At 44.9% G+C, this 72,089-nt stretch overlaps 1 long non-coding RNA gene across 1 annotated transcript; it reads right to left on the bottom strand.

The window, feature by feature from the left end:
* Nucleotides 1-20,261: 20,261 nt before the first annotated feature.
* LOC140454061 (uncharacterized) lies at nucleotides 20,262-39,749 on the bottom strand. The gene is made up of 4 exons (XR_011952575.1): nucleotides 39,649-39,749; nucleotides 32,970-33,063; nucleotides 26,787-26,912; nucleotides 20,262-20,418 (listed from the first exon to the last, which is right to left on the bottom strand). It is a non-coding gene; the product is annotated as an uncharacterized lncRNA (long non-coding RNA).
* Nucleotides 39,750-72,089: the final 32,340 nt, after the last annotated feature.

Here is a 72,089-nt window from a genome sequence, read left to right as displayed (position 1 = left end):
AATTTAAATGAGTGAGAAACCTTCCTTCACTTCAAACATGTCCATTATAATAACAAAAAAAATCTTTAATTAAGCTGATATGTCATACTTTAAAAACTTAAATACTCCACAGGTATCACTGACAAATTGGCTATTCCCATTGGGACTGTGAATTTCTGAAAGGCCTGAACTAAAACGGAGTTTCAGCTTCACCTTCTCCCTGTCTCACCTCACTATTTACACCCAACTCCAAAACACTCTCATTGAGCCAAGCAGCACTCACAGTGCAGCCCTGTCATTTTCATTGTCTGCTCACACCTACACTGTACTGTTCCAATGCACCTCAATGGGAGCTCAGGACCAGCATTGCATCTTTCAATTCAGCCCTTTGTAACCCCAGAGTCAAAATGGACTTCAGCAGTTTCTGAATGAACAGACAGTTGTCAGAATCTGGAACGTTCCACCTGAAATGGTGCTGGAATTTGAGTCCACGAGGAATTTGCAGAGAATTGGAAGTAGGGAGTTTAGAGATTAACATTATAAAGTGGATGATTGAGACTAAATCTGACAGTTCCTGCAAAAAGACAAGGTGTCATTTGGATAAATCTGTGCTCTCTCTCAGGCCAATATCTCCTTCCACAGCTGCAGGGCCAAGAATTGAACACATACCCCAAGGGTGATCCAACTATGAACTTGAACATCTTTCTGCTTTTGGCTTGACAAAAATATTGAAGATATTTTCCCACAGACAGAACAGACAAATGTTTCTCATTCCACAGTTAAATGCCAATGATATTCAGATCCTGATGACTCCGCTGACTGTAGAAACTTGTTTTTTGAGATCCCTGTCTCAATTATTCTCAATTAATATTCTATAAAATGAATTCACAAAACAAAACTCAATCAGTGCAAGATGAATAGTGAAGACAAACACTTCTCTCGGTATGTGTTTGATGTGTAAATGCTCCTCTTCAAATCACCCCGCCCCCACCCAGGAAGAGGACACGTGCATGCCCCTTGCTGAACCTTGCCCCAAATAAAGATGGTGGCTATAACCCAGGACCTCTCACTGCCTGAGGACCAAGCCATCTTCCCCTATGCTCCAAACGTGGGACCAAGAGTTTCTAATTCAGACGAACGACCTGCCCAGAGTGTAACTAAACCCTCCCGGTCTACACTGATACATTTCATCTGGTTTCTGCTGCCACTCTCCCCTTTACGCCTCCTGTACACACCATGGGTTACCGCGGGTCCAGTGACCCTTCCTCAGAACCGATGACAGCTGGGAAAATTAGAATTCCTTCAGGAAACAGGCCCTTTGGCCCAACAATTCCAGACCCACCCTCCGAAGTTTATCCCATCCAGACTCTCTATTTCCCTGGACTGATGCACATCCCTGAACACTACGGGAAATTTAGCTGGGCCAATTCACCTAACCTACAGATCTTTGGACTACAGGAGATAGGGGTTAAAGAGTAAATAATAGGTGGGGACAGAGCCCAAAGAGAGACAGGAACATTTGGAAAGATAAAGGAGTGGGAAGGTGGAAAGCTGTTAATGGAGGAGACAGGAACCTTCTAGCATCTCAGTGGCGGTGGTGGAATGGCGGCTGATGATCTACATTGTGCCTGCAAAAAAGACCCTGAGCTTCCAGTTGCCTGCTCTTTAACACACAAGTCTGTTCCCTGTCCAACATCTCTGTTCTCATGCTTACTGCAGTGTTCCAGTGAAGTTTGATGCAAGCTGGAAGAACACTTCAGGACATACCAAATGGCTTCCTATTTCAAGGACTGCAATTTCCCCTCGCATGTGGTCAACAATGCCCTCCAGTGTATCTCCTCCACTTCCCTCACCACTGCCCTTGAACCCCACCCCGTCAAATGCAACTAAGATGGAATCCCACCATCCTCACCTTCCACCCAGATACAACGCATCATCCTCTGCTCTTTCCACCATCAGATCCAACCCCCTGAGATATATTTCCCTCCCCACCCCTTTCAGCATTCCACAGAGACCATACCTTCTGTGACTTCCACGTTCGATCCACGGTCCCCACCAACCCACCCTCCACTCCAGGCACCTTCGCTTTCCACTGCAAGAGGTGGAAAGTCTTTGCCCAAACCTTCCCTTTAACTCCATCCAAGGCACCACTGGATCCTCCCACATCCAGCAGAGATTTCCTTGCCCACCCAAACACCTCACCTAGTGTGTCCCGTGCTCTCGGGACGCAAAATTGTGGAATATTTCAGGGAACATTTCTGGGACACATGCACCAACCAACCCCACCGCCCTGTGGCCGACCACTTTGGCTACCCCTCACCCCCTCCGCCACCACACTGCCAAGGACATGCAAGTCCTCCATCCCCAAATCCGAGCCACCCAACATCTGGAGGAAGAACACCTCATCTTCCACTTTGGGAACTTTCAACCACACGGCATCAAGGTTTCCTCATCTCCCCTCCCCCAACTTATCTCAGATTTAACCCTCCAACTCGGCACTGGCATCTTGAACAGTCCCACCTGCCCATCTTCCTTCCCAATTATTTATTCCACCCTCTCACCACGACCCTCGATCTACAACCACCTATTGCCTCCCTAGCTCCCTTCCCCCAACCCCAAACACCCCTCCCTATTTATCTCTCAGCCATATTCCACCACCCACATTTCTGATGAAATGCTGATATTCCCAATACGTCAATTCTCCTGCTTCGTGGATGCTGCCTGACCTGCTGTGCTTTTTCAGCATCACACTTTAACACAAGCTGGAAGAACAACACCTCATCTTCCACTCGGGGACCCTGCAACCCTCTGGCTTCAACATCAAATTCAATAATTTTAGGTCCTGAACTCTCCCACGCCCTAGTGTCTTTGCCCCCTACCCCACATACCAGGCCTTGTTGTTACGGAGCCTACCATTACACACTACCTATGGTTAGCCACTAACAGTCCCCATAAACAGCTATTCACCCTCCCCCCGTCCGATCGTTATTCACTCCTTTGTCCAACTGCTCCTATCTCTCTCTTTGGACTCTATCCCCACTTATCATTTACCCCTTAACCCCTACCTTCTGCATAAAAACAGACTTTTTTTCTCAGTAACATCAGTTCCTGAGGAAGCGTCACTGGATCAAAAATGCAAACTGATTTCTTTTCACAGATGCTGCCAGATCTGCTGAGCTTTTCCAGTACCTTCTGGTTGTTGTGTGTGATTTACAGCATCTGCAGTTCTTTTGGTTCTAATTTACCCGGAGTATCTAATTCAGGTCCAGCAGACTGAAACAGTGTTTATCAACCTTCCCGGTCCACACTAACTCCATCTCTCTCCCAGTATCTGCTGTCTCTCCCACTCCTTCACATTCAGTCCCCCCTCACAGTGACACTGCGCCTGCAAAGCTGATGGTCATGTGTTGGCCTGCTGGACCCACCCCTCATTCACTCCCATTGGCTGGAGGATCATGCCAACTCTCCTATTGGTCTGAAGCTGTGTCAATCAGCCAGGCCCCATTGTGACCTGAGTGGTGGGATCCTCCCAGGTGCATCAGAGGCTGAGGGGTGACCTCATAGAGGTTTATAAAACCATGAGGGGCATGGGTAGGATAAATAGACAAGGTCATTTCCCTGGTTTGGGGGAGTCCAGAATGAGAAGGCATATGTTTAAGATGAGAGGGGAAGAAATTAAAATGGATCTGAGGGGCAATTTCTTTTCCCCCACTGAGGTTGGTGCGTGTATCGAATCTTCTGTCGGAAAGTGGAGGGTGTTGGTACAATTAAACCATTCGGCATCTGGATGGGTATATGAATAGGAAGGGTGTAGAATGATATGTGCCAAGTGTTGGCAAATGGGTCTAGATTAGGTTGGGATATCTGGTCAGCATGGACCAGTTTAACCAAAGAGTTTATTTTCATGCTGAAAATCTCTACGGCTCTGCCCTGTGATGAGCTTCATCATTCACAGTGAATGGGTCAGTATCACAGAGCACAGGGGCTGGAGGCTATTCAGCCCATTGAGGCTGTACTCTCTCCCTCTGGAGATGGTGCCAGTCTATCCCAACTCACCTCCCATTTGGACAGAGCCCTCCAAATCCTTCCTTAAAAAAGTTAAATTTCAAATTTGTTTTGACAATAACTACTGTATCTGCAGCCAGCTGTCTTTTAAATTGTTCCAGATGCTAAGAACTTAGTGAGAAAAAAAATCTTCACATTTTTCCTCTGCATTATTTGCCAGTTATCTGAAAATAGTTACTAAAAATTGTGACGTTAAAAATTTCTCACTCTGTCTCTCTGTAAATTAAATACCCTGGAAACAAATCGACTCCTGGTCGAAATCACTGCTTAACCTTCTCAGCTCCAAGGAGAATTATCTGACCTTCTGCTAACTCTCCATAAAAGAATAAACTATCTTAATTTTAATTTATTAGTTTCATAGCGATATACAGCACAGAAACAGACCCTTCATGCTGACCCGGTATCCTAAATTAATCTCATCCCATATGCCAGCCCTTGGCCCATAGCCTTCTAAACCTTTCCCAATCACATATCCAATGAGATACCTTTTAAATGTTGTAACTGTACCAGCCTCCACACTTTCTCTGGCAGCTCATTCCATACACGTGCCACGCTCAGCTTGAAACTTTGCCCTTAATATCCCTTTTCAATCTTTTCCTTCACGCCTGTGCTTTCTAGTTTTGGACTCACCTAAACAGGAATAAGACCCTGGCTGTTTACCCTATCCATGCCCCTCACGATTTTATCAACCTCTATGGTCACCTCTCAGAATCCGATTCTCCAGTGAAAACAGCCTCAGTCCATTCAGCCTCTCCCTATAGCTCAATCCCTCAACCCTGGCAACATCTTTGCATCTTTTCTGAATCCTTTCAAGTTTCAAAATATCATTCCAATAGCGGGGAGACCAGGACTGAAAGCAGAATTCCAATAGTGGCTGAATGAATGTCCTGTACAGCTGCAAAATGACATCACAACTCCTGTACTCAATGCACTGACCAGTAAGATTAGATTACTTACAGTGTGGAAACAGGCCCTTCGGCCCAACAAGTCCACACCGCCCCGCCGAAGCGTAACCCACCCATACCCCGACATCTACATCTAGATCTACCCCTTACCTAACACTACGGGCAATTTAGCATGGCCAATTCACCTGACCTGCACATCTTTGGAGTGTGGGAGGAAACCGGAGCACCCGGAGGAAACCCACGCAGACACGGGGAGAACGTGCAAACTCCACACAGTCAGTCGTCTGAGGCAGGAATTGAACCCAGGTCTCTGGCACTGTGAGGCAGCAGTGCTAACCACTGTGCCACCGTGTCACCCTAAAGGCAAGTACACCAAACATTTACTTCACTACCCTGCCTATCTATGATTCCACTTACAAGGAACTATGAACCTGCACTCCAAGATCTCTTTGTTCAGCAACACTCCCCAGGACATTCCCATTTAGTGTAGAAGTCCTGCCCTGATTTGCTTTTCCAAAATGCAGAACCTCACATTTATCTAAATTAAACTTCATCTGCCACTCCTCAGCCCATTTGATCGGAGTCTCATTGTACTCTCGGGTAACTTTGCTATCCATTGCACCTCCAATTTTGGTGTCTATTGTAAACCTACTAACCATAGCTCCTATATTCACATAGAAATCATTTATATAAATGGCAAAAAGCAGTGGACCCAGCACCCAGCCTGACAGCATATTGCTCATCACAGGCTTCCAGTCCAAAAAGTACCCTCCACTATGACACTGACTGCTCAGCAAGGATCGAGCTCACAGAATATAGGAAGAACTAACCATTTGGATACAGAACTGGCTCAAAGGCAGAAGACAGAGGGTGGTGATGGAGGTTTGCTTTTCAAACTGGAGGCCTGTGACGAGTGGAGTGTTACAAGGTTCACTGCTGGATCCACTACCTTTCGTCATTTATATTAATGACTTGGATGTGAACATCGGAGGTATAGTTAGTGAGATGACACCAAAACTGGAGGTGTAGTGGACAGTGAAAAAGATTACCTCAGAGTAGAATGGGATCTTGATCAGATGGGCGTATGGCTGAGGAGTGGCATTTTGGGAAAGCAAATCTTTGCAGTATTTATACACTTTATGGTAAGGTCCTGAGGAGTGTGACTGAACAAAGAGTCCTTGGAGTGCAGGTAGATAGGATAGTGAAGGCGGCATTTGGTATGCTTTCCCTAATTGGACAAAGTATTGAGTACAGGAGTTGTGAGGTCATGTTGTGGCTGTACAGGACATTGGTTAGGCCAATTTTGGAACGTTGCATACAAATATGGTCTCCCTCCTATTGGAAGGATGTTGTGAAACTTTAAAGGGTTCAGAAAAGATTTACAAGAATGTGGCCAGGGTTGGAGGATTTGAGCTAGGCTGGGGGTTGAATAGAGGTTGAATAGATTGGGGCAGTTTTCCCTGCAGCGTCGGAGGCTGAGAGGTGATCTTATCGATGCATATCAAAACATGGAGGTGCATGGATAGGATAAATAGACAAAGTATTTTCCCTGGCGTGGGGGATCCCAGCACTAGAGGGCATAGGTTTATGGTACGAGGGGAAAGACTTTAAAGAGACTTGAGAGACAACGTTTTCACACAGAGGGTGGTACGTGTATGGAATGAGCTGTCAGAGAAAGTGGTGGTGGCCATTATGATTGCAACATTTAAAAGACATCTTCACGTGTATATGAATAGGAAGGATATGGGCCGGGTGATGACAGGTAGGACTAGATTGCATTGGGATATCTGATCAGCATGTACTGGTTGGACCGACGGGTGCTGTCCATCTGTGACTCTGACCTTCCAGCCAATTCCGTATTCAAACAGCTAGTTCCGCCAGAATTCTATGGTATTGAACCTGCTAACCAGTGTGTTATGTGAAACTCTGTCTTTCGCAAGTCCAAGTGACTGATTTCAATGCACAAAGCCATTCTGACTCTCCCTAATCATTTTTGCCTTTCCAATGACTTGTAAATCCTGTCCCGGAGAATCCCTTCCAACAACTTCTCTGCCACTGACTTCAGGCTCACCTGTTTATAGTTCCCTGGCTTTTCCTTACCACCTTTCTCAAATAATGGCGCCAGTCTTCCAGCACCTCACCTGTGGCGATCGATGATACAAATATCGCAGCGAGGGGCCCAGCAAAAGCTTCCCTAGTTACCCACAAAGTTCTGGGATATACCTGATTAAATTCCAGGGATTTATCCACCTTTATACATTTTAAGTCATCCAGTTCCTCCTCCTCTGTAATATATACACTTGCCAAGTTATCACTATTTATTTCTCCAACATCTCTAACTTCAATACCCCCTTTCAGTAAAAACTGACATGAAATAATTACAGAATCTCTCCCACCTCCTGCTGTTCCACAGACAGTCTTGTTGATCTTTGAGGCTCGCTGTTCTCTGCCTAGTTATTGTTTTGTCTTTAGTGTATTTGTAGATTCTCTTTGGATTCTCCTTAAACCTATTTCCCAAAGCTATCTCATGTCCCCTTTTCTGCCTCCTGGTTTCCCGCGGGTATACTCCTACTGCCCTTATTATTCCTCTAGGGACTCACTCAAACAGAGTGGTCTGTACCTGCCATATCCTTTCTTCATTTTCTTGATCAGAGCCTCAATTTCTCAGGTCATGCAGCATTCTCGACGCCTCCCAGCCTTGGCCTTAACGGGAACATACGATCTGCGTACTCTCATTGTCACAGGCCTATGGAGGCAATGGCAGATGATGACAGAGAAACAATCATTATCAGTAAAGAGGTAGTGTTGGGAAAGCTAACAAATCATCCTTAGCTCTATAATTCCTCTCTAGCCTCAGAACTATCACTATCTCTGGTATCAAAAACATCTCAATCTCTGCAACATCCTCCAATCTCTAATCTCCTCCAGTCTCAACACCCTCCCTATCTCTAATCTTGTCCACCCTCTCAAATCTCTGTGATGTGCCTTTCTTTAATTCCAACCTTCAGGATAATCCATTTTTATTTCAGATTCCTGAATCCTGAGCTCCACAATTTCCCACTTAACATCTGTCACATTTTCCTGCAATAAACATTAATCAATTCCGTATAATCTATTCTAATGTCACCTTCTCTGACCTGGTTTCTATTGTGGCTTGTCATATTCCTATATTATACATCTGTGGTGACAGAAAAAGGTGTTGTGGTCCATCAGGTTTTTGCTGTAAAGAAATCTCCCAGCTAACTATTTTAATCCCATTTTCCAGCACTGAGCCCAGAGACCTGTCAGCCGTGGCATTGCAAGTGTGTTCCTAAATGCATCTGAAATGTCATCGGGATTTCTGTCTCTCACTCACTTCCAGACAGTGAGGTTTAGTGGGACTGTTGCTCTATGATGACATCACCCACAGGAACACAGAGCAGCTGGGTCTGTGCGAACCACAGATCGCCCACACATTGGGAAGGATGGCAGGGTCCCTGAGAGGGGGCACAGGAGAGTTACCAGGATGGTTCAAGGAATGAGGGATTTTAGTTGCAGAATTTGTCGGGCTTTTTTTAACATTAATTACTCATGTGACATGTGTGTTGCTAATACACATCAAGAATAACCATCCACTGTCCTTTTCAACCTATCCCCTTGCCTGCGCTGTGGTAACCTTCAGGTTAACCACCACCAGACATCTCTCTCTAATGAGAGAGTCGTCCTATGGTCTGGGAGGACAATGCTGACTTGATCTTTCACACAGTGATGCCACTGTCCCTTGGGGGTGGAGAGAGAGAATGCTGAAGGTGGTGGATGGGAAACCACTCAGGTACAGTGCTTTACTGTTCAATTTCTTTAATATTTTGGGGGGGGGGTGCACTGATGCAGGCAAGTGGAGAATGTTCCAACACAATCCTGATGTGTACCTTATAGAGAGCAAACAGACATTGGGGAATCAGGGGTTTGGAAAAACTGAGAGTATTCTCCTTGTAGCAAAGGAAATTGTGGGGAGCTGTGACAGAGCGGTTTACAAAAGTTACACATTATAATAATAAACCTTACACCCGTCAGCTCATTATACAAGGATTACAGAACACATGTTGAAGATTTGGGAAGATCTATTGAGAGCGGTTTGTTTCAAAGAAGAACTTTTATGCAGCAAATGGTATTGATCTGGAACACAATACTCTCACACAATATGAATATCCAGGTCCTGATGTATTGGGTAATTCTGTGAGTTTGGCGTTACAATGACTGAGATTACCATCTGAATATCTGCCTGTAATACAAGTTGATAAAATCCGTCACTGTCAGTTCAAATTTGAAACTCATACAATCCCCTCCTCCCGGCCCAGGAGGACTGTACACATTACCCCTGGTGGAGGTCAGCAGGCAATTCAGGGGCAAATCTGTGTTGGTTTCTATGAGTTTCCACCTTGGGACTTCATGTGACTGAACATGGGACAGAATGATCCAAGATTCAGTGAGATATGGAGAGCAGGATTTGCTTCCTTTTTGTTCTTTCGTGCTGCCGCTGTGCCTCATCAATAAGACATGGGGTGTGAAAGGCTCTTGCAGCTCGATGGGCAAGATGTCTCCATTCTCACCAAGGGGCAGCAAGCTCCTCCCAGTCATTAAACAGAGTATCCCTGAAAAGATAGCAACTGAGCATGCTTCCCACTCCCCAGTGCTCCCAGTAAATATTTTGAATAATGAGGGGGGAAAATCAAGACAAGGCATAACAGGAATGTTCCAAGAGAATTATAAACAGTTTACAGAGAGATATTCACAGGAAAAGTGTGCAACAAGTTGGCAAATGGAGTATAACTTGGGATAAACTGTAGAAAGCTGCACCACAAAGGGAATGGGATAAAATGAGCAGGAAACACAAAGCGAGCACACAGTTACAACAGGGAATCAGGAAAGGGAATGGAATGCTGTCCCTTATTTCAAGGAGTTTGCAATATAAGAGTTTGGAGTATATACCTTAAGGCAACTAAACAAGTGGCGAGTGAGACCACATCTGGAGGAATGTGAACAGATTTGGTCGCTTTAGTTAGCGAAATAGAGCAGTTGATTGGAGGCATTTCAGAGATCCTTTGGGATGATCCCTGTTTTGCAGGGATTATCCTGTAAGCAAAGGCTGAACAAGTTGGGAATCTACTCACTGGACTTTGGAAGAATGAGAGGAGATCTCTTTAAAACATACAGGATTCTGTTGAGGTTTGACAGGGTAAATATGGAGAGGATGTGTCCCGTTACGGGTGAGTCTTGAACCAGATTCTGTGTCTGTCACGGAATCAAGGATTCTGTTTCAGATTTGTCAAGTTAAAGGCAACACCGACACAGGTTAGGGTTTCAGTAGCAATGGAGCTGGCGTGAGAATGGTGATGGACAATTACAGCATCACAGATATCCCCACCTTTACTGATGGAGGGGTCTCACACATCCATTCCACAGATAAGAGGACAGCATTTGCAGCAATTTTCAGCCAGCAGTGCCAAGTGGATGAGCCTTCTCCATTGGTCCCTGACATCAGAGATATGAATCGAAATGGTTAAAAACTCATGTCAAATCAGATCAAGAAATGGATAAGTAATGTAAAGGCTATGGGGCCTACCAATATTCTGGCAATAGTACTGATGGCTGTGCTCCAGAACCTGCTGCCCACCAAGGCAAGTACTGCTCCAGCACTGGCACCTACCGACTTTGTGGAACATTGCTCAGGGATGTTCCAACACAAAAACACAGGGCAGATCCAACTCAGCCAATTCCCCTCCATCAGTCCACACTCGCTCAGCAGTGAAGTGATAGAAGGCCGATGCACCTGCTCAGCAATAAACTGCTCAGCGATGCCCAGTTTGGGTTCTGCCAGGGCCACTCAGTTCCTGAGCTTGTTACAGACTTGATTCACAAACTGACAAACAGCTGAATGAGGTGAGGATGACAGGGCAGACCCCCTCCAAGTCCACTATTTCGACTTCCGTGATATCACCTGACCTCACCACATTCTCAACTCATTTGCTGAAACTCTCATTCATTCCTTTTGTTGACTCTAGGTTTCATTGTCTAAACCCACTCCTGGCCAGCATCCCACATTCACCCTCCCGATAATCTCAAGAATATTGAAAACTCTACTGCTGAAGTGCTCACTTGTACCAGAACTTGCTGATCAATCAAAAGACTCCCATTTATAAGCAACAACCATTTACTTTCGCACCTTTGAATTAATTCCTGGCTGTAATCATTCCTATCTCCCTGCATCACACCCCCTTTCATATCTCAATAACTCATTTTAGTTCAGACTCTCAATCATGTGTTTGGTTTTGAGTTCTCCTGTGTGACTGTTTCTATAGACTCCAAGGGAACATGGTCTGGAATCCCCACTCTAACTCTCTAAGATCTACTTTCTTCCTTTAAGGCATTCTTGAAAAACTGCTTATTTGGCAATGGCTGTGGTCAATGGACACAATATTCTCCATCTGTAGCCTTATGTCAAAAGTTCTCAATAATATTTTTGTGAAATTAAAACCATGATGATTTGTACAGATATCTTCTACTCTTCAATATCACTGTGTGAATAATCTGTAATGTCGCTTACCCAACCACCTTCACCGTACAAACTGCAGCAGTACAAGGCAGTCAAACATCACCCTCTCCACAGGCAACAAGGCTTTGCCATTGATCACTGGTTTCTGTGGAAGGAGAAATACACAGTTGATGTTTCAGGGAGTGCAATATGAATTACAGGGAATGAAAATGGTGCAGAATTTGACTGTCAGAAGTTGAAGGAAAATGCACTCGCTTATTGGACAAAAGGATTCTTGACTGTCAAAGATATTGTGGAAAAAATAATCTGATAATGGAACAGCGTATGGTCAGGAGCCGGGCAGCAGTGGACAATTCATTTACATTCCTGAAGAAGGGCTTATGCCCAAAACGTCGATTCTCCTGCTCCTCGGATGCTGCCTGGCCTGCTGTGTTTTTCCAGCTCTACATTTTTAAATTTCAATTCAGTTCACTTTTATGATCCCACAGTCAAAGATGCCTAGCACAGAAACAGACTTCTTTGGTCCAACCTATGGCAACCAGATATCCTAACCTAATCTATTTAAATTAAATCCTATCTGCCACTCCTCAGCCCATTGGCCCATCTGATCAATATCCCATTGTATTCTGAGATAACCTTCTTCATTGTCCACAAAACCAACTGTTGGCTGGAGCTTGTGCACTGCTTCGTGGCTATTGTTGCTGTTTCTCAGTTACAAGAGAGCGAGGGACAAAGTTAAAATCACACAACCACCTGATGAAGGACCAGCAAAGTAGTGCTTCCAAATAAACCTGTTGGACTATAACCTGGTGTTCTCTGAATTTTAATTTTGTCCATCCTAATCCAACACCAGCACCTCCAAGTCACGAGTGAGGGAGGAATGCATAACATAAGAACAAAAGATCTTGGAAAAAGTTAAGGCTGTCCTGCCCTTCGAGCCTGCTCTACCATTCAATAAGATCATGGCTGATCATTTTGTGGATGCAGAACCATTTACCCACGTTCTCACCGTATTCCTTAATTATTTATTTATTTTTTTAAAAAACTAACTTAGCTTTAAAAACGTTCATTGAACTAGCATCAAATACTTCCCTGGGCAATGCACTCCATCAAGGTCAAGACATTCCATCTCAATTCACTCCTACATTTGCTACTTCTAACCTTGTGGTGATGCCCTCTTGTCCTAGCTTCACCTCCAGTGGATACATCCTCTCTACTTCTATTTTATTTATTCCATTCATTATTTTATATCTATCTATTCTTCTGAATTCCAATGAATATAATCCCAATCTACTTAGTCTCTGTTAAGCCAAACCCCTCACCTCCGGAATCAACAGAGTGAACCAACTCTGCACTCCCTCTCGGGCCAGTACATCCTTGAGCACGTAAGGAGGTAAAAACTGCATGCAGTACTCCAGGTGTGTCCTCACCAGCACCCACTATAGCTAGAACATAACCTCTGCTTTTAAACACAATCCCTTCAGAAATGAAGGACAAAATTCCCTTGGCCTTCTGAATTGATTGTTATACCTGGTGACTAACCCTCCTGCAGAAGGATGTTCAGGTGCCTCTGCATAGCAAATAATGTAACTTTTTTAAAATTCAAGTAATAATCTTTTCATTAATGTTACTCCAACCAAAGAGTATGACTTTACATTTATGAACATAATATTCCACTTGCCAAACCATTGCCCACTCACTCAATGTATCTATGTTCCCCTGCAAAGTTTCCCAGTCCTCCGCACACTTTGTCCTGCTACTCATCTTAGTCTAATATGCAAACTTTGACACCCTACATGTGGTCCCCCACTCCAAATCATCTGTATCAATTCTAAATAATTACAGTCCCAACACTGATCCGAGAGGCACACTACTCGTTACTGATTGCCAGCCAGAATAAGGCTTATTTATCCCCACTCTTTGCTTCCTGTTAGTCAACCAATCTTCTATCCATGCTAATACTCTATCCCATGCACCCTTATATAATGCAACAGCCACTTGTGTGGCACCTTGTTGAAGGCCTTTTGGAAATCCAGGTACACCGCATCCACTGGGCCCCCATTGTCCACCTTGCTCGAAATGTCTTCATAGAATTCCAAACGATTTGTCAAGCATGACCTGTCCTTCATGAATCCATGCTCTGTCTGCCCAATGGGACAATTTGTATCGAGATTCCCTGCTATTTCTTCCTTGATAATAGACCCAAACATCTTTCCAACTACAGAGAATAAACTAACTGGTGTAGAATTCCCTATCTTTTGTCCACCGCCTTTTCTTACAGTCCTTCCATTTCACTGGAATATGCCTTTGCTGAGCACTTCCTAAAATGTCTTTGAAAATCTTCCACTGCTCATCAACTGTCCCACCATAAAATCTTTGTTTCCAGTCTACATTATCCAGGTTCTCCCTCATTCTATTTTAGTTCCTCGTGTTCAAGCACAGGACCAAGGTATTAGATTTTATCTTCGCACTGGAGGAGAAAGTGAGGACTGCAGATGCTGGAGATCAGAGCTGAAAATGTGTTGCTGGAAAAGCGCAGCAGGTCAGGCAGCATCCAAAGAACAGGAGAATCAACGTTTCAGGCATAAGCCCTTCTTCAGGAATGAGGAAAATGTGTCCAGCAGGTTAAGATAAAATGTAGGGAGGGGGGATTTGGGGGAGGGGCATTGGAAATGCGATAGGTGGAAGGAGGTCAAAGTGAGGGTGATAGGCCGGAGTGGGGGTGGGGCAGAGAGGTCAGGAAGAAGATTGCAGGTTAGGAAGGTGGAGCTGAGTTCGAGAGATTTGACTGAGACAAGGTGGGGGGGGGGGGGGGGAGGGGAAATGAGGAAACTGGAAAAATCTGAATTCATCCCTTGTGGTTGGAGGGTTCCTCGGCGGAAGATGAGGCGATCTTCCTCCAACTGTCGTGTTGCCATGGTCTGGCGATGGAGGAGTCCAAGGACCTGCATGTCCTTGGTGGAGTGGGAGGGGGAGTTGAAGTGTTGAGCCATGGGGTGGTTGGTCCAGGTGTTCCAGAGGTGTTTTCTGAAACGTTCCGCAAGTAGGAGGCCTGTCTCCCCAATATAGAGGAGGCCACATCGGGTGCAGCGGATGCAATAAATGATGTGTGTGGAGGTGCAGGTGAATTTGTGGTGGATATGGAAGTATCCCTTGGGGCCTTGGAGGGAAGTAAGGGGGGAGGTGTGGGCGCAAGTTTTGCATTTCTTGCGGTTGCAGGGGAAGGTGCCGGGAGTGGAGGTTGGGTTGGTGGGGGGTGTGGACCTGACAAGGGAGTCACGGATGGGAGTGGTCTTTTCGGAACGCTGATAGGGGAGGGGAGGGAAATATATCCCTGGTGGTGAGGTCTGTTTGGAGGTGGCTGAAATGACGATGGATGATACGCTGTATATGGAGTTTGGTGGGGTGGTAGGTGAGGATCAGTGGGGTTCTGTCCTGGTGGTGGTTGGAGGGGCGGGGCTCAAGGGCGGAGGAGCGGGAAGTGGAGGAGATGCGGTGGAGGGCATCGTCGACCACATCTGGGGGGAAATTGTGGTCTTTGAAGAAGGAGGCCATCTGGGTTGTACGGTATTGGAACTGGTCCTCCTGGGAGCAGATGCAGCAGAGACGAAGGAATTTGGAATATGGGATGGCGTTTTTTTTCCAGGGGGCAGGGTGGGAGGAGGTGTAGTCGAGGTAGCTGTGGGAGTCGGTCGGTTTATAGAAAATGTCAGTGTTGATTCGGTCGCCCGAGATAGAAATGGAAAGGTCTAGGAAGGGGAGGGAGGAGTCTGAAATGGTCCAGGTGAATTTGAGGTCGGGGTGGAAGGTGTTGGGAACGTGGATGAACTGTTCAACCTCCTCATGGGAGCATGAGGCAGCGCCGATCCAGTCATTGATGTAGCGGAGGAAAAGGTGGGGGGTGGTGCCAGTGTAGCCGCGGAAGATGGACTGTTCCACATATCCTACGAAGAGGCAGGCATAGCTGGGGCCCATGCGGGTGCCTTTGGCTACTCCTTTGGTTTGGAAGAAGTGGGAGGATTGGAAAGAGAAGTTGTTCAGGGTGAGGACCAGTTCAGTCAGTCGAAGGAGGGTGTCAGTGGAAGGGTACTGGTTGGTACGGTGGGAAAGGAAGAAGCGGAGGGCTTTGAGTTCTTCGTGATGGGGGATGGAGGTGTATAGGGACTGGTGAAGATAAGGCGTTGGGGGCCGGGGAAACGAAAATCATGGAGGAGGTGGAGGGCGTGGGTGGTGTCCTGAATGGACGTGGGGAGGTCTTGGACTAAGGGGGACAGGACCGTGTCGAGGTATGCAGAGATGAGTTCGGTGGGGCAGGATCAGGCTGAGACAATGAGTCGGCCGGGGCAGTCACGTTTGTGGATTTTGGGCAGGAGGTAGAAACTGGCGGTGGGGTTGAGGGACTATGAGGTTGGAGGCGGTGGATGGGAGATCCCCTGAGGTGATGAGATTATGGATGGTTTGGGAGATGATGGTTTGGTGGTGGGAGGTGGGGTCATGGTCAAGGGGGCAGTAGGAGGAGGTGTCCGCAAGCTGGCGTTTAGCCTCAGCGGTGTAAAGGTCGGTGTGCCAAACTACCTCCGCGCCTCCCTTGTCAGCCAGTTTGATAGTGAGGTTGGGGTTGGAACAGATGGAGTGGAGGGATGCACGTCCCGAGGTTGAGAGGTTGGAGTGGGTGGAGAGGTTGAGGCGGTTAATGTCGCAGCGGCAGTTGGCGATGAAGAGATCGAGGGCAGGTAATTTATCTTCACACCTCTCCATATGTATTCTAACTTCAACCAGACAGTGATCACTTCTTCCAATTCTGAGGTCATTAATTATTCCTGTCTCATTGCACAGGGGCCAGATCTTGGATAGCTTGCTCCTTGTCGTTTACATTTCATACTGTTCAAAAAAACTATGTATACACTTAATGAACTCCTCAAGGCTACCCTGACTGAGCTGGTTCGACCAATCTACATGTAGATTAAAATCACCCATGGTAATAGACATGCCATTTTTATAGGCATCAGCTATTTCTTTGTTTATTGTCCATCCCAATGTGATGTTATTATTTGGCCTACACACTGCGCCTATCAGTGACTTTCTTGTTAGAATTTTGAAAGCATCATTTCTGTTTCCCCTAATGTACAGCAATAACAATAACTACTTGCTTTATATGGAATCTTTCATAATGGCAAATCTCCTAAGGTGTTTCATGGATGATCAAAACATTGATTAAGGAGGATGATTTTAAAATACATCTTAAAAGAGGATAGAGAAGGTTAGGGAGGGTTTTCCACAGACTTCTGCCCTTGACAGCTCCAATTGTGGAGTGATGCAGGTGGGGTGGGTTGAAAAGGGAACGTGCAAAGGGGAAAAGGAGGAGCGCAGGCAGTGCATAAGGTCTTAAGGACAGAGGAGGTTCCAGACTGAGTCTGTCTGTCATAGACAGTATGGCTGCCTCATGGAATTTGAAGCATCGCAATGGGCCCATGCATGTCATGTTCGTCAAGGATAGTATAACGGTGGCTGAGAGAACATTTGATGAGGACTTGTCTACTGAAGTAGTGTGGGCTGAGATTAGAAACAAGAGAGGGGAGGTCACACTGCTTGGATTTTTTATAGGCCACCACAGAGTTCCAGGGAGGGGGAAGAGAGGATTAGAAAAATTACTCTGGGTAGGAGTGAAAGTAACATGGTGGTCATTATGGGGGACTTTAACTTCCCTAACATTGACTGGAAATTCTATAATTCTAGTACGTCGGATGGATGAGTTTTGTCCAATGTTTCCTGACACAGTATGTCAAAGGGCCGACAAGAAGGGAGGCCACATTGGATCTGGTGCTTGGTCATGAACCGGACTCGGTGTTTGATTTAGTTGTAGGTGAGCACTTTGGAGAGAGTGATCATAATTCAGTTATGTTTAGTTTAGCGATGAAAAGGGATAGGTATATGCCACAGGTGAAGACTTATCAATGGGGCAGTGGCAATTATAATGCGATTCTGCAAGAATTAGGATGCATAGGATGGAGGAGCGAAATGTAGTGGATGCAGACAATGGAAATGTGGAGCTGGTTTAAGGAACAGATATTGCGTGTCCTTGATAGGTATGTCCCTGTCAGGCAGGGAGGAAGTGATAAGGTAAGGGAACCGTGGTTTAGCACAGAAATTGCATCTCTTGTTAAGAAGAAGTAGGACACTTATGTGTTGATGAGGCAAATGGTACAGATGAGGCGATGGAGACTTACAGATCAGCTAGGAAGGATTTCAAGAGAGTTAAGAAGAGCAAAGAGAGGACACGAGCAGTCTTTAGCGAATAGAATAAAGGAGAACCCTAAAGCTTTCTATAGGTATGTGAGGAATAAAGAATAGGGTAGGAATCGGGCCAATAAAAGACAGAAGTGGGAAGTTGAGTGTGGACACTGTGGAAATCGGAGAGGTGCTAAACAAACATTTCTCATTGGTTTTCACTCAGGAAAATTAGAATATTGTAGATAATAATGAGGTCGAAGATGTTAGACAAGAAAGGATCGAGGTTAGTTACGAACAGGTGTTATCAATTCTCGAAGGATTAAAGTAGACAAGTCCCCTGGGCTAGATGGGATTTATCCGTAGATTGTCTGGGAAGCTAGGGAGAAGTTAGCAAAGACTTTGGCTTTAATATTGAGCTGTCATTGCCTACAAGTTCAGTACCAGAGGACTGGGTGATTGCAAATGTTATGCCCTTGATCAAGGCGGCCAGTAGAGATGACCCAGGTAATTATATACCAGTGAGCCTTACTTCTGTTGTAGGAATGGGTTTGGAAAGGATTATAAGAGACTCTTTGTAATCATCTGGCAAACAACAATCTGATTTCAGATCGTCAATATGGTTTCGTCAAGGGCAGGTCGTGTCTCACAAATCTCATTGAGTTTTTCGAGAAGCACATAGAGTCACAGACATGTAAACAGCTCCATATTTTGTTGACTCACATTCCTGGGATATCAAGACTGATGGATGAAGAGGGACTCAATCTTCGTTTAATCCTCCTTTCCTTTGGCTTTCTGAGCCGCAAACTACTTCACTAATATTCTACCTCCCATTCCCAGTCCTGAATCTGACCTATATAAGCCTACACTTTCGTTCCCATCCCCCTGCCAGACCAGTTACAAACTCACCAACAGAACTGGCAAAAGCCCCCAGCAGATTTGTCTTAGCTCTGCCCGGGGTAACCGGTCAGGCTGGTACAGGTCCCACCTAACCCAGAAACAGTCCCAGTGTGGTACACTATTTCCCCAGCCACACATCCAGCTGGTCTGCCTTCTCATTCCTGCTCTCATGAGCACATGGCACTGGGAGTAAATCTGACATTATTACATTTCAGGAGCTACACTTTAATGCATCTCTGCTCTCCCGAAGTCCAGCTTTCAGGCCCTCATCCCTCTGTTTAGCGATGTCGTTGGTATCTGTGTGTTGCACGACCACGGCCTGATAAACCCTCCAGCTCCAGAATATCCTGCAGCCACTCCATGATATCATGGATCTTGGCACCAGGGAGATTACATCCCATCCTGGATTCATGTCTGTGGGCACAGAAGTGCCTGGCTGTACCCCTGATTATTGAATCCCCTGTCACTATAGCCCTGCCACTCTCATTCCTCTTGTTCTGATCAGCAGAGCTCTCTGTGGTGTCATTAACCTGGCTGATGCTGATTTCCCGAGAAGCCACCCCCACCCATTCCCGCCCTTACCGAATCCCAAGTGGTATCCAGTATCTGTATGAGGAGGGGATAACAACAGGGGACTCCTGTACTTCGCATTTTACTAGATCTGATGGTCACCCATTCCCTTTCTGCCTGTGTAACCCTCACCTGCAGTGTGACTAACTCACTAAACGTGCTGTCCATAACATTCTCAGTATTGCAGATGCTCCACAGTGAGTCCACTCACAGCTCCAGCTCTGAAAAGCAGCTTCCCAGTAGCTGCAGATGGGAACCCTTGCTGCACAAATAGCCGTCAGGGACACTGGAAGCGGCCCTTATTTCCCACATTGTGGAAGAGGAGCACACCACGGGTCTGAGGGCTCCTGTCACAACGTCTCTCTACATTCATCTAGTTACTCCCATTAAAAGAATTTAAATGAGTGAGTAACCTTCCTTCACTTCAAACATGTCCATTAGAATAACAAAAAAAAATTTACTTAAGCTGATATGTCATACTTTAAAAACTTAAATACTCCACAGGTATCACTGACAAATTGGCTATTCCCATTGGGACTGTGAAGTTCTGAAAGGCCTGAAGTAAAACAGAGTTTCAGCTTCACCTTCTCCCTGTCTCACCTCACTATTTACAACCAACTCCAAAACACTCTCATTGAGCCAAGCAGCCCTCACAGTGCAGCCCTGTCATCTTCATTGTCTGCTCACACCTACACTGTACTGTTCCAATGCACCTCAATGGGAGCTCAGGACCAGCATTGCATCTTTCAATTCAGCCCTTTGTAACCCCAGAGTCAAAATGGACTTCAGCAGTTTCTGAATGAACAGACAGTTGTCAGAATCTGGAACATTCCACCTGAAATGGTGCTGGAATTTGAATCCACGAGAAATTTGCAGAGAATTGGAAGTAGGGAGTTTACAGATTAACATTATAAAGTGGATGATTGAGACTAAATCTGACAGTTCCTGCAAAAAGACGAGGTGTAATTTGGATAAATCTGTGCTCGCTCTCAGACCAATACCTCCTTCCACAGCTGCAGGACCAAGAATTGAACACATACCCCAAGGGTGATCCAACCACGGACTTGAACATCTTTCTGCTTTTGGCTTGACAAAAATCTTGAAGATATTTTCCCACAGACAGAACAGACAAACCTTTCTCGTTCCACAGTTAAATCCCAATGATATTCAGATCCCGATGACTCCGCTGACTGTAGAAACTTATTGAGATCCCTGTCTCAATTATTCTCAATTAATATCCTATAAAATAAATTCACAAAACAAAGCTCACAGTCAGTGCAAGATGAATAGTGAAGACAAACACTTCTCTCGGTATGTGTTTGATGTGCAAATGCTCCTCTTCAAATCACCCCGCCCCCCCACCCAGGAAGAGGACACGTGCATGCTCCTTGCTGTACCTTGCCCCAAATAAAGATGGTGGCTATAACCCAGGACCTCTCACTGCCTGAGGCCCAAGCCATCTTCCCCTTTGCTCCAAACGTGGGACCAAGAGTTTCTAATTCAGACGAACGACCTGCCCAGAGTGTAACTAAACCCTCCCAGTCTACACTGATACATTTCATCCGGTTTCTGCTGCCACTCTCCCCTTTCCGCCTCCTGCACACACCATGCGTCATCATGGGTCCAGTGACCCTTCCTCAGAACCGATGACAGCTGGAAAAATTAGAATCCCTTCAGGAAACAGGCCCTTTGGCCCAACAATTCCAGACCCACCCTCCGAAGTTTATCCCATCCAGACTCTCCATTTCCCTGAACTAATGCACATCCCTGAACACTACGGGAAACTTAGCTGGGCCAATTCACCTAACCTACAGATGTTTGGACTACAGGAGATAAGGGTTAAAGAGTAAATAATAGGTGGGGACAGAGCCCAAAGAGAGACAGGAACATTTGGAAAGATAAAGAAGTGGGAAGGTGGAAAGCTGTTAATGGAGGAGACAGGAACCTTCTAGAATCTCAGTGGTGGTGGTGGAAATGGTGGCTGATGATCTACATTGTGCCTGCAAAAAAGACCCTGAGCTTCCAGTTGCCTGCTCTTTAACACACAAGACTGTTCCCTGTCCAACATCTCTGTCTCATGCTTACTGCAGTGTTCCAGTGAAGCTTGATGCAAGCTGGAAGAACACTTCAGAACATACCAAATGGCTTCCTATTTCAAGGACTGCAATTTCCCCTCATGTGGTCAACAATGCCCTCCAGTGTATCTCCTCCACTTCCCACACCACTGCCCTTGAACCCCACCCCTCCAAATGCAACAAAGTTGGAATCCCACCATCCTCACCTTCCACCCAGATACAACACATCATCCTCTGCTATTTCCACCATCAGATCCAACCACCTGAGATATATTTCCCTCCCCACCCCTTTCAGCATTCCACAGAGATCATACCTTCTGTGACTTCCACGTTCGATCCACGGTCCCCACCAACCCACCCTCCACTCCAAGCACCTTCGATTGCTCTTGCAAGAGGTGGAAAATCTTTGCCCAAACCTTCCCTTTAACTCCATCCAAGGCACCACTGGATCCTCCCACATCCAGCAGAGATTTCCCTGCCCACCCAAACACCTCACCTATTGTGTCCCTTGCTCTCAGGACGCCAAATTGTGGAATATTTCAGGGAACATTTCTGGGACACATGCACCAACCAACCACACCGCCCTGTGGCCGACCACTTTGGCTACCCCTCACCCCCTCCGCCACCACGCTGCCAAGGACATGCAAGTCCTCCATCCCAAATCCGAGCCACCCGACACCTGGAGGAAGAACACCTCATCTTCCACCTTGGAAACTTTCAACCTCACAGCATCAAGGTTCCCTCATCTCCCACCCCCCAACTTATCTCAGATTCAACCCTCCAACTCGGCACTGGCCTCTTGAACAGTCCCACCTGCCCATCTTCCTTCCCAATTGTTCATTCCATCCTCTCACAACTACCCTCCATCTACAACTACCTATTGCCTCCCAAGCTCGCTTCCCCCAACCCCAAACACCCCTCCCTATTTATCTCTCAGCCGTATTCCACCACCCACATTTCTGATGAAGTGCTGACATAGCCAATACATCAATTCTCCTGCTCCTTGAATGCTGCCTGACCTGCTGTGCTTTTCCAGCATCACACTTTAACACAAGCTGGAAGAACAACACCTCATCTTCCACTCGGGGACCCTGCAACCCTCTGGCTTCAACATCAAATTCAATAATTTTAGGTCCTGAACTCTCCCATGCCCTAGTGTCTTTGCCCCCTACCCCACATACCAGGCCTTGTTATTACATAGCCTACCATTACACACTACCTATGGTTAGCCACTAACAGTCTCCATAAACAGCTATTCACCCTCCCCCCGTCCGATCGTTATTCACTCCTTTGTCCAACTGCTCCTATCTCTCTCTTTGGACTCTATCCCCCCCGATCATTTACTCCTTAACCCCTACCTTCTGCATAAAAACAGACTTTTTTTCTCAGTAATGTCAGTTCCTGAGGAAGCGTCACTGGATCAAAAACGCGAACTGATTTCTTTTCACAGATGCTGCCTGATCTGCTGAGCTTTTCCAGTACCTTCTGGTTGTTGTGTGTGATTTACAGCATCTGCAGTTCTTTTGGTTCTAATTTACCCGGAGTATCTAATTCAAGTCTAGCAGACGAAAACAGTGTTTATCAACCTTCCCGGTCCACACTAACTCCATCTCTCTCCCAGTATCTGCTGTCTCTCCCACTCCTTCACATTCAGTCCCCCCTCACAGTGACACTGCGCCTGCAAAGCTGATGGTCATGTGTTGGCCTGCTGGACCCACCCCTCATTCACTCCCATTGGCTGGAGCATCAGGCCAACTCTCCTATTGGTCTGAAGCTGTGTCAATCAGCCAGGCCCCATTGTGACCTGAGTGGTGGGATCCTCCCAGGTGCATCAGAGGCTGAGGGGTGACCTCATAGAGGTTTATAAAACCATGAGGGGCATGGGTAGGATAAATAGACAAGGTCATTTCCCTGGTTTGGGGGAGTCCAGAATGAGAAGGCATAGGTTTAAGATGAGAGGGGAAGAAATTAAAATGGATCCGAGGGGCAATTTCTTTTTCCCCATTGAGGTTGGTGCGTGTATCGAATCTTCTGTCGGAAAGTGGAGGATGTTGGTACAATTAAACCATTTGGCATTTGGATGGGTATATGAATAGGAAGGGTGTAGAGTGATATGTGCCAAGTGTTGGCAAATGGGTATAGATTAGTTTGGGATATCTGGTCAGCATGGACCAGTTTAACCAAAGAGTTTATTTTCATGCTGTCCATCTCTCCGGCTCTGCCCTGTGATGAGCTTCATATGACAGAGCACAGGGACTGGAGGCTATTCTGCCCATTGGGGCTATACTCTCCCCCTTTGGAGATGGTGCCAGTCAGTCCCAACTCACCTCCCATTTGGACATAGCCCTCCAAATCCTTCCTTAAAAATGTTAAATTTCAAATTTGTTTTGACAATAACTACTGAATCTGCATCCAGCTGTCGGTCAAACTGTTCCAGATGCTAAGAACTTACTGAGTAAAATAATCTTCACATTTTTCTTTGCATTATTTGCCAGTTACCTGAAAATAGTTACTAAAAATTGTGACGTTAAAAATTTCTCACTCTGTCTCTCTGTAAATGAAATACCCTGGAAACATATCAACTCCTGTTCGAAATCACTGCTTAACCTTCTCAGCTCCAAGGAGAATTGTCTGACCTTCTGCTAACTCTCCATAAAAGAGAAACCTATCTTAATTTTAATTTATTAGTGCCATAGAGATGTACAGCACAGAAACAGACCCTTCAGTCCAACTTGTCCATGTTGACCAGGTATCCTAAATTAATCTCGTCCCATAATCCAGCACTTGGCCCATAGCCTTCTAAACATTTCCCAATCACAAATCCAATGAGATGCCTTTTAAATGTTGTAACTGTACCGGCCTCCACACTTTCTCTGGCAGCTCATTCCATACACGTGCCACGTTCAGCTTGAAACTTTGCCCCTAATATCCCTTTTCAATCTTTTCCCTCACGCCTGTGTTTTCTAGTTTTGGACTCACCTAAACAGGAATAAGACCCTGGCTCTTTACCCTATCCTTGCCCCTAACAATTTTATCAACCTCTATGGTCACCTCTCAGCATCCGATTCTCCAGTGAAAACAGCCTCAGTCTATTCAGCCTCTCCCTATAGCTCAATCCCTCAACCCTGGCAACATCTTTGCATCTTTTCTGAATCCTTTCAAGTTTCACAATATCATTCCAATAGCGGGAAGACCAGGACTGAAAGCAGAATTCCAGAAGTGGCTGAATGAATGTCCTGTACAGCCGCAAAATGACGTCACAACTCCTGTACTCAATGCACTGACCAATAAAGGCAAGTACACCAAACACTTTCTTCACTACCCTGCTTATCTATCATTCCACTTTCAAGGAACTATGAACCTGCACTCCAAGATCTCTTTGTTCAGCAACACTCCCCAGGACCTTCCCATTAAGTGTAGAAGTCCTGCCCTGATTTGCTTTTCCAAAATGCAGAACCTCACATTTATCTAAATTAAACTGCATCTGCCACTCCTCAGCCCATTTGATCGGAGTCTCACTGCACCTCCAATTTTGGTGTCTATTGTAAACCTACTAACCATAGCTCCTATATTCACATAGAAATCATTTATATAAATAGCAAAAAGCAGTGGACCCAGTACCCAGCCTGACAGCATATTGCTCATCACAGGCTTCCAGTCCAAAAAGCACCCTCCACTATGACACTGGCTGCTCAACAAGGTTCGAGCTCACAGAATATAGGAAGAACTAACCATTTGGATACAGAACTGGCTCAAAGGCAGAAGACAGAGGGTGGTGATGGAGGGTTGCTTTTCAGACTGTAGACCTGTGACTAGTGGAGTGTTACAAGGCTCACTGCTGGATCCACTACCTTTCATCATTTATATCAATGACTTAGATGTGAACATCGGAGGTATCGTTAGTGAGATGAAACCAAAACTGGAGGTGTAGTGGACAGTGAAAAAGATTACCTCAGAGTAGAATGGGATCTTGATCAGATGGGCGAATGGGCTGAGGACTGGCATTTTGGGAAAGCAAATCTTAGCAGGACTTATACACTTTATGGTAAGGTCCTGAGGAGTGTTACTGAACAAAGAGTCCTTGGAGTGCAAGTAGATAGGATAGTGAAGGCGGCATTTGGTATGCTTTCCTTTGTCGGACAAAATATTGAGTACAGGAGTTGTGAGGTCATGTTGTGGCTGTACAGGACATTGGTTAGGCCACTTTTGGAATGTTGCGTACAAATCTGGTCACCCTCCTTTTGGAAGGATGTTGTAAAACTTGAAAGGGTTCAGAAAAGATTTACAAGAACGTTGCCAGTTGGAGGATTTGAGCTAGGCTGGGGGTTGAATAGAGGTTGAATAGATTGGGACTGTTTTCCCCGCAGTGTCGGAGGCTGAGAGGTGATCTTATCAATGTATATAAAAACCTGAGATGGATGGATAGGATAAATAGACAACGTCTTTTCCCTGGCGTGGGGGAATCCAGCACTAGAGGGCATAGGTTTATAGTACGAGGGGGAAGAATTTAAAGAGACTTGAGAGACAACGTTTTCACACAGAGGGTGGTACGTGTGTGGAATGAGCTGCCAGAGGAAGTGGTGGAGGCCATTGCAATTGCAACATTTAAAAGGCATCTTCATGTGTATATGAATAGGAAGGATATGGGCCGGGTGCTGACAGGTTGGACTAGATTGCATTGGGATATCTGATCAGCATGTACTGGTTGGACCGACGGGTCTCTGTTTCTGTGCTGTCCATCTATGACAGTTTGACCTTCCAGCCAATTCCGTATTCAAACAGCTAGTTCCGCCAGAATTCTATGGTATTGAACCTGCTAACCAGTGCGTTATGTGAAACTCTGTCTTTCTCAAGTCAAGTTACTGATTTCAATGCACAAAGCCATGCTGACTCTCCCTAATCATTTTTGCCTTTCCAATGACTTGTAAATCCTGTCCCAGAGAATCCCTTCCAACAACTTCTCTGCCACTGACTTCAGGCTCACCTGTTTATAGTTCCCTGGCTTTTCCTTACCACCTTTCTCAAATAATGGCGCCAGTTTTCCAGCACCTCACCTGTGGCGATCGATGATACAAATATCGCAGTGAGGGGCCCAGCAAAAGCTTGTCTAATTACCCACGAAGTTCTGGGATACACCTGATCAGATTCAAGGGATTTATCCACCTTTATACATTTTAAGTCATCCAATACCTCATCCTCTGTAACATGTACCCTTGCCAAGTTATCACTATTTATTTCTCCAACTTCTCTAACTTCCATATCCCCTTTCAGTAAAATCTGACATGAAATAATTACAGAATCTCTCCCACCTCCTGCTGTTCCATAGACAGTCTTGTTGATCTTTGAGGGTCGCTATTCTCTGCCTCGTTATTCTTTTGTCTTTAGTGTATTTGTAGATTCTCTTTGGATTCTCCTTAAACCTATTTCCCAAAGCTATCTCATGTCCCCTTTTTTGCCTCCTGGTTTTCCGCGAGTATACTCCTACTGCCCTTATAGTCCTCTCGGGACTCACTCAAACAGAGTGGTCTGTACCTGCCATATCCTTTCTTCATTTTCTTGACCAAAGCCTCAATTTCTCAGTTCATGCAGCATTCTCGACGCCTCCCAGCCTTGGCCTTAACGGGAACATACTATCTGCGTACTCTCATTGTCGCAGGCCTATGGAGGTAATGGCAGATGAGGACAGAGAAACAATCATTATCAGTAAAGAGGTAGTGTTGGGAAAGCTAACAACTCATCCTTATCTCTATAATTCCTCTCTAGCCTCAGAACTATCACTATCTCTGGTATCAAAAACATCTCAATCTATGCAACATCCTCCAATCTCTAATCTCCTCCAGTCTCAACACCCTCCCTATCTCTAATCTTGTCCACCCTCACAAATCGCTGTGATGTGCCTTTCTTTAATTCCAACCTTCAGGATAACCCATTTTTATTTCAGATTCCTGAATCCTGAGCTCCACAATGTCCCGCTTAACATCTGTCACATTTTTCTGCAATAAACATGAATCAATTCCGTATCATCTATTCTAATGTCACCTTCTCTGACCTGGTTTCTATTGTGGCTTGTCATATTCCTTTATTATACATCTGTGGTCTACATGACAGAAAAAGCTGTTGTGGTCCATCGGGTTTATGCTGTGAAGAAATCTCCCAGCTAACTATTTTAATCCCATTTTCCAGCACTGAGCCCATAGACCTGTCAGCCTTGACATTGCAAGTGTGTTCCGAAATATATCTGAAATGCCATCGGGATTTCTGTCTCTCACTCACTTCCAGACAGTGAGGTTTAGTGCAACTGTTGCTCTATGATGACATCACCCACAGGAACACAAAGCAGCTGGGTCTGTGCAAACCAGAGATCGCCCACACATTGGGAAGGATGGCAGGGTCACAGAGAGGGGGCACAGGAGATTTACTAGGATGGTTCAAGGAATGAGGGATTTAAGTTGCAGAATTTGTCGGGCTTTTTTAACATTAATTACTCATGTGACATGTGTGTTGCTAATACACATCAAGAATAACCATCCACAATTAATGGACTCTCCTTTTCAACCTATCCCCTTGCCTGTGCTTTGGTAATATTCAGGTTAACCACCACCAACATCTCTCTCTCATGAGAGAGTCGTCCTATGGTCTGGGAGGACAATGCTGACTTGATCTTTCACACAGAGGTGCCACTGTGCCTCGGGGGTTGGGAGAGAGAATACTGAAGGTGGTGGATGGGAAACCACTCAGGTACAGTGCTTTACCCTGGAGGATGTTCACTTTCTTTAATATTGTTGGAGGGGGGGGTGCACTGATGCAGGCAAGTGGAGTATGTTCCAACACAATCCTGATGTGTACCATATAGAGAGCAAACAGACATTGGGGAATCAGCGGTTTGGAAAAACTGAGAGTATTCTCCTTGTAGCAAAGGAAATTATGGGGAGCTGTGACAGAGCGGTTTACAAAAGTTACACATGATAATAATAAACCTTACACCCGTCAGCTCATTATACAAGGATTACAGGACACATGTTGAAGATTTGGGAAGATCTATTGATAGGATGGTTTGATTCAAAGGAGAACTTTTATGCAGCAAATGGTATTGATCTGGAACACAATACTCTCACACAATATGAATATCCACGTCCTGAAGTATTGAGTAATTCTGTCAGAGTTTGGCGTTACAATGACTGAGATTCCCATCTGAATGTACACCTGTAATACAAGTTTATAAAATCCGTCACTGTCAGTTCAAGTTTGAAACTTATACAATCCCCCCCTCCTGGCCCAGGATGATTAGATTACTTACAGTGTGGAAACAGTCCCTTCGGCCCAACATGTCCACACCGACGCGCAACCCACCTATTCCCCTACATTTACCCCTTACCTAACACTATGGGCAATTTAGCATGGCCAATTCAACTGACCTGCACATCTTTGGACTGTGGGAGGAAACCCACGCAGACACGGGGAGAATGTGCAAACTCCACACAGTCAGTCGCCTGAGGCGGGAATTGTACCTGAGTCTCTGGTGCTCTGAGGCAGCAGTGCTAACCACTGTGCCACCGTGCCGTCCTGACTGTACACATTACCCCTGGTGGAGGTCAGCAGGCAATTCAGGGGCAAATCTATGTGGGTTTCTATGAGTTTCCACCTTGGGACTTCATGTGACTGAACATGAGACAGAATGATCCAAGATTCAGTCAGATCTCGAGAGCAGGATTTGCTTCCTTTTCTTTCCTTCCATTCTGCCGCTGTGCCTCCTCAATAAGACATGGGGTGTGAAAGGCTCATGCAGCTCGATGGACAAGTTATCTCCATTCTGACCAATGGGCAACAAGTTCCTCCCAGTCATTAAACAGAGTATCCCTGAAAAGATAGCATCTGAGCATGATTCCCACTGTCCAGTGCTCCCAGTAAATGTTTCGAATAATGAGGAGGGAAATCTCCTAGAAAAGGCATAACAGGAATGTTCCAAGAGGATTATAAACAGTTTACAGAGAGATATTCACAGGAAACCTGGGCAACAAGTTGGCAAATGGAGTATAACTTGGGATAAACTGTAGAAAGCTGCACCAGAAAGGGATGGGTGGGGGGGAATGAGCAGGAAACACAAAGCTAGCACACAGTTACAACAGGGAATCAGGAAAGGGAATGGAATGCTGTCCCTTATTTCAAGGAGTTTGCAATATAAGAGTTTGGAGTATATACCTTAGGGAAACTAAACAAATCGCGAGTGAGACCACAACTGGCGTAACGTGAACAGATTTGGCCGCTTTAGTTAACGAAATAGAGTAGTTTATCGGAGGCATTTCAGAGAAGATCCTTTGGGATGATCCCCGTTTTGAAGGGATCATCCTGTAAGCAAAGGCTGAATAAGTTGGGAATCTACTCACTGGACTTTGGAAGAATGAGAGGACATCTCTTTGAAACATACAGGATTCTGACAAGGTTTGACAGGGTAAATATGGAGAGGATGTGCCCCATTATGGGCGAGTCTTAAACCAGATTCTGGGTCAGTCGCGGAATCAAGGATTTCGTTTCAGATTTCTCAAGTTAAAGGCAACACTGACACAGATTAGGGCTTCAGTAACAATAGAGCTGGGGTGAGAAGGAGACAAGCAACATTTTAGAGTTTGGAATTCCTGGTGTTTGTGATTGTGTAGATGTCTGATCAGGAGGTCACCTTGGGGTCAGATATGAGAGCAATATTGTGAAGAATGTAGTTCTGCCTCAGACACTTCCCAGTGAGAGGGAGGGACACAGCAGTAAGGGAAATGAATTTGGAATAGCAACTGAAGGCAATGGGTTTAACAATTGCAGTGTTTCTTTGGAGTGAATTGTAGCTCATCGAAGCATGGTAAGCAGTTTGATAACTGAGTAATCGTGGAATAATGGAGAGGGATGATGGGGAGGGAGAGCTGGACATTGTCAGTGTACATGTGAAGCCTAACACAGTGCTTTTGGGTGATGTTACCTCCTGGCAGTACGTAGGTGAGGAACAGGACAGACCAAGGATAGACGCTGGAGGGACACCAAATACATTGAATTCAGAAAGGAAAGGGAGAGTGGAGACGGAGCAGGATTTTCCAATGATGGTGAGGTCAAATATTAGTTTTTAGCAGAATGGGAGAGAAGGACACAACCAGAAAAGACAGACAGATCATGGAACAATATCTGTGAATGGCAAGGGGGGGCAGGGGGGGCGGGGAGTGCGGTGACAAGCAGGAGGATGAGAGAGAGAGATTTGGAATGTCCATGATTTAGCTACACTAGGTTAAATGGTCAAGATGACCTCTAATAAGGCTTGACAAGGGACTCTAGGAAATGCAAGTTTAGGACTAAAATGAGAGCAATCTTGAGAAGCAGTTTGGCTCGGTGGGCGAGTGGAGAGGGAGGAAAGAAACAGAGGCAGCTGATCGGATTATCTCAATGTTATTAACAGAGAAACTCCATGTGCTCCTCACTCTTGTTGCTGGAGGGGAGGATGGAGGAGACAGGATAATGGATATTGTTTTCGAAATAAAAAAAAACAAAACCTGTGATAGTGATTCTAAAACTAAGTGAACAAACCTGTTGTATTTATCATTTATCAAGAATATTAAAATATACAACTGAAGTTCAGGTTTGAATCCCAAATTGGGAGAGGGTGGCTCTGAAATCAAGAAAAGGATAACTGGAATGAAGAATCTACTGTTTGGCATGGAAACATTGGGGATGTTTTTTCTGTCATTGACAATGTCCTTGAGGGAAAGAAACCCGACAGTGGCCCATCAAATCACTCATTGTATTAATCACTGCACAGTCTCAACAAAGGATGGCACAGTGGCTAGCACTGCTGCCTCATAGTGCCAGAGACCCGGGTTCAATTCCTGCCTCAGGCGACTAACTGTGTGGAGTTTGCACATTCTCCCAGTGTCTGCGTGGGTTTCCTCCGGGTGCTCCGGTTTCCTCCCACAGTCCAAAAATGTGCAGGTTAGGTGAATTGGCCATGCTAACTTGCCCGTAGGGTTAGGTGAAGGGGTAAATGTAGGCGAATGGGTCTGGCTGGGTTGCGCTTCGGCGGGTCGGTGTGGACTTGTTGGGCCGAAGGGCCTGTTTCCACACAGTAAGCAATCTAATCTAAAAGGAATGAAACTGGAAAGACCACATTACATCTACCAATGCACTAGCAAATACAAACACAAAATCAGCCCTCTTGACCCTACAACTTCCGCCTCACTGTGGGCCAACAAGAGCAGTAGAACTGTACTCCAGCCCAATCTGAAATCTCATGGCCTGATATTCCCCCACACAACCATTAACATCAAGCCAGGGGAATCAACCCTGGTTCAATAGTGAATGCAGGAGGGCATGCCAGCAGTCCCAGGCATACCTAAAAATGAGGTGCCAACCTGGTGCAGCTACCAAACCTGCATGCTAAACAGCACAAGCAACACCAGATAGAACTAAGTGATCCCATAAACAATGGATTAGTCCTGCCACACCTAGTCAGGAATGATGATGGACAATTACAGCATCACAGATATCCTCACCTTTACTGATGGAGGGGTCTCACACATCCATGCAGCAGATAAGAGGACAGCATTTGCAGCGATTTTCAGCCAGCAGTGCCAAGTGGATGAGCCTTCTCCATTGGTCCCTGACATCACAGATATGAATCGACTTGGTTTAAAACTCATTTCAAATCAGATCAAGAAATGGATAAGTAATGTAAAGGCTAGGGGACCTGCCAATATTCTGGCAATAGTACTGATGGCTGCGCTTCAGAACTTGCTGCCCACGAAGGCAAGTACTACTCCAGCACTAGCACCTACTGACTTTGTGGAACATTGCTCAGGGATGTTCCAACACAAAAACACAGGGCAGACCCAACTCAGCCAATTCCCCTCCATCAGTCCACACTTGCTCAGCAGTGAAGTGATGGAAGGTGTCATCAACAGTGCTGTCAAGCAACTTCTCAGCAATAACCTGCTCAGCGATGCCCAGTTTGGGTTCTGCCAGGGCCACTCAGTTCCTGAGCTTGTTAAAGACTTGATTCACAAACTGACAAACAGCTGAATGAGGTGAGGATGACAGGCCAGACCCCCTCCAAGACCACTATTTCGACTTCAGTGATATCACCTGACCTCACCACAGTCTCAGCTCATTTGCTGAAACTCTCATTCATTCCTTTTGTTGACTCTAGATTTCATTGTCTAAACCCACTCCTGGCCAGCATCCCACATTCACCCTCCCGATAATCTCAAGAATATTGAAAACTCTACTGCCAAAGTGCTCACTTGTACGAAAACTTGCTGATCAATCAAAAGACTCCATTTATAAGCAACAACAATTTACTTTCGCACCTTTGAATTAATTCCTGGCTGTAATCATTCCTATCTCCCTGCATCACACCCCCTTTCATATCTCAATAACTCATTTTAGTTCAGACTCTGAATGATGTGTTTACTTTTGAGTTCACCTGTGTGACTGTTTCTATAGACTCCAAGGGAACATGGACTAGAATCCCCACTCTAACCCTCTAAGATCTACTTTCTTCCTTTAAGGCATTCTTGAAAAGCTGCTTATTTGGCAATGGTTGTGGTCAATGGACACAATATTCTCCATCTGTAGCCTTATGTCAAAAGTTCTCAATAATATTTTTGTGAAATTAAAACCATGATGATTTGTCCAGATATCTTCTACTCTTCAATATCACAGTGAATAATCTGTAATGTCTCTTACCCAACCACCTTCACCATACAAACTGCAGCAGTACAAGGCAGTCAAACATCACCCTCTCCACAGGCAACAAGGCTTTGGCATTGATCATTGGTTTCTGTGGAAGGAGAAATACACAGTTGATGTTTCAGGGAGTGCAATATGAATTACAGGGAATGAAAATGGTGCAGAATTTGACTGTTAGAAATTGAAGGAAAATGCACTCGCTTAATGGAAAAAAGAATTCTTGACTGTCAAAGATATTGTGGAAAAAATAATCTGATAATGGAACAGCATATGGTCAGGAGCCGGGCAGCAGTGGACAATTCATTTACATTCCTGAAGAAGGGCTTATGCCCAAAACGTCGATTCTCCTGCTCCTCGGATGCTGCCTGGCCTGCTGTGTTTTTCCAGCTCTACATTTTTCAATTCATTTACAAAACAACTGTGAAAGTAATTGTAAAATACTACGCAGACCAAAAATACACCCAAGAGAGACTGAGGAAGCTAGGTAATGAACAAGTGGACATCAGAGAACCCAGATGTGAACCACAGCAGAGTTCACTTTTATGATCTCACAGTCAAAGATGTCCAGCACAGAAACAGACTTCTTCGGTCCAACCTATGGCAACCAGATATCCCTACCTAATCTATCTAAATTAAATCCTCTCTGCCACTCCTCAGCCCATTGGCCCATCTGATCAATATCCCACTGTACTCTGAGATAACCTTCTTCATTGTCCACAACACCTCCAATTTTGGTGTCACCTGCAAACTTACTAACTATACGGCCTCTATTCACATCTAAATAATTTCGATGAATGACGAAACAAATCCAGAAAAAAGTCCATTTCTCTGGGTTTGAATGTGCTCTGTGTAAATCCTGCCCTATGACTCTTTTTACCAGGGAAGGCTGCACATACATCCCTCTGATCTTTGCCCCCGAAAAAGCTGGCGGCCGCGCACGTGTCCAGTGAATCATTGCCCCGAATAAAGATGGCGGCGCTCACTCGGGCCGATTACTCAACGAGGCATATTCCCGTTTGCTGCAAAAACGGAACTGCACGTTTCAAATTTGTATTTTCGGATGTGTACCAAATGATTGTAAAAGCTCTCAGACCATACCAACACCATTTCCCTCCCACTAACGGCTGTTTATTTCTTTCCTTACCGACAGCTCTCCGCACATCCATCCCCAACATCCGCGCCGACCGCGAGGATGATCACGTGGTATAGTCAAGTCCCGCCCCTCATTCACTGATTGACCTGAGGACCATCTGCCCCACCAGGTCCTCCAGCTCTACCCCTGCCTTTCCATTGGTCCACCACTGACATCATTAACCCGGGGTAAAAACAATGACTGCAGATGCTGGAAATCAGATTCTGGATTAGTGGTGCTGGAAGAGCACAGCAGTTCAGGCAGCATCCAAGGCGCTTCAAAATCGACGTTTCGGGCAAAAGCCCGAATAAAGGCAGTGAGCCTGAAGCGTGGAGAGATAAGCTAGAGGAGGGTGGGGAGAAAGTAGCATAGAGCACAATGGGTGAGTAGAGGAGGGGAAGAAGGTGATCGGTCAGGGAGGAGAGGGTGGAGTGGACAGGTGGAACAGGATATAGGCAGGTAGGACAAGTCATGGGGACAGTGCTGAGCTGGAAGTTTGGAACGAGGGTGAGGTGGGGGAAGGGGAAATGAGGAAACTGTTGAAGTCCACATTGATGCCCTGGGGTTGAAGCGTTCCGAGGCGTTCTTCCTCCAGGTGTCTGATGGTGAGGGAGCGGGGTTGAAGGAGGCCCAGGACCTCCATGTCCTCGGCAGAGTGGTAGGGGGAGTTGAAATGTTGGGCCACGGCGCGGTGTGGTTGATTGGTGCGGGTGTCTCGGAGATATTCCCTAAAGTGCTTTGCTAGGAGGTGCCCAGTCTCTCCAATGTAGATGAGACCACATCGGGAGCAACGGATACAATAAATGATATTGGTGGATGTGCAAGTAAAACTTTGGATGTGGAAGGCTCCTTTAGGGCCTTGGATAGAGGTAGGGGAGGTGGTGTGGGTGCAGGTTTTACAGTTCCTGCGGTGGCAGGGGAAAGTGCCAGGATGGGAGGGTGGGTTGTAGGGGGGGCATGGACCTGACCAGGTAGTCACGGAGGGAACGGTCTTTGCAGAAGGCGGGAAGAGGTGGGGAGGGAAATATATCCCTGGTGGTGGGGTGTGTTTGGAGGTGGCGGAAATGTCGGTGGATGATTTGGTTTATGCAAAGGTTGGTCGGATGGAAGGTGAGCACCAGGGGCATTCTGTCATTGTTATGGTTGGAGGGGTGGGGTCTGAGGGTGGAGGTGCGGGATGTGGATGAGATGCATTGGAGGGCATCTTTAATCACGTGGGAAGGGAAATTACGGTCTCTAAAGAAGGAGGCCATCTGGTGTGTTCTGTGGTGGAACCGGTCCTCCTGGGATCAGATATGGTGGAGGCGGAGGAATTAGGAATATGGGATGGCATTTTTGCAAGAGGTAGGGTGGGAAGAAGTATAATCCAGGTAGCTGTGGGAGTTGGTGAGTTTGTAAAAAATGTCAGTGTCAAGTCGGTAGTCATTAATGGAGATGGAGAGGTCCAGGAAGGGGAGGGAGGTGTCAGAGGTGGTCCAGGTAAATTTAAGGTCAGGGTGGAATGTGTTGGTGAAGTTGATGAATTGCTCAACCCGGGCCCGATTGTTGGCTAGAGCATGCTCACTGCTTCATGACTTTTGTTGCTGTTTATCAGTTAAAAGAGTGAGGGACAAAGTTAAAAATCACACAACCACCTGATGAAGAAGCAGCAAAGCTCGTACTTTCAAATGAACCCATTAGACTATAACATGGTGTTCTGTGAATTTGAATTTTGTCCATCCTAATCCAACACCAGCACCTCTAAGGTAAAAACAATGACTGCAGATGCTGGAAACTAGATTCTGGATTAGTGGTGATGTAAGAGCACAGCAGTTCAGGCAGCATCCGAGGAGCAGTAAAATCGACGTTTCAGGCAAAAGCCCTTCATTAGGAATAAAGGCAGAGACCCTGAAGCGTGGAGAGATAAGCTCGAGGAGGGTGGGGGTGGGGAGAAAGTAGCATAGAGTACAATAGTTGAGTGGGGGAGGGGATGAAGGTGATGGGTCGGGGGGAGGGTGGAGTGGATAGGTGGAAAAGAAGATAGGCAAGTAGGACAAGTCAAGGGGACACTGCTGAGCTGGAAGTTTGTAAATAGGGTGAGGTGTGGGAAGGGGAAATGAGGAAACTGTTGAAGTCCACATTTCAACCCCAGGGCAACAATGTGGACTTCAACAGTTTCCTCATTTCCCCTTCCCACACCTCACCCTAGTTCCAAAATTCCGGCTCAGCACTGTCCCCTTGACTTGTCCTACCTGCCTATCTTCTTTTCCTCCTATCCACTCCACCCTCCTCCCTGAACTATCACCTTCATACCCTTCCCCACTCACCTATTGTACTCTATGCTACTTGCTCCCCACCCTCTTCTAGCTTATCTCTCCACACTTCAGGCTCTCTGCCTTTATTCCTGATGGAGGGCTTTTGCCCGAAACGTCGATTTTACTGCTCCTCAGATGCTGCCTGAAATACTGTGCTCTTCTAGCACCACTAATCCAGAACCAGCACTTCCAAGTCGAGTGAGGGAGGAATGCGTAACATAAGAACTAGGAACAGGAGAAGGCCGTCCTGCCCTTTGAGCCTGCTCTGCCATTCAATGTGACCATGGCTGATCATTCTGTGGATGCAGAACCATTTACTCACGTTCTCACCGTATCCCTTAATTAATTATTTCTTTTTTAAAAAACCTACCTTAGCTTTATAAATGTTTACTGAACTAGCATCAACTACTTCCCTGGGCAATGAATTCCGTAGAGGTCAAGAAGTTCCTTCTCAATTCAGTCTTAAATTTGCTGCCTCTAATCTTGAGATGATCCCTCTTGTGCTAGCTTCACCTGCCAGTGGCAACATCCTCTCTACTTCTATTTTATCCATTCCATTCATTATTTTATATTTTTCCATTCTTCTGAATTCCAATGAATATATTACCAATCTACTGTTAAGCCAAACCCCTCAACTCCGGAAACAACCTAATTAACCTCCTCCTTATCGATGGGGCGGGGCAAATATAATGCGATTCAGCAAGAATTAGGATGCATAGAATGGGGTCGCAAAATGCAGGGGATACAGACTATTGAAATCTGGAGCTGGTTTAATGAACAGATATTACATGTCCTTGACAGGTATGTCCCTGTCAGGCAGGAATGAAGTGATAAGGTAAGGGAACCATGGTTTACTGTGGAAATTGCATCTCTTGTTCAGAAGAAGAAGGAGGCTTATGTGTTGATGAGGCAAGATGGAACAGATGAGGCAATGGAGAGTTACATATCAGATAGGAAGGATTTAAAGAGAGAGTTAAGAGCAAAGAGAGGACACAAGCAGTCTTTAGTGAATAGAATAAAGGAGAACCCTAAAGCTTTCTATAGGTATGTGAGAAACAAAAGCGTAGGGTAGGAATATGGCCAGTCAAAGACAGAAGTGGGAAGTTCAGTGTGGACCCTGTGGAGACCGGTGAGGTGCTAAATGAACATTTCTCATCAGTTTTCACTCAGGAAAAGGAGAATATTGTAGAGGAGAAGAGGTACAACATATTAGACTAGAAAGGATCGAGGTTAGTTACGATCAGGTGTTATCAATTCCAGAAAGTAGACAAGTCCCCTGGGCTGGATGGGATTTATCTGAGGATTCTCTGGGAAGCGAGGGAGGAGATAACAGAGACTTTGGCTTTGGTATTTGAGTCATCATTCTCTACAGGTTTGGTACTAGAGGACTGAAGGATTGCAAATGTTGTTCCCTTGATCAAGAAGGGCAATGGAGATGATCCAGGTAATTATAGACCAGTGAGCCTTACTTCTGTTGTAGGAAAGGTTTTGGAAAGGATTATAAGAGAAAAGATTTATAATCAACGAGCAAACAACAATTTGATTTCAGATAGTCAACATGGTTTCGTCAAGGGCAGGTCATGTCTCACAAACCTCTGAGTTTTTTGAGAAGGTGACCAAGCATGTAGATGAGGGTAGGGCAGTTGACATGATATACATGGACTTCAGTAAAGCCTTTGATAGGGTTCCACATGGTAGGCTGTTGGAGAAAATGCAGAGACATGAAATGGAGAGTAATTTAGCAGTTTGGATTCGAAACTGGCTTTCTGAAAGAAGGCAGCGAGTGGTGGCTGATGGAAAATATTCAGCCTGGACTCAGGTTAGTAGTGGTGTGCCACAAGGATCTGTTTTGGCACCACTGCTGTTTGTTATTTTTATAAATGACGTAGATGCAGGCATGGGTGGCTGGATCAGTAAACTTGCAAACGACACTAAATTCCGTGGAGTGGACAGTATGGAAGAATGTTACAGATTGCAGGGGGACTTGGATAAACTGCAGAATTATGCTGAGAGGTGACAAATGGAGTTAAATGCAGCTAAATGTGAGGTGATACCGTTGAGAAGAATAACAGGAAGGCAGAGTACTGGGTTAATGGAAAGATTCTTGGTAGGTGGATGTGCAGAGGGATGGTGGAGTCCATGAACATAGATGCCTGAAAGTTGCCACCCAGGTGGATAGTACTGTTAAGGCAGTATACGGTGTGTTAGGTTTCATTCATAGAGGGATTGTGTTCTGGAGCTGCAATATCATGCTGCAACTGAACAAAATGCTGGTGCGGCCATACTTGGAATATTGTGTGCAGTTCTAGTGCCCATAATACGGGAAGGATGTGAAAGCATTTGAAAAAGTGCAGAGGAGATTTACCAGGATGTTGCCTGGTCTGGATGGAAGGTCTTATGAGGAAAGGTTGAGCGACTTGAACCTGTTCTCATTGGCAAGAAGTGACTAAGAGGGGATTTGATAGAGACATACAAGATGATCAGAGGATTAGATAGGGTATACAGTGAAAGTCTTTTTCCTAGGATGATGACGCTAGCATGTATGTACAACTACAAATTGAGGGGTGATAGATTTAAACACGTCAGAGGCAGGGTCTTTACTCAGAGAGTGGTTAGGGTATGGAATGCACTACCTGCTAATGTGGCTAACTCAGCCACATGAGGGAAATTTAAACAATCCTTTACTTAAGCACATGGGTGATTTTGGGATAGTGTAGGGGGACGAGCTGAGAATGATTCACAGGTCGGCGCAACATCAAGGACCGAAGGGCCTGTTCTGCCCTGTATTGTTCTATGACTATCATGCTACAAGAGATTTCTGCTGTCTTAAACAGAGTGATGGATCTTGTATTGTGGCCTTACAAAATGTCAGCGATCTCTGCCAACAATGTACGAGGTATAGTCAGTTCAATAATATGATGCTGCAACAGGAGCGGAATAGGTAACTCCATACAAAACCCTACACCTTCTTACCTATTTTCACCTCCAAAACTGAGGAAATTCTACAAAAGCACCTCCATATCCCACCACAACACTTTGCCCCACAATCGTGGTATCTGACTGTGCACAAGGAGGAGTGCAACAGTATGTATTGGGACCCAATGGGGCCCTGAAACACTTGGTAAAGACTGAAATCTTCTGAGCATTGAGAGCCCCACCACATTGTATTTATTTTCTATATTTTTTTCCTCTGTTCCTGACTTCCCTTGTTTTTCCTAATGAACCTGTTCAAAGTAGTTATTACACACACCTGCACTAGCTGTGAATTGAACTCAAGCCTCTCGATCCAAGATTCGGGATATTTTCACTGCATCACAAGACATCGACTCTAACTTCCCTTGTCCCTTATTGTTTCTTGTGCTGAGCCTGCTGAGTCACGCCTGAATCAACTCTGCAATTGGGAGGAAGGGGCGGAACTGATGACCGAGCAGCGGCCGGTCCTCCAACCAAAAGTGAGTGAGGATCGGGGCCAAAGCATTCTCGCAGAGTAAACGCTTGAAAATTGGTCAGAAAGCAAACTGTTTTGCAGGATTGATAATTCTCATTAACATAGTGGAGCATTAAACCTCTCTCAAAAATCTATGTGAAATTTTAACAAATAGTGCTACATATTTGCACATTTCGAGTAAGAAACCTCTTTTCAAATCCCAGAACAATTGTTAATTTACATACCTGGCCGGTATGGTTAAATTGAGGCGACCAGTCTATTTACATGCTAGATAGCGCCATGACTATAACTCGACAGAGCAATTATTAATGACTAATATTTCCCCCATGATTCTGTGCAGGTATGAATATTCTCTGTAAACTCATTGATAACTTCAGACGCACGCGTAGTTTGCTTTCTATGTGGAGCATGCGCAGTGTCACATTGACCAGGACAGAGAAACATGGAGCTGCTTTCTCCGGCAGCGGCTGCGATCGGCTTCAAAGAGCGGCGCTCAGAGCCGGTGTGAGGGAGCCTTGCTGGGAGAAAGGAGCGGAGAGAATTCACAAGTCCCAAGTAAAGGTAAAAAGACCCTTCAGGTCCGGGTCAGGAGGTGGCGGTCTCTGATCAGGGAAGAGGCCCATGATCACGGCCGCCATTTGTTTGAGGGAAGAGGGAGCGCGGGCCTGAGGGCCGCCATCTTAAGAAGGTCAAGGTGCAGGAGGGCGGGGCTCTCGGGGTCTGTGGAACAATCAGAGGAAAGAGAAGATCCATTGTTATTGATTAATTCCACGAAGAGAATGTAAGGACTGCAGATGCTGGAGAACAGAGCTGCAAATTTGTTGCTGGAAAAGTGCAGCAGGTCAGGCAGCATCCAAGGTTCAGGATTCCTGAAGAAGGGCTTATGCCCGAAACGTCGATTCTCCTGTTCCTTGGATGCTGCCTGACCTGCTGCGCTTTTCCAGCAATTAATTCCACGAACACAGCTTCACTGGGCGATCCTGCAGGAATATCCTCTCTCAGTCCTGCTGTGATGTTTCACCCAATCAGAACCAGCAGCTCTCCTCCTCTCTCAGCTCCCCTTCTGTCCTTCCTGCAGCATCTGTCCCCTGGAACATTGAGCTGCCTGTCCTGTCCCTCCCTAAATGTGTTTCTGTAATACCTGTGATATCCCAGTCCCATCTTAGATTATTTCACTAAAGACAGGAATGCACTCGATGGATATTTCTTAACATCAGCAATTATTTAATACTCACTTATGGGTTTTAAATCTAATCTTTTTTTGAAACATTTCATTCACATCCCAACATTTGAAATGGTGGGATTTAAACCTGTGTCCAGAGAACATTTGCTGAGTTTCTGGATTAATTGTCTCACAATAATGCCATTAGGCCGTCATTCCGCCTGCTCACAGGTTGCGCATTCCACTGCAATATGAATCAAAACCCTTTATTCCTGCACAATTGTTTGATCCTGCACTCTGGTGATATGACTCAGTATCTCTCCATGTGGTATCCCTCACTGTGTGGGTCTAATTGCTGCTTCTGTCAGCGCCTCTCACTTTTGCAGCTACTCCAGATCCTGAGCCAACAGAATTCTCCACTCCAGAGAGATGAGGCAGTACAGGCCAGGATTGGAGACTGGGATTTTCCAGATCTCTGTGGGGCTCAATGCCATTCTACATGTGTAACCCTCACAGCATCAGTCTAATTTCCTATTCTGCCTATTTTTCTGTCTTCTACAGGTACTCAGGGAGTTCATGACTCAATAGACTTGCCAACTGCTGGTTGGGAAGATGGTTGGTTTGCCAGAGAGATAAAGGTCAGGGAGGTTGGTACCCTTCAATAAATCCTGCCGCCAGGTAAGATCTTTCCAGGGCACAGAGCAGAGAGCAAGGAGAGGGCTCCAAACATCAGCTAATAAGACATGACATAAATATAGTACTGGAGGGTGAGTACAGTCCAGACCCACACCAGGCTCAGTCACCACCTTTACTTTCAGTTTGGTTTTGTACTGAGACAGCATCAAGAGTTCCCAATTTTCAATCCAGGCATGTGCTGTCTTGGTGAGCATCAGGACAACAGAGGGGAAAGCAGGCCTCCCACGAGATAGTGTTAATGCTTCCTGGGATCTTCCTGTTCCCTATTCCCTCTCCAACACTATTTCTATGGATTGTCTTGTGGACCAGTGTCTTCAATCATTCTAACTCCTATAACAGTTCCTATCTCTGTCATCTCCTCCCCCTCACCAATTATTTCACATATTTGAAACCTCCAGTCCAGATGACCATCCGTATCGCTGTAACTTGCTTCAGTCTCTACAACATGCCTTGTCTCGATAGTCTTCTCCTCCTCCGATAACTGGAGACATCGGGTCTGTTTCTGTGCGGCATGGCTCTTCGGCTGAGGTTTCCAAAATGGAATGTGTCACATTTGCCAGTGTTTGGTCCATGTCCCTTGAAATCTTCTCCTCTCCATGTACCTGCCCAAGTATCTTTTCCATGTTGTAATTGTACTTGTTTTTACCATTTCCTCTGGCAGCTCATTCCATCTATGCACCATCCTCTGTGGATAATGTTGCCCCTCAGCTCCCTCTTTTAATACTTGCTCTGTCACCTCACGTTTATGCCTCTAGCTTTGGACTCACCTACCCTTGGCAATTCACCTTACTTAGGCCCTACATGGTTTCATAAACCTTTATAAAGTCACCCCATGGCCTCCTCTGCTGAGGAGAAATATTGACGACAATGTTACAAATATCTCCAACTCATGTACTCAATGCTCTGACCAATGAAGACAAGTGTGCCAAATGCTGCTTTCCCCACCACTCTGTCCACCTGTGATGGCACTTCCAACTAACCATGTTACTGCACCCCTTGGTCTCTCCCTGTTTGACAACACTGTCCAGGGCCCGACCATTAACTGTATTAGTCCTCCCTGGTTTGACTTAACTAAATCCAGCACCTGAATTAAATTCCATCTTTCATTCCTTGGCCCACGAGCCCAGTTCATTAACATCCCCTTCGATAACTATATTCCCTGCCCACTCTTTCACGAATCTTGGTATCAGCAAACATACTAACAGAGACTGCTATATTTTCACTCAGATTGTTTATGTAAATGGTGCACCAATCCTGAAAGCAGACTGCTGGTTAGAGGCCTCCAGTTTGAACAACAACCCTCTCCCACCACCCTCTGTCTCCCACTGTCATCCCATTGTGTATCCAGTTGGCGAGCTCTCCCTGATCCCTTGTGATCTACCCTTACTTACCAATATATCATGCAACACCTTGACGTCTGTTACTCTGCCTTCGTCTTCTTGGTCACATCTTGAACAAACTCCAATCAAGTTTGTGAGACATGTTTTCTCACGCACAAAGCCATGCTGGCTGGCTGTAATCAGTCCTTATCTTTCCCATTGCAAGTAAGTCATACCTCTCAGAATGACCTTCAACAACTGACCCACCCTGATGTCTGGCTCACCAGTCTGTACACCCCTGGCTTTATCTTGCATCCTTCCTTAATTAATGACACAATATTATAATCACAGTCAGACAGTCATACCGCACTGTTGGTTAGTGCTAACCATACTCTAAAACTGATCTCGTCCCACCTGCCTGTTCCTGGATCATAGCCCTTCAAACCTTTCCTATTCCTGGAGTAATCCAAATGTCTTTTAAACATTGTAATTGTTCCCATGTTCACCCCTTCCTTGGGAAGTTCATTCCACACACAACCCACCCTCTGTGTAACAAAGTGCCTCTCGTGTCATTTTTTTATGTCTCTCTTCTAAACTTAAAAATGTAGTGCCTTGTCTTGAAACTCCCCTGTCTATGGGAAAAGACAACTCCCATTAACTCTATCTATCCCCCTCATGACTTTATAAACTTCTATGGGGTCATCTGTCAACATTCAGGTTTCAGTGAAAAAAATGTGTTGCTGGAAAAGCGCTGTAGTTCAGGCAGCATCCAAGGAACAGGAGAATCGACGTTTCGGGCATTAGCTCTTCTTCAGGCTGATGCCCGAAACATCGATTCTCCTGTTCCTTGGGTGCTGCCTGACCTGCTGCGCTTTTCCAGCAACACATTTTCAGCTCTGATCTCCAGCATCTGCCATCCTCACTTTCTCCTCAATGAAAAAATACCAATCTCTCCAGGTTTTCTTTATAACTGTAACCTTCCATACCCATCCACGTCCCAATAAATCTCCTCTGAACCCTCTCCCGCTTAATAATATCCTTCCGATAGCCTGGGCGACCCGAACTGGACACAGTATTCCAGAAGAGGTCTCAGCAATGGCCTGTATAATCTCAATGTGACTTCCCAACTCCTATATCCAAAGGACTGATCAATGAAAGGAAGTGTGCCAAGCACCTTTTTTTTGACCATCCTGTCTCTCCATGTTGCAAGCTTCAAAGTTCTACAACACACTACCGAGGGTCCAATCATTAATTGTATAAGTCCTGCCTGTGTTTGTTGTACCAAATGCCTTACCTCACATTTATTCAGATTGAACTCCATCTACTATTTTTCAGCCATTCACACATTTCATCAGGATCCCTTTGTAATCTTAGAAAACCTTCTTCACTGTTTACAATGCCACCCTCCAGTCGACCTGCCTATCACACATAGCTCTCTATGGTACAAACATCTCTGCTAGGGCCCCTACAATTTCTTCACCAGCTTCCCACAATGTCCTAATATACATTTGATCAGGTCCTGGGGATTTATCTACCTTTGTGTATTAAAACCTCCAGCACCTCCTTTTCTATAATGTGGAAACATTTAGGACATTGAGTCACAGAGATGTACAGAACAGAAGTAGATCCTTCAAACCAACTCCTGCATGACGTTTCTAGTCACATTTGCCACAATTTTGCCAATATCCCTCTGAACCCTTCCTATTCATATACCCATCCACATGCCTTTTAAATGTATTTCTATCAGCCTCCACTATTTCCTCTGGCAGCTTATTCCATACACTCTGCAGGAACCAGTTGTCCTTTAGGTCCCTTTGAAAATTTCCCCTCGAACTTTAAAGTAAAGGCCTATCAGTTTGTAATCCCCCCAACCTGGGGAAAAGACCTTATCTATTCACCCTATCGATGACCATCATGATTTTAAACACCTTTATCAGGTAACTCCTCAGCCTCCCATGTTCAAGTGAATTCAGCCCCAGCTTATTCAGCTTTTCCGTGCAGCGCAAACCCTACAACCCTGGCAAATCCTTGGTCATCTGAACCCTTTCATGTTCCACAACATCCACAGCATTGAGACCAGAATTGCACACAGTATTCCAATAGTAGTCAGGACAAACACTGTTTAGTTCCCTGAGCGCCCCAGTCTTTATCCACAGTAAGTTCCAAAGTGAAATATTTGTTTTGGATCTTGTAGTTTCACACATCGTTGCCTTCATTGATCATTAAGGAGACGGGGTTTGTCCCGAGCTCTTCTTTTGCTCTTAATACACTTGTAGAGTCTCTTTGGATTCTCCTTAACTTTCTCTGCCAAAGCGATCTCGTGTCCCCTTTTTACATTCCTGATTTCCATCCTAAATGTATTTCTACAGCCCTGATGCTCCTGAAGGGATTCCCTTGAGTCAGCCAATTATATCTGACATGTGCCCCCTTTCTTCTTGACTGGAGCCTCGAATCTCAGCCAGTGTTTCCTAATTCAGTCAGCATTGAGTTGCACACTAACAGGAACAGGCTGGCGCTGAACACTCCTTTTATCTCGGTTTTAAAATATTCCTACTTGCCAGACTTCCCTTTACCTGCAAATAACCTCCCCAAATCTACTTTAAAAATTCATGACTATCTTGCTCCATTGTATAACTTGAACTTGTGGACCAGGCCTGTCCTTTTCCATCGCTATTTTCAAACTAATACAATTCTGGTGACTTTCCAAAGTGCGTCCCCGCTAACAGCTCAGTCCCGTTTCCAACCTTGTTTCCCAAGTGGAGGTCAGGTTTGGCCCCATTTTCCAGTTGGGTCATTTACATAATGACTGGGAGTTTCTGGAACACTTATCAAATTCCTTCTATCCAACTGCTTAACACAGTAGCAATCCCAGTCGAGGTTTAAGGTTAAAATCCCCTACCATTACGACGCTATCATTCTAACAGATATCTGAGATCTCCTGACATATTTGCTCCTTCATCTCCCATTGCCTATCGCTGTAGTACAATCGTAGCAAACTGATGACCAATTTTTATTTCTCGGTTCTACTAATATCATTTAACTGGCCGATCCTGAATGAATATTCTCTCTAGGTACTGCTGTGATGTTTTCCCCCAGTCAAAACCACCAGCTCTCCTCCTGTTTTGCCTCCTGTTCTATCCTTCCTGTTGCCTCTGTCCTGTGGAACATTGAGCTGCCAGTCCTGTCCCTCCCTTATCTGTGTTTCTGTAATATCTATGGTATCCCAGTCCCATGTTCCCTTCCATGCTCTGGGTTCATCTGCCTTATCTGTGCGGCCCCTTGCATTGAAATAAATGCAGTTTAATTAATCAATTTTCCCTCATTGCCTGCTATGTTCTTGCCTGCCTTGTCTATTTAAATTGCTCTCTTGAACATCTATACCAGCCTCAAACTTCTTTCTGGCCTTACGACTGTTTGCAGTCCCACATCCCTGCCAGATGATTTTAAATCCTCTCGAGCAGCTCCAGCAACTCTCCCCACCAGGATATGTGTCCCCCTCCTTTTCCCAGTTCAGGTGTCTTCCCCACCCTGTCTACCTGTGCTGACACCTTCAGACATCCAGGGACTTGTCCACCAAGGTCCCTGTATTCCTCAGTACTCCAGGAGGACCTACTATTCATGATGGATATCATTTGCTGATTAGACTTCCCACAGTGCATTACCTCACAGTGATCAGAAGTAAACTCCATCTGCCATTACTCTGCTCAGTTTATCATCTGATCAATATCAGACTGCAGCCTGAGACCATGCTCCTCACTGTGGACAACACCCTCCCCTTTCATGTCATCTGCAAACCTACCAATGATACCTTCTGCTTTCACATCTGAGATATTAATGTACATAATAACCAGCAATGGTTCCTGTACAGAACCCTGTGGTACACCCGCTGGGCAAAGTTTTCCAGTCGTGAAAAACCTGCTCCACCAATTATGGATCCAATTTTCCAACTTGCCTTGGATTCCATGGGCTCTTTCCTTCTGGACCGGCCTTCCATGTGAGACCTTGTCAAAGACATTAATAAACACCATGTTACCACACCATCTGCACTGGCCTCATCAATATCAGAGGACAGTCCTCTACCAAATCCATACAGACAATCCCTAATGTATTCCTGTCCTTTTGAATGTTGATTCATCGTGTCCCTCACAATTGTTTTCCAATATTTTCCCTCCCCCTGCTGTCAGACTATCTTCTCTGTAATTACCTGGCCTATCACTGCTGCTCTTGAACAAAGGAACCATATTTGCCATCCTCCAGTCATTCAGCACTTCACCTGTGGCCAGCAAAGTTTTAAATATATCCGCCAGGGCCCCAGCAATCTCCTCCCTTACCTCCTATAGCAGCCTGGGATATATTTTATTGTAACTGGGAATTTCTCCACCTTTTTGCCTATGAATACATTTAACGCCTCCTTCTCATTGATCATAAGATGTTCCAGAGCCTCACCATCCCAACTGAAATCCCTACAATGCCTTTCTCCTGAGTGAATACAGTTGGGAAGTATTCATTGTAGACCTCACCTGCTTCCTCTGGCTCCATGCACAGATTGTCCCTTTGGATTCTAACAGGCCCCACTGCTTAGTTGGGGATCCTCTTCCTCTAACTGTACTTATTAAATATCTCGTGGCTTATCCTGAACATTATCTGCGAAGGATATTTTGTGACCATTGTTTGCCCATTTATTTTTAAGAAACCCCACCTCCACCCCCCGCGCTTTCTATCTAACACCTTTGTTACCCATTATTGTTAGTGTTGTCCATTTTGCCTGAGTTTCCACAAGGTTGTAAACCATTGAATGTTTATGTTCCACATTTTGTTTACCCTGTAACCACATCTCTCTGGTATCTAAATCTCTTTCAGCTGTGTCACAAATCCAGCTACCTTATTGAAGATACTTTGTCTATGCGGAAAACAAGTTTCTGTACTCTTTTCCACAATGTCCTATCACAATCCAATTCGTTAATGTAGAGTTTTAGTTAAACTCTGGCCCAGCCTGTTCCTTTCTGCTTGTCTTTAGCCACATTCCCATGCTGTTCTGATGCATCACCTTTTTCTATTTGGATTTGGAAAACACTTTGCTGTGGGTATGTCATGCAGACTATGTGAGGATGGGCAGATGTCATTCTCGAAAGGACAAGTGTTTGGGTTTTTTGTACATCAGCAATGGTTTCATACATATTTATGGCTGGTTAATTATAATATTTGAATTTATTGATTTCAAATTCCACCACTTCAGATGGTGGGTTTCAAACCTGTCTCCCCTGAACATTAGCTGAGGTTTTGGATACATGCTCTAGCAATAATACCACGAGGCCATCACTTCACCTGCTCGCACGTTGCTCATGCCTGAGCACTGATACCAGTGCATCATGAAGCTAAACATCTTCATCTGTCACAATTGTTTGATCCTGACAACTTCCTGAACTCTGGTGATATCACTCAGTATCTCTACATGTGGTATCCCTCACTGTGTGGGTCTAATTGCTGCCTCTGTCAGTGTCTCACTCTTGCAGCTCCTCCAGATCCTGAGCTAACAGAATTCTCCAATCCAGAGAGATGCAACAGCACAGGGACTCTGTGGGACTCAATGCCATTCTACATGTGTAACCTTCACTACATCAGTGTAATTTTCCATTCTGTCTATTTGTCTGTCTCCTGTAGGTACTCAGGGAGATTCAATAGACTTCTCAGCTGCTGGGTGTTCCATCCATCACCCCATTGAAGATGGTTGGTCAGCCAGAGAGACAAAGTGCAGGGAGATCTAGAGCCTTCAATAAATCCTGCAGTGAGGTAAGATCACTCACAATGCACAGAGCAGACGGCAATGTGAGGGATCCAAACATCAGCTAACAGGACATGACATAGATACAGTACTGGAGGGGGAGCACAGTACAGACACAACTCTGGCTCAATCACCACGTCTACTTTAACTTACATTGTAGTGAGACAACGTAGAGAGTTCACAGTTATCAATCCAGGCCTGTGCTCTCTTAGTGAGCATCAGTACAACAAAGGGGAAAGCAGGCCTCCCACGAGAGGGTGGGAATGCTGCCTGAGATCTTTCTGTTCTGTGTACCTTCTCCAACACCGTACCTATGGTATGTCTTGTGGATCAGTGTCTTCAATAATTTTTAACTCCTATAACAGTTCCTATCTCTGTAACCTCCTTCTTTACATCTAGGCCCTCCGCATATTTGAAATGTACCGCATTGCAGACTACCATCCCTATCACTATACCTTGCTTCAGTGTCTATAACATGCCTTATCTCCGGATTCTCCTCCTCTTTAACTGGGTACAGGGTCATGCTGCATGAAAACAGAACCTTCAGTCCAAGTCATCAATGCTGACTATTTCCCCCAAACCTGAACGAGTCGCATTTGCCTGTGTTTGGCCCATATCCCTTCAAACCTTCCCTTCTCCATGTGCCTGCCTAAATTTCTTTTCCAAGTTGTAATTGTTCTTGTTTCTCCCATGTGCCCCTGGCAGTTCATTCCGTCTATGCACCATCCTCTGTGGATGTTGCCCCTCAGCTCCCTCTTTAAATCTTTGTTCTCTCGCCTCACGTTTATACCCTCTAGTTTTGGACTGACTTACCCGTGGCTATTCACCATTCTTACTCTCCATATGGTTTTATAAACCTTTATAAGGTCACCCCTTATAAGCCACCTCTCTCTCCAAGGGAAATATAGAAGACAATGTTACAAATATCTCCAACTCATGTATCAAAGTGCTGGCCAATGACAGCAAGTGTGCCAAATACCGCTTTCCCCACCCTGTCCAACTGTGATGCTACTTCCAAAGAACAATGTAACTGCACCTCTTGGTCTCTCTCTGTTCGACAACACTACCCAGGGCTGTACCATTACCTGTGTTCGTCCAAAACTCAATACTTGAATTAAAATCCATCTTTCATTCCTTGGTCCACTGGCGCAGTTGGTCGAGATCCCCTTTGATAACCGTATTGACTGCCCACTACACCATTCATTTGATCATCCACAAAATTACTAACAATGACTCCAATATTCTCAACCAAATTGTTTATGTAGATGATGCACATCAGTGGTCCCATCCCTGATCCTTGTAGCACACCGCTGGTCACAGACCTCCAGTCTGAACAACAACCCTCTCCCACCAACCCCTGTCTCCTACTGTCAAGCCAATTTTGTGTCCAGTTGACTAGCTCTTCCTGATCACATGTGATCTAATCTTACGAACCAGTATATCATGCTAAATGCAAGGTTTATGAAGGTTTGTTGCTCAGATTGAGGTTTAGGATGTAGGTTTGCTCTCTGAGCTGTAGGTTTGATATCCAGACGTTGCGTTGCCTGGGCACGGTAAAATCATCAGTGGCAACCTCCAAGTGAAGCGAAGCTGTTGTCTCCTGCTTTCTATTTATATCTTTATCCTGGATGGGGTTCCTGGGGTTCACCACAAACCCATCCAGGAGAAAGATATAAATAGAAAGCAGGAGACAACAGCTTCACTTCACTTGGAGGTCGCCACTGATGATGTTACCCAGCCAGGTAACAAAACATCTGGATATCAAACCTACAGCTCAGCGAGCAAACCTACATCCTAAATCATGCTAAATCCCGTCAAAGGCCCTGCTGACGTTGGTGTAGACAATGTCTGGTCACCAATTCAACACAAGCCATCAAGTTAGTGAGACTTGACTTTGTATGCTGACTATCTTTCATCAATCCTTGTCTTTACAAACGAATGTAACTCCAGTCTGGCAGAATCACTTTCACAACTAACCCACCACTGACGTTGGGCTAATTGGTTTTCAGTTCCCTGGCTTTCTCTTGCAGCCTTTCTTAAATAATGGATCAAAACCATAGTGTTGTCAGTGCTGTACAGCATGGAAACTGACCCTTCAGTTGATACCAACCATAATCTCAAACTAAACTCGTCCCAGCTGCCTGTTGCTGGCCTGTATCCCTCCAACCCTTTCGTATTCATGTACTTAACTAAACGTTGTACTTGTACCGACATCCACCTCAGGAAGTTCATTCCACACCCAAACCACTCTCTGTGTAACTATTTGCCCCTTATATCCTTTTTTTTGAACATATCTCTCCTCTAACCTGAAAAATGTGGCCCCTCCACTTGTGACTCCGTCACCCAAAGGAAAGGGCAGCTACCACTGACTCTATGTATATCCCAACTTTTTTTCTTAAACTTCTATAAGGTCACCTCTCAACCTCCAGGCTCCAGTCAAAAAAAAAACTCTGCATATCCAACCATTTTTCAGAACTCAAACATTTCATACCCAGCAACGTCTTGGTAAATCTCTTCTGAACACCCTTCAGGTTAATAATATCCTCCCTGTAACTGGGCGACCAGAACTGGATGTGGTATTATAGAACAGGCCTCATAAATGTCTGTACAATCTCAAGATGACGTCCCAAATCCTATATTCAATGGACTGAGTAATAGTCAGGCATGCAAAGCACTGTCTTATCCATCCTGTGATGCAAGCTTCAAGAATTTTGTACCTGAACCCGGAGGTCCCTTTGCTCTAAAACACTAACCAAGGCCTGAACATTAATTGTATAAGCTCTACCCTTGTTTGTTTTACCAAATGCATTACCTCGCATTTATTCAGATTGAATTCCATCTGCGGTTTTTCAGCCAATTCACCCATTTCATCAAGATCCCTTTGGAATCTTAGAAATTCACTATGCCACCCTCCAGCCTTCCAGCCGATCACACATGGCTGTCAATGGTACAAATACCCTTGCTAGAAGCTCCACAATTTCTTCCCTAGCATCCCACAATGTCCTGTGATACACTTAATCAGGTCCTGGGGCCTTCCATTCCTTTGTGTTTTAAAACCTCCAGCACCACCTCTTCTATAACATGCACTCTTTTCAAATCACAGAGGTGTACAGCATGGAACCAGAGCCTTCAGTCCAACTCATCCATGCTGACTAGAAGATGTAAATAAATTCATCCCGTTTACCAGCATTTGGCCCATGTACCGCTAAACTCTGACTGTCCATATATCCATCCAGATACCTTTTAAATGTTATAATTGTATCCGTCTCCATTACATTCTCTCTTAGCTTATTCCATTCACACAGCACCATGTGCATGAAAAAGTTGTCCCTTCAGTCCCTTTTTTAAACCTTTCCCCTTCAACCTTAAACCTATGCTCTCTAGGTTTGGACTCTCGAACCCCGGGAAAAGACCTTGACTGTTTACCCAATCCATGCCCCTCATGTTTATATAAACCTCTGTCAGGTCACCCCTCAGTCTCTGATGCTCCAGGGAAAATAACCCCAGCTTATTCAGCAGAAATCCTTGCAACATCTTGTTAATCTTTTCTGAACACTTTCAAGCTTCACAACATCCTTCCTGTAGCAGGGAGGTTGGAATTGCAGAGAACTCCAATTGTGGTCTAACGTATTACTCTTGTTCTCTGCGTTCCCCAGTCTTTGTCCACAGTAAGTTCTGGAGGGAAAACAAATGTTTAGGGTCTTAGCCATACTTGCTAATGAAAGCCAACACACCATATGCATTCTTAACACCCTCTCAACTTGGGTGGTAACTTCAGGGACACAGGATCACTCTGTTCGTGCACACTGCTAAGGTTCCTGCCTTTAACCATGTAAACGTTTTCTGCAGATTCTTCCAATCTGAAACCATCCCTATCTTTGTAACTTCCTACAATCTATATAACACTCATAAACTGTGAAACCTCCTCAAGTCCCTATATTCCTAATGCCTGCAAAATCCTCCAATCCCGATATCCCTCCCTAACTCTGTAAATGCCACCATCCTCCAGTGCCTTTCTGGGGAACATTGCAAAGGAAGGAAGATTTGTAGAGACCGGGCCATGTTACGGAGGTAGGAAGGGCTGCAGAACCTGGAGGATGGTACTAATGTAGGAAGGAACGTGGATCCTGCAGGAGGTTAGACAGTGTGGGATTCATAGAGCCTGCAGGATGGGACCAAGAATGGGTTGTGGACCCTGAAGGATGTTAAGATTTGAATCACAGATCATCTTCGATTGGACCATTCAGCCGATCTTAGAGTCAAAGAGATGTACAGCATGGAAGCAGACCCTTCAGTCTAACCTGTCTATGTCGAACATATATCCCAACCCAATCCAGTCCCACCTACCAGCATCTGGCCCATATTCATACAAACTCTTCCTATTCATATACCCATCTGGATATCTTTGTATCAGCCTCCACCACTTACTCTGGCAGCTCATTCCCTACACGTACTACCCTCTGCGTGGAAAAAAAGCCCCTTAAGTCTCTTTTATATCTCTCTCCTCTAACCGTAAACCTGTGTCCTCCAGTTCTGGACTCCCATTCCCGAGGGTGAAGACTTTGTCTCTTTAGCCTCTCCATGCCCCTACTTTATAAAGCTCTATATGGTTTTATACAACTCTATATGGTCGCCCCTAATGATTTTATAAACCTCTAAATGATCACCCCTCAGCCTTCGATGCTCCAGGGAAAACAGCCACAGCCTATTCAATCTCTCTATAGCACAAACCCTCCAATCCTGGCAACATCCTTGTAAATCTTTTCTGAACCATTTCAAGTTTCACAACATCTTTCTCAAAGAAAGGAGACCAGAATTGCACACAGTATTCCAAAAGTGACCTAAGCAATGTCCTGTACAGCCACAACATGATCTCACAACGCCTGTACTCAATACTCTGACCAATAAAAGAAAGCATACCAAATGCCTTCTTCACTATCCTACCTACCTGCAACTCTGCTTTCAAGAGCTATGAACCTGCACTCCAATATCTCTATGTTCAGCAACACTCCGTCAAAACTTACCATTAAGTGTATAAGTCCAGCAAAGATTTGCTTTCGCAAAATACAGCACCTCGCATTTATCTGAATTAATATCCATCTGCCACTTCTCAGCGCATTGGCCCATCTGATCAAGATTCCATTGTAATTGGAAGTAACCTCTTTTGCTGGCCACTACACCTCCAATTTTGTTGTCATCTGCAAACTTACTAACTATGCCTCTTATGCTCACATCCAGATCATTTATGGAAACAATGCAAAATATTGGACCCAGCACCGATCCTTGTGGCACTCCACTGGTCACAGACCTCCAGTTTGCAAACCAACCCTCCACCACCACTCTTTGTCTTCTACCTGTGATCCAGTTCTTTACCAAATGGCTAGTTCTCCCTGTATTCCGTGAGATCTAACCTTGCTAACCAGTCTCCAATGGGGAACCTTGTTGAACGCCTTACTGAAGTCCATATAGATCACATCCACTGCTCTGCCCTCATCAATCTTCTCTGTTACTTCTTCTAAAAACTCAATCAAGTTTGTGAGACATCATTTCCCACTCAAAAAGAAATATTGACTATCCCTAATCAGTCCTTGCCTTTCCAAATACATGTTCATCCTGCCCCTCACGATTCCCTCCAACAACGTACACACCGATGTCAGGCTCACCAGTCTATAGTTCCATGGCTTTTCCTTACTGCCTTTGTTAAATAGTAGCAACACGATAGCCAACCTCCAGTCTTCTGGCTCTGATGTCCTGTTTCTAGAGATCTTAACGGAATGGTGAGCACAGCTTACGATTGCCAGGCTGGGAGATGTGAATTCAGGTGTGAATCTATTTGCCCGTTCTCTCTGTGTGCCTGACACTGACCTGGTGATGCTCTGGTAAAAAGCACTCTCCATGCATCTGGTAACAAACAGATCGACAGGACTGACCAGAGGTCACCGCATCAAAACCTTCATTTAGAATGTTCTTTATTTTAATATTTTTAAATGGCAGTTTTATGAGATGCAGGAATTGAGGAGTTGTCATTTTTAAAAGAATGAAACTTTTGTCATTGACCCTGATACATGCAACGGGGATTCATGGATTCTGTTGTTCTCTGCAGACTGTCACTCAGTTTTGAAGTAGCATTTAGACAGAAACATGAACAAACAGAGAAGAGAGGGATATCACCCATGTGCAGGCAGATGGGATTAGTTTAGAATAGCATCATGGTCAGCACAGCCATGGTGGGCCGAAGGGCCTTTTCCTGTGCTGTACTATTCTAGTTTCTAACTTCACGGCATCCACCCTGTCAAAGCCCCTCACAATCCAGGATGTTTCATTCAATTTCTCTCCCGTTCTTCAAAACCCCATTAGGTTCAAGGTCAATCTACTCCACCTCTTCTCATTGGAAAATCCTGCCATCTCCAGGATCAGCCGAGTGAACCTTCCCTGGCCTGCCTCCAACACAAGAATGTCTTTCCTTAGGGCACGCATACTGCTCATTATAATCTAGGTGTGGTCTGACTTGTACCTTGCATCGTTTTAGCAAGACCTCCCTATTTTTAGACTCCATTCCCTTTGCCTTCTCTATGACCTGCTGATCCTGGAAGCTACCTGTTTCAGATTGATGCACATGGATTCCCAATATCCTTTGTGCAGTGAGTCTGAACCAAACGGTGTTAGCCTGACAGTAAGTCGGTAACGTGCTGGAATGTGCTATAAAGAATATGACAATAAATGATAACTGGATGTTTAGAAACAATGGGAGATGTATGATTTTATAAAAGGAGAATATTTTTAAATCTGTTGGATTCTATATTTTGGTGTGACTATAAATGCAGAATAGATAAGGTTGGGGGAGGCTAGTTGTGGTAGAGGGATATTTGAAATTTCAGAAGTATTTTGACAAGTTTCAACAAGGGCTAAAACTTAGCTCGGGAGAGAATAGGGACCCTGAAAGATCAAAGAGGCTGTCTGTGTGGAATCACTGCTGATGGGGGAGATACTGAACACATATTTTGCGTTAGGATTTACTGTGGTGAAAGACATGGAAGCTCGGTAAGTTAGGAAAATACATAGTGATGTCTTGAAAAGAGTGCACATTGGAGAACAGGAGGTGCTGGATGTCTTAAAATGCAATAAGTTAGATAAAACCTTGGGACATGGTCAGATATATCCCAGCCCCTTGTGAGAAGCGAGGGAGGAAATTACAGGGCACCTTCCAGAGATATTTGTATCATCAACAGCTACTACGGACCAGTGAGACTGATGGCAGGGTGGTAAGTTGTTGGAGGAGATTCTGAGAGAAACGATCATCGTGCATTTGGAAAGATAAGGACAGATTAATGACCATCAGCATGGCTTTGTGCACGGGAAATCATGCCTCAAACCTGAGTGTGGAGGTAGACAAGTGAGAGGTCAAAGCAGAGCAGTACACGATGTCCACATGAAATTTATCAAGGCCTTTGACAAGGTTCTGCATGACAGACTGGTTAGTAAGTTTAGATCAGACAGAACCAGGGAGCGCTCACCAACTGGATACAAAACAGGATTGATGGTAGGAGACAGAGCATGTTCATAGAGGGTTGCTGCTCAAACTGCAGGCCTGTGACCAACGATGTGCCATGGGGTTCGGTGCTGGGTCACTGTTGTGCATCATTTACGTAAACAGTTTGGATGATAATACAGTCGCCATGGTTCTCAAGTTTGTGAGTGAGACTGAAATTGGTGATAATGTGGACAGTAAAGAGGGTTATCGAAGAGTACAATGGGATCAACAGTACTGCTGGACCAGTGAGGTTAGGAATAACAGGTGGAGAAATGCAAGATGTTGTATTGTGGTAAAGCAGACCAGGCTGGACTTGTACAATTAATGTTCGGGCCCAGGGTACTGTTGTCAGTGACCCAGTGATGCAGGTACACAGTTTTTTGAAAGTAGCGTCATGGGTAAACAGGCTGGTGAAGCAGGTGTTTGGGAGGGTTACCCTTCATTGAGCAGAGCATTGAGAGTAGGAGTTGGGATATCATGGTGTATCTGTACAGGACATTAGTGAGGCCTCTGTATAAGCATTGTTGATTGGAAAAAACCAACTTGTTCAAGTATGTCCTTTAGGGAGGGATATCTGACATTCTTACCTGGTCTGGCTCACATGTGACTCCAGTCCCACAACAATATGGCCGACTCTGAGCTGCACCTGGGCAATTAGCAGGAGGGCAATGTATGCTGGTCCATCCGGTGACATCCTTAGGCCGTGAATGAATCAATGAAAAATACAGATGTCTATCCCTACCTTTGCAAACGGCTCTAGCTGCAGCAATCCGTACTGGCTTTGTAATGTTGTTCAGGCCTTTGCCCCTCTCTGTAACACTGTCACCAACTCCAGCACCTTCAATTCTCCCTGTTCCGCTACTCTGATTAAACACTGACAATGTTTCCTCTTCCTACTGCACTCCTCCACATTTCTAAATGTTGGTTACTTCAGAATTGATCAGTTTTTTTTTCAGCTCTTAATCAAATCGGCCAAGACCGTCTGAAGTGGGGAAGGAGCATTGGGAAGGTGTCGAGCACCTCGAGACTTTCTGTGGGAAAAATGGGAATCCAGGAGAAAACAACACAAGGAGCGCGCTGTTATATCAACGCCCCACCCACCCCCTTTCCATGTCCACCATCAGCCTCAAGTGTAACCGAGTCTGTGGAAGGTCACATCGGTCTGTACAGCCAACTCCAGACTCTCCCACCCCCACTGAGAGTGGGAGAGGGTCAGCCTCATCTGTGAGCCACTGCCAAAGAGATGATGAGATAGGAAGGTTGAATCCCCTCACAATTATCCCAGTGCCTTTGTTACAAATTCAAATAATTCCCTGTTAATACAGTGTCTAATAATGTGCTATCACTTAGTATCTCTCCATCTGGTATCCCTCGCTGTGTCAGTCTATTTACTGCCTCTGTCAGCATTTCTCCCTCTTACAGATGGTCTGAGATCCTGAGTCAACAGAATTGAACATTCCAGAGAGATGCAGCAGCACAGGCAAGGGATGGAGACTGGGATTATCGAGATCTCTGCTGGACTCAGTGCCACTCTGCATGTGTTATCCTCATTGCATCAGTCTAGTTTCCCATTCTGTCTATTTCTGTCTCATGCAGGTAATCAGGATGTTCCTAACTCCTGTCTCATCCATCACCTCATTGAAACTGGTTGGTCAGCCAGAGAGAGATGGAGAGGGAGATCTGGGGCCTTCAGTAATTCCTGCAGCTGTTAAGATCGCTCACAGTAAACAGCACAGGGTGGAGGTAGACCAGGAAGACAGGACAGAGATACAGAGCTGGGCAAGGAACAGCAACATTCTAGGTTTCATTCCCACCATCTTGTGAGGGTCCTGCTTTCACCTCTTCTGTATTGGTCCTCAATGCGACAGCACAGGGGGTCGCAGGCATCAATCCTGGCCCATGCTGTGTTAGTGATCTCTGTAATATTCTCCAGTCCCGATAATCCTTCCTCTGTTTGGAATCTCCTCTAGTCCACATCATTCTCTGTGTCTCTGTCTCTGTCTCTGTCAGGTTCTCCAGTCCCTAACACCCTAATCCCTAACCTTCTCCAGTAGATACTAAATTCCTTCATCCCTATAAACCCTGAGAGCCCTGTCTATCCCTGTAAGCTCCTCCCACCAATACCACCCTCCATGTCAATGTATTTGTCTTTAACCTCTCCATCCGTCCCTACCTATGTAATCTTCTCCAGCTCCTACAATCCTTCCTTAGCTGTGAAAAATTTGTAATCTCCTTATCCTTCTCCAATTCTTTGATCTTTATTTTGTTAAATTTCACTCTCATTCCCGACACCATACCCCTCCCGACCATAGGAACCTCTTTCAGTTTGTGCAACCCTCCCCATCTGTGTAACTGTCTCCATCCCAGTAACCTGGCATTCTCCATTGCCTTCTGATCTCTGTAACCTCCAGAGCCTAGAAGCCTTCTTATATCTGTAAATGTCTTCAGTCACGACAACCTTCCATATCTCTATTAGTATACACAATAATCTCTGAGATGAAACAGCCCCCTGTCTGTGCCTCTTCGTCTGCTTACCTCTTCCTTTCTCCATCCCTATCCTTATCTCCAGAATCTAATCCAGCTCCCTCTTCTATCTCTGAAAGTTCCTCCAATCCCCAAACTCCTTTGTCCCACTGACATTCTTGACCAGATGTAACTCTCTTTAACTCTAACATCCTCGAGTCCTGTAAGCCTTCCTATCTCTGTAACCTCTACGCATCTGTTCAACTCCCCACTACCGAGGAATGACTCCCTGTATTCGCCATAAGGGAGAAGGAATGACAGTGATCAGATATGATGGAACTGTCATTCCGGAGATTTAGCTGCAGAAAGACCATCGCTGGGAAGTGAATACTGAAGGGTTGTTGGGATAGAGCCATAGAGTCAGAGAGATGTGCAGCACGGAAACCGACCCTTCGGTCCAACCCATCCATGCTGAGCAGATATTCCAACCCAATCTAGTCCCAATAGGCAGACTAGGCAAAAAGCCAACAAGTTGTGAAGGAAGGATGATGTTAATGCATTAATGAGACAGACATCTGGATCTGAATATGAAAAGTAGAGCTGAGAATAAGCAAGCAGCAGCAACTGTTAGCAGAAATTCTTTTGTAGGCACCACCCAGTGATGGGAATGTCAATATGATTACAGTCTGGACACTGAATGTACTTGTAGCAAGAGCAGGACAGTAACTGTGTGTGACAGTGGTCTCCATGCCGATTGATACAGCAATGGGTATCAGTGCTGTAACGGATAGAATCCTGGATTGTAGGTAAGAGTTTTCTATAACATCATATCATATTTGTAGATCAAATGCTGTGTACTAATAAATATCCAAGAATACCATTATAAAGGAGTTTTGTGAGCAGAGACAAATAATATTATGCAGGATATATTGAGTTTGTGCCCTGACCATGAGATGTAGGAGGGGAATGAGGCCATTTGGCCCATTGAGTATGCTCTGTCCTTCAATCAGATCATGGCTGTTCAACTCTACTTTCCTGCCTTTTCCACAAAACCTTTGCTTCCCTGATGAACTAAAATCTGCAGGAGATAACAGAACAGTTGGAGAGATAGACAGAAATGGCAAATTTAGTTTAATCTGGACAAGTGTGAGATAGTGTCAAATTCAATAAGAAAGTTATCATACTGAGGGATATTGATATACAGAAGGATCTTGGTGCAAGTCAGTAACTCTCAGAAAATGGTAACAGAAGTGTTTAAGCTGGGAAAGAAAACAAATGGAGCACTGACCTTCATCGGTCACAACGTTGGGTATCGTGGATTGCATCTGATGCTGTCATTGTATCAAATGGTCGTTTGGCCACATTTGGAGTACTGGGTGCATGTCTCATCTCCACACAATAGGAAGGATGTAGAGGCTTTGGAGAGGGGACAAAAGGGGTTTATCAGCACATTGCCTGTGTTAGGGATTTTTAAGGGTGTGTTTGGTGTAAGAGGAAATTATACAAAGTTGGATTGTTTAATGAGAGTATAAGAGGCTGACAGGTGACCAGGTACAGTAATATAACATTTGGAACAGGGTTAGATAATTTAGATAATCAGAATCTCTTTTCTAGTGTGTAAGTTTCAAATACTAGAGCTGGTTTCAAATACTGGTTTAAGGTGAGAAAGAGGAAGTTTAAACGAGATGTGTGAGGCAAGTGTTTTTTTGTGTAGAGTGGATGTTACTGAGGGAGGTCGTAGAAGCAGAAATGTGAGTAAAGGTTTCAAGTGGGATTAAGACACAAACATGAACAGGTAGAGAATAGAGGGATATGGACCATGTGCAGGCAGATGGGATGAGTTAGAATAGTATCTTAGACAGCATAGACGTGTTGGGCCGAATGGTCTGTTTCTGTGCTGCACTGTTAAGTTTTCTAACTTCCCAGCATCGGCCCCAGCATGCTGAAATAGTTAGAAAGGATATGTCAATATGCAATAACTGGCCACTTAGAAACACATTTGATAAAAGAGAATTTGTTTTTGAGCCTGTTGGATTTAATTTGTTGGTGTGAATATAAATGGCAGAATTGTAAGGGTGTAGGAGGGGTGTAGTGGTATAGGGGATATGGTGTATTTGAATTTGAACTTTACACAAGTTTCAATAAGGGCTAAAGAGTAATTTGGTAGAGAATAGGGCCCCTTAAAGATCAATAAGCTCACCAATGTGTGAAACCAGAGGAGATGGGTGAGATATTTGGACAAAATAATCGTGTCAGAATTTACTGTGGCGAAAGACATGGAAGCTCGGGAACTTGGGGAGTTAAATAGTGATGTGTTGGAAAGAATCCTCACCAGAGAAGAGCAAGTGTTGGAATCTTAAATCAAATAAAGGTAGATCAATCCTCAGGAGCTCATTAGGTCTGTGCTAGAATATTGTGGGAAGCTCGGGAAGAGATTACAGAATCCCTAACAGAGATATTTATATTATCAACAGACACAGTGAGGTGTTGGAGGACTGGAGGGTTGTTAATGCTGTTCCGTCACTTAAGGACTGCAGGGAAAAGCCAGGAAATTACAGCCGGTGAGCCCAGTGATGGGGAAGTTGTTCGAGGAGATTCTGAGAGAAAGGAGCTCCTTAATGAGAGGTCCTTCATGAATACTATGTCTCAGTATTCACTGCTGAGAAGGGTCTTGTCGTTTGTGAGGACAGCGTGATACAGGCTGATGTACATGTATAGGTGGATGTTAAGAAGGACGATATGCTGAGAATTTCTAAAAGATAAGGATAGATATGTCGCTGAACCAGACGAGATGCGTCCAAAGTTACTACACGAACCGAGGGAATGGATTGCTGCGCACCTGGTGATGACCTTTGTGCCCTCACTGTCCACTGGAGTCTTACCAGATGATTGGAGGCAGGAAAATATTAGTCCCTTGTTCAGGAAAGGGAATAGGGATAATCCTGGGAAATGCACACCTCTCGGTCTTATGTCTGTGGTGTGCAGATTATTGGAGAGTACTCTGAGAGACAGGATTTATTATTCCTTGGGAAACCATAGTTTGATTAGAGGTAGTCAGCATGATTTTGTAAGGGGTAGGCCATGCCTTACATGTCTTATTGAATCTTTTGAGAATGTGATGAAACACCTTTATGGCTCATTCAGAAAGTACGGAGACATGGGATATAGGGAAACCTGTCTGTCTGGATACGGGATTACTGACCCACGCAAAACAGAGGGTGATGATCGATAGAAACAATTCATCCTGGAGCTGAGTGACCTGTGGTTTTCTGCAGGGAGTTGTTACAGGATCTCTGCTCTTTGTGATTTTATGAATAAGTTGGATGTGTGAGTGGAAGAGTTGGTGAGTAAGTTTGCCAAAGACACGAAGGTTGGTGGAGTGGTGGATAGTGTGGGGGGGCTGTTGTCGGTTGCAATGGGACATTGACAGGATGTAGAGCTGGGCTGAGAAGTGGCAGATGGAGTTCAATCTGGAAAAGTGTGGAGTCATTCATTTTGAAGATTGAATTTGAATGCAGGATACAGCGTTAAAGGTAGGATCCTTGGCAGTGTGGAGGAACAGAGGGATCTTGGGTTCCAAGTCCCTAGATCCCTCAAAGTAGCCACCCAAGCTGATAGGCTTGTTAAAAAGGAATATATTGTGTTGGATTTCATTAGTTTGAGAATTGAGTTTTAATGCCATGAGGTTATGCTGCAGCTGTACAGAGCCCTGGTTCGACCCCACTTGGAATATTGTGTTAAGTTCTGTTCCCTTCATTACAGGAAGGATGTGGAAGCTTTAGAGAGGGTAAAGAGGAGATTTACCAGGTTGCTGCCTGTACTGGAGAGCATGTCTTATGAAGAAAGGTTGAGGGAGATTAGGCTTTTCTCATTGGAGTGAAGAAGGGTGACGGGTGACTTGGCAGAGGTGAACAAGGTGCTGAGAGTCATAGAGTGAATAGAGAGAGATTTTTTTACCCTGACATAAATAGCTATGACAAGGGGGTATAATTTTCGGGTGATTAGCGGATGGTTAAGGGGAGATTTCAGAGGTAGGCTCGTTACAGACTGATTGGTGTATGTGGAATGCACTGCCAGTGGTGGCAGTAAAAGTAGATGCATTAGGGACATTTAATATACTTCTGGATAGGCACATGAATGGTAATAAAATGAAGGGTATGGAAGTTAGAGTCATAGAGATGTACAGCATGGAAAAAGACCCTTCAGTCCAACCCGTCCATTCTGACCAGATATCCCAACCCAATCTAGTCCCACCTGCCAGCACTCGGCCCGTATCCCTCCAAACCCCTCCAATTCATATACACATCCAAATACCTCTTAAATGTTGCCATTGTACCAGCCTCCACCACTTCTTCTGACAGCTCATTCCATACAGGTACCACCCTCTGTGTGAAAATGTTGCCCCTTAGGTCTCTTTCATATCTTTCCCCTCTCACCCTAAACCTATGCCCTCTAGTTCTGGACTCCCCTACCCTACGGAAAATACTTTGTTATTTACCCTATCTATGCCCCTCATAGTTTGGTAAACCTCTTTAAGGTCACCCCTCAGCCTCTGACACTCTCCCTGTAGCTCAAATCCTCTAACCCTGGCAACATTCTTGCAAATCTTTTCTGAACCCTTTCAAGTTTCCCAACACCTTTCTGATAGTAAGGAGACCAAAATTGCACGCAATATTCCAACAATGGCCTAGCTAATGTGCTGTACAGTCGCAACATGACCTCCCAACTCCTGTACACGGTACTCTGACCAATAAAGGAAAGCATACAAAAGGCCGCCTTCACTATCCTATCTCCCTGCGATTCCACTTTCAAAGTGTTATGAACCTGTACCCCCAGGTCTCTTTGTTCAGCAACACTCCCTAGGACCTTACGATTAAGTGTTTGAGTCCTGTTAAGAAGTACTTTCCTAAAATGGAACACCTCGCACTTATTTGAATTAAACTTTATCTGCCACTCTTTTTTAATCTTACGGTCGGATAAAGGATTGGCATGTCACCATGGCTGAAGGGTCTTGTTCTGTACTGTTCTGTGTTCTAACTGTCGTATCTTAAACTGGGTAATAAGCTCAGATCAGTGTAAAAGGATATGGCATTCAGGAGAAGCTAATCAACTGGACAGGAAGTTGGGCTTGATGGTAGGAGACAGAGGGCGATGGGAGACATGTTTATTTTCTGACTGGAGACATGTGACCAGCGGTGGAGTGGGTCCCCTGTTGTTTGTTATTTGGATAAATGGTTTGGATGGGAATATTGGTTTCCCGTTAAATAAGTTTTTTGGGTGACACTGGAATTGGTGGTAAAGTGGACAGTGATGAAGTTATCTGTGATACAACAGGATGAACAGTACTGCTGGGATAGTGGGCTGAAGAATAACAGATGGAGTTTAATTAGATAAATGTGAAGTGATCCATTTTGGTGAAACAAACCAGGGCGGGATTGTACAGTTAATGTTCTGGCCCTGGGCAGTTTTGTCAATCAGTGACCCAGGAATGCAGGTACACAGTTCTTTGATAGTGGTATCACAGGCTGGTGAAACAGGCGTTTGGGCTGGTTTCCTTTATTGGGCAGAGCATTAAGTGTTGGAGTTGGGATGTCATGTTGTATCTGTACAAGATATTGGTCAGGTCACCATAAAAGCATTGTTGATCAGTGGGAAGAACTCATCTGGTTCACTTACCTCCTTTAGGGAAGGACATCTGACATTCTAACATGGTCTGGCTAACATGTGACTCCAGACCCACTGCAATATGTCTGACTCTGAGCTGTCCTCTGGGTAATTAGCAGTGGCACCCACATCCCATGAATGGATAAATAAAAATACATATGTCCCTCCCTACTTCTGCAAACACATCCAGCTGCAGCAAATCGGTGTGGCTTTGTAACACCGTTCATGCCCTGACCACTCTCTGTAACACTCTCACCACCTCCAGCACCTTCACCTCTTTCTGTTCCTTTTGTGACATTAAATCCTGACAATGATTCCCCTTCCCATTGCCTTCCCCCTGCTAGCAGACCCTTTGCAATGCCTTTAACACCTACTCCTTCAACACACTCTCATTTTAAGTACTTTGTGATGATCTTCTCATCCTCATAATCGAATATGATACATTTTGTCCTGAGTGAGGGGCCGGTGGGAATTTCGTGCTGTCTGCTTCAATGGAATGTTCTTTCGTTGAGTGATTTACACTCTTCCTTCAATGGTTTCCACTGTTCATTTACAGGCACACATTTCAGTCTGTTTAGCCTGTTTACCTTGGTCATTTCTCCTCTCAAACCCATGTAATTGGTTATTTTTGTTTCTAGTTGTCGCATGTCCTTTCTGTGATTCACTTTAAAACTTGATATTTCTTTAAACTGCACTTTATCACAATTTCCTGAAGGATCTCTCCAGGTGATATTACTTATTCACTAAGTTTCATCACACAACGATTGCTCTGAGATAGTTATGTCCCTAGCCAGTTGCACAATCTTATTCAAAGCAACACTGAAAAAAGTTCTCTGAACTCCTCTTCCAATATCACTGTTGTCAGTGTGACTGTCCCAGATTATGGCAATATTGAAGTTTCCCAAAATTATCATAATTTGTTTGGAATTTTTTAACAATGTTTAATACAGTGATGAGCAATGAAATGCTGTTCAGTGGCTAAAACTGTTCTGCTGCTTGTGTCCTTGGCAAGTAGTAGCCAGAATTTACATTCAGACTGACTCTACTTCATGATCTGAGACCAAATGCTTTCTCTGTAATGCCTATGTTATCCATTATTGTTAGTGTTACCCATTTTGCCTGAGTTTCTGCAAGGTTGTGATCCATTGAAAACTTATGTCCACCTTTTGTTTGCCCTGTAAACACGTCTCTCTGGTGTCTAAGTCTCTTTTATCTCTGTGTCACAAATGAATCTACCTTATTGAAGAGACATTATCCATTCCAAAATAAACATAATTTACTCTTTCCCACAATTTCCTCTCACAAATCGATTCCCTGATGTACAGGTTTAGTTAAACTCTGTCCCATCCTGTTCCTTTCTGCTTGTCTTCAGTCACATTCCCACACTGTTCCTATACTTCACCTTTTCTCTGTGGATTTGGAAAGCTCCTTTTACCTGAATCCAGTCCCAGCATCCTCTCTGTCAGTTTGAAGCCCTGTCCATAAACCTACCGACATGATTGGCCAAGATACTGGTCCCTGCACAGTTCCAGTGGGACCATCCGAATGGATTATTTTAAATCAGGTATGGGATATGGGTGTCTCTGGCTGACCAGCCTTTCTTGCTCAGACCTAGCTGCCCTTGAGCTGATTAACTTGCTCGGCCAGTTCAGAGGGTCATTGAGAGGCAAACATTTTTCTGTGGGTATGTCGGGCAGACCACATGAGGATGGGCAGATGTCCTTCTCTAAAAGACACGTGTTTGGGCTTTTTTTTGTACATCAGCAATGTTTTCATACGTATTTACGGATTGTTAATTACCATTTGTTTGAGTTATTGATTTCAAATTTCTCCATTTCTGATGGTGGGATTTAAACCAGCCTCCACAGAACATTCACTGAGGTTTGGCATACATGCTCTCGCAATAATACCAGGCCAGCACTTCACCGGTGCACAGGTTGCTCAACCCTGAGCACTGATGCATCATGAAGCTAAACTCGTTCTTCCGACACACTTGTTTGATCCTAAAATCATCCTGAATTCTGGTGATATCACTCAGTCTCTCTCTAAGTGGTATCCCTCACTGTCTGGATCTAATTGCTGCCTCTGTCAGTGTCTCTCACTCTTGCAGCAACTCCGAATCCTGAGCCAACAGAATTGTCCACTCCAGAGAGATACAGCAGCACAGGCCAGGGATGGAGACTGGGATTTTCCAGATATCTGTGGGACACAGTATCATTCTCCCTGTGTAACCCTCACTGCTGCTGTCTAATTTCCTAATCTATCTATCTTTCAGTCTCCTATAGGTACTCAGGAAGTTACTGACTCAGTGGAAGTCCCAGCTGCTGGGTGTTTCGTCCATCACCACATTGAAGATGTTTGGTCAGCCAGAGAGACAAAGTGCAGGGAGATCTGGAGCCTTCAATAAATCCTGCAGTGAGGTAAGATCACTCACAGTGCACAGAGCAAGGAGCAATGAGAGGGGTCCAAACATCGGCTAACAAGACATGACATAGATACCGTGCTGGAGGGGGAGCACAGTACAGACACACCCCAGGCTCAATCACTGCCCCAACTTTAACTTACTTTGTACTGAGTCAGCATCGGGAGTGTCACAGTTATCGATCCAGGTCTGTCCTGTCTTAGTGAGCATCAGTATAACAGAGGGGAAAGCAAGCCTCCCACGAGAGGGTGGGACTGCTGCCTGGGATCTTTCTGTTCTGCGCTCCCTCTCCAACACTGTATCTATGTCATGTCTCCTTGACCAGTGTCTTCAACAGTGTGTAACTCCTACATCCGTTCCAGTCCCTGTAACCTCCTCCCTTCCCTTTCGTCCCTCTACATATTTGAAATGTACTGCATTCCAGCCTACCATCCCTGTCTCTGTAACTTGCTTCAGTATCTACAACATGCCTTATCTCGGAAGTCTCCTCCTTCAATAACTGGAGACAGAGGCATGCAGCACCAGTCGGTCGAGATCCCCTTTGATAACCGTATTCACTGTCCACTACACCATTAATTTGATCATCCATAAAATTACAAACAATGGCTCCTATATTCTCAACCAAATCGTTTATGTAGATGATATACATCAGTGGGCCCATCCCTGATCCTTATGGCACACCGCTGGTCACAGGCCTCCAGTCTGAACAACAACCCTCTCCCACCTCCCTCTGCCTCCTAATGTGAAGCCAATTTTGTATCCAGTTGGCGAGCTCTCCCTGATTCCATGTGATCTAACCTTACTAACCAGTGTATCATGCTAAACCCTGTCAAAGGCCCTGCTGACATTGGTGTAGACAATATCTGGTCACAACTTCAACGAAAGCAATCAAGTTAGTGAGCCCTGACTTTGTCTGCACAATGCCCTGCTGACGATCTTTGATCAATCTTTGCTTTTCCAAATGAATGTGACTCCTATCTGGCAGAATCACTTTCACAACTTACCCACCACTGACGTTGGGCTAATTGGCCTGAAGTTCCCTGGCTTTCCATTGCAGCCTTTCATAAATAATGGAATAAAACTATATTCTTGCCATAGAGCCATACAGCATGGAAACTGACCCTTCAGTTGGTACCAAACATTACCTAAAACTAAACACATCCCAGCTGCCTGTTGCTGGCCCATATCCCTCTAACCCATCCCTATTCCTGTACTTAATCAAATGTGTTTTAAACATTGTATTTGTACCCACATTCCCCCCCCCCCTTCCTCAGGAAGTTTATTCCACTCTCAAACCACCCTCTGTGTAACAATTAGCCCCCATGTTTTTTTTTAACATGTCCCTCTTCTCACCCTAAAAATGTGGCCCTTCCACTTGAGACTCCCCCATCCTGAGGAAAAGGTAACTGCCATTAACTCTATCTATATCCCTCATCTTTTTCATAAACTTCCATCAGGCCATATCTCATCCTCCAGGCTCCAGTGAAAAAAGACTGGCTGGATGGGCTTTTTTTCAAAACTCAAGCCTTCCATACCCAGCCACATCCTGGTAAACCTCTTCTGAACGCCCTGCAGCTTAATAATATCCTCACAATAACTGGGCGACCAGAACTGGACAGAGTATTGCAGAACAGGCCTCACCAATATCTGTGCAATCTCAACATGATATCCCAAATCCTCCACTCAATGGACTGAGCAATAGTCAGGCATGCCAAGCACTGTCTTATCCATCCTGTGATGTAAGCTTCAAGATTTATGTACCTGAACCCGGAGGGCCCTCTGCTCTAAAACACTAACCGAGGCCCGAACATTAATTGTATAAGCTCTACTCTTGTTTGTTTTACCAAGTGCACTACCTCGCATTTATTCAGATTGAATTCCATCTACGGTTTCTCAGCCATTTCAGCCATATTATCAAGATCCATTTTAGCAAACCTCCTTCACAGTCCACGATTCCACCCTCCAGTCTTCAAGCACCTCACACTTGGCTGTCAATTGTACAAATACCTTTGCTCAGTGCTCCACAATTTCTTGCCTAGCATCCCACAATGTCCTATAATACACTTAATGAGGTCGTGGGGCTGTCCATACCTTTGTGTTTTAAAACCTCCAGCACCACCTCTTCTATAATGTGCACTCTTTTCAAGTCATAGAGATGGATACCATGGAAGCAGAGCCTTCGGTCCAACTTATCTATGCTGACCAGAAGATCTAAATGCATCCATCCCATTTACCAGCATTTGGCCCAAGTACCTCAAAACACTTGTTATTGATATACCCAACCAGATACCTTTTAAATGTTGTAATTGTATTAGTCTATGTTACTTTCTCTCTCAGCTCATTCCAAACACGCATCACCATGTGCATGAAAAAGCTGTCCCTTCAGTCCCTTTGAAATCTTTCCCCTCTAACCTTAAACCTATGCCCTCTAGTTTTGGACTCCCAACCCCTGGGAAAAGACCTTCAATGTTTACCCAATCCATACCCCTCATGTTTATATAAACCTCTGTAAGGTCACCCCTCAGTCTCCGATTCTCCAGTGACAGTAACCCCAGCTTATTCAGCAACAACCCGGGCAATATCTTGTTAATCTTTTCTGAGCACTTTCAAATTTCACAACGTCATTCCTATAGCAGGGTGACTGGAATTGCCGAGAACTCAATTGTGGTCTAACATATTGCTCTTGTTCCCTGAGTTCCCCAGTCTTTCTCCACAGTAAGTTCTGGAGTGAAAACATTGTTTAGGGTCTTAGGAAATATCCAGCACTTCTGCACATCAATTGCCTCATTCATCTTTAAGGGCCCTTATTTTGTCTCGAGTTACTCTATTACGCTTAATATATTTATACAATCACTTTTGGATTCTCCTTATGCTTCTCTGCAGAGGCTATTTCATGTACCCTTTCTGCATTCCTGATTTCCACCCAAAGTGTATTTCTCCAGCCCCTGTGATCCTCGTGGATTCCCTTCATCCAGCTGACATGTTCCCCTTTTCCTTGACCGGACTCTTAACAGACAGCCAGTGTTTCAAAATGCTGTCAGCATTGACCTGCACACAAACAGGAACATGCTGGCACTGAACGCTCAATTTATCTCACTTTTAATATATTCTCACTTGCCAGATTTCACTTTCCCTGTAAATGGACTCTCCAATCACCTTTTCAAAGTTCCTTGGCTGATACGATCAATATTTGTCTGGCCCCATTTTACAATTTGAACTTGTGGACCAGGCCTGTCCTTTTCCATAGCCATTTTCAAACTCATACAACTGCCTCAGTCCCTTTCCCTACCTTGTTTCCCAAGTGGAGGTCAGGTTTTGCCCCTTTCTCTTTTCAGTCCATTTACATATTGATTGGGAGTTTTCTGGAACGCAATTACCAAATTCCTCCCTTGCAAATGCTGAACACTGGCAGTCCCAGTCTCAGTTTGGAAAGTTTAAAAACCCCTGCTATAACAACCCTATTATTGTGATCGATATTTGAGATCTCCTGACATATTTGTTTCTCAGTCTGCCACGGATTATTCGGGGTCAATAGGACAATTGTGTCAGAGTGATGACCCATTCTTAATTCTCAGTTCCACTAACATAGCTTCACTGGGCGATCCCACAGGAATATCCTCTCTAAGTACTGCTGTGATGATTCATGCAATCAAAACCCACCACCACGCGTCCTCTCTTGCCTCCCCTTCCTGTAGCATCTCTACCTTGAAACAATGAGCTGCCAGTCCTGCCCCTCCCTCAGCTGTGTTTCTGTAATAACTATAATATCCCAGTCCCATGTTCCAATCCATGTCCTGAGTTCATCTTCCTTAGCTGTCAGGCCCCTTGCAATGAAATAAATGCAGTTTAATCATCGGTTTTCCACTATTCCCTGCTATGTTCTTGCCTGCCTTGTCTGTTGAAATTGCTGTCTTTAACTTGTGCACCAGCCTCAATCTTCTTTCTGACCTTATGACTGTTTATGGTCCAACACCCTGCCAGATTGGATTATATCCTCTCAAGCAGCTCTCACAATTCGCCCCACCAGGATATGGGTCCCCCTCCTGCTCCCAGTTCAGGTGCCTTCCCCACCCAGTCCACCTGTTCTGACACCTTTAGGGATATTTGGTCAGGTCCCTGCGTTCCTCAGTAGTCGGCAAGAACCAACCATTCATTATGTCTGCCCTTTGCTTATCATACCTCCCACAGGGTATGACCTAACATTGATCAGAACTAAACTCTGCTCAGATTATCATCTGATCGTCATCAGACTGTAACGAGAGACCATCCCCTTCACTGTGAACATCTTCATCTTTCATGTCGACTGCAAACCTATGAATGATAACTTTTGCTTTCACATCGAAGTTATTGTTCAATAGATTAACCAGTGCTGGTTCCTGCACAGATCCCTGTGGTACACCCGCTGGTGAAAGAATTTCAAACACGAAGAGGTTTATCCACGAATTTTGTATCCAATTTACCAACTTGCCTTGAATCCCAGTGGCTCTTCCCTTTCGGACCAGCCTTCCATGTGGGACCTTGTCAAAGGCCTTATTCAGGTCCATGTAAACCACATCATCTGCACTGCCCTCATCAATATTTTGAGAGATCATTTAAAAAAAAACGCAACTGAATTCCTCAGACAGTATCTTCCTCTGCCAAATCCGCGATGACTCAGCCAAGTTGATCCCTGCCTTTTCAAGTGTTTATTCATCCTCAGAATTGTTCCCAGAAGTGTCCCTCCCCCTGTTGTCAGACTATCTGCTCTGTAATTACCTGGCCTATTCTTGCTGCCTTTCTTGAACAAAGGAACCACCTTAGCGATCCTCCAGTCATTCAGCACTTCACCTGTGGCCAGCAAAGTATTAAATATATACACCTGTGCCCCAGCAATCTCCTCCCTTACCTCCCATAGCAGCCTGGGATATATTTCTTTGGGCTTTGGGGATTTCCCCACCTTTATGCCTGTGAAGACATTTAATACTTGCTCCTTATTGATCTTAACATGTTGTAGAACCTCACCATCCCAACTGAAATCCCCGGCTACAATGTCTTTCTCCTGTGTGAATACGATGGGAAGTATTCATTGGAGACCTCACCTACTTCCTCTGGCTCCATGCACAGATTATCCCTTTGGTTTCTAACAGGCACAACTATTTAACTAGTAATCTTCTTCCTCGAACTGTATTGATAAAATACCTTGTGGCCTTTTCTTAACGGTATCT

The sequence above is a fragment of the Chiloscyllium punctatum genome, chromosome 28 (genome assembly GCF_047496795.1).
Source record: "Chiloscyllium punctatum isolate Juve2018m chromosome 28, sChiPun1.3, whole genome shotgun sequence".
NCBI classification, from domain to species: domain Eukaryota; kingdom Metazoa; phylum Chordata; class Chondrichthyes; order Orectolobiformes; family Hemiscylliidae; genus Chiloscyllium; species Chiloscyllium punctatum.
This window is presented reverse-complemented; position numbering and strand designations above follow the sequence as displayed.